General features: G+C 37.8%; 2 protein-coding genes across 2 annotated transcripts in view; both read right to left on the reverse strand.

Annotated features, from left to right (window-relative positions):
- The window catches only part of LOC139731457 (mitochondrial fission 1 protein-like), a 6,192-nt gene extending 1,544 nt beyond the window's left edge, over positions 1-4,648 (reverse strand). Inside the window, exons 1-4 of the mRNA XM_071642342.1 lie at positions 4,525-4,648; positions 2,336-2,545; positions 1,493-1,598; positions 1-752 (exon numbers count right to left, since the gene is read on the reverse strand). The exon at positions 1-752 is cut by the window's left edge and continues 1,544 nt beyond it. Of these exons, the coding sequence (XP_071498443.1) occupies positions 664-752; positions 1,493-1,598; positions 2,336-2,545; positions 4,525-4,569 (450 nt within the window). The 5' untranslated portion in view covers positions 4,570-4,648 and the 3' untranslated portion in view covers positions 1-663. The remainder of the gene's footprint in view (positions 753-1,492; positions 1,599-2,335; positions 2,546-4,524) is intronic.
- Positions 4,649-14,528: 9,880 nt separating this feature from the next.
- On the reverse strand, positions 14,529-42,353 carry LOC139731482 (melatonin receptor type 1B-B-like). The gene is given in 4 exon segments (XM_071642366.1): positions 14,529-14,879; positions 20,249-20,609; positions 35,504-35,778; positions 42,051-42,353. Coding segments are annotated over 4 exon segments (1,290 nt in total).
- Between the last annotated feature and the right edge of the window lie 9,437 nt (positions 42,354-51,790).

Genomic DNA, 51,790 nt, shown 5'->3' on the forward strand with positions numbered 1-51,790 from the left:
CTTGTGAGGATTCAATTTACGTAAAGTAGACCATGAATATACAAATGCAACAAAAAGTAATAAAAACAAGATAATACAAAATAGAGATATGTCGTTATTCCTCGCAGCTGCAGATAGTTCACCTGAAGAATTCAAAAAATATCTTAAATGATCTAAGATAAACAGTATTGTCTTTGACATTTACTATATACAAAATATGAGCTGTAATTTTCAGAATGATACACCATGCAGACTGTACTTTATAATTATTTCAGTGCATGGGGTCTTGTACACTCGTACAACACTGCAAAGGAGTCAATATTTTACAACTTCAAAACATACCTCTTTTTTTTTTTTGCAAATTACAGAACAAAACAGAAAGAATGCATGAAATAAACAGATCTTTTTTTGTTTGTTTTAATCAGTAATAGTTAAGATTCAAAATGAAATCACCTTCGGCCTCTATAGGTCCACAAAGGCGGTGCACAGTCGACAGTTTACAACTGCATGATCTTCACATGATAAATTGACCTTGAAGTCCTATGAAAAGTTCTCCCCAAAAAGTGAGAAAGACAGAGAGAGAGAGACAGAGTTCCGCAGTGAGAAACACATCAAATGGCGACACTGCTTGGTCACATCGCAACACATCATTAATTTGATTAGCGTGCAGTCATGAGAACAGGATCACTTTTTGGACAGCGCAATTCCTGCTCCAACCAGACCAGCTATTGCCATGGCAGCTCCTCCTACTATTGCCATGCCAACGAGTCCATCTGCATTACGAGGTGAGCGAAAAATAAGAAAGAAAGAGAAAAAACAGTTAGCCAGAGGAAGAGCACAGATGACACTCAGAATATTTCCATAGACTGTTGATATGAATTTAGTATATGCATAATTGAGCAATAAATACACTCATATAGCATAATACATGTATCATATTTGGTGACATGAGACATATTTTGCCCTCAAGTTGCACGAAGAGAGGTTTAAAAGTGCAGCATGATCTGTAATTGAGATGTACGCATTCCATCTGAGAATTAATAAGCATCATTCCAATCATGGGGAAGGGGAAGGGGGAAGGGGGAGGGTCTTTTGAAAATTATGATTTTGAAAGAGGGGACAACGTAACTATGCATTGGTTGGCAGGTAGTAGAGCAAGATTTCAATTCAGAAAAGCATGTATCATTAGTCCTGAAGAAACAAAATTGAAGAAACCCAAGTGTACAAAATGACACTACCTTGTTGTGCAGCAAAATGGGCAAGGCTCCCCACAATTGAAATTAGAGGAAAGAAAAAAACAAAAAACTTAAAATGATTACAGAAACAAATAGAACTCCCTTTCTTGATTTGTTTGAGAGCATAAAAGACAAAAAAAGAAAGAAAAGAAAACATGAAGAATACATTTGCAAAACTTAATTAAGGCTTTTTTCTTTTTCTCCCCCCGACTTATAAGGACACATTAAAACTCAGAACATTAGTGTCAAACTCTTGGAATGCAAACTTTGAAGTTTACCTTGATTCATCTTCTTCTTGATGAGCTTTTCAAGCTCAGCTGCTTGCCTGTTGTTGGGCTCAATTTGGAGAAGGCCTCGCACAAACTTCAAAGCTTTGGTGTAGTCCTGAACAGGAGAAATCAGCAAATCACATTTCAGAACTTGACATTTGCTTTTTATCATAGTTCATATTCCTGCAGTATTTCTGAGCAATGCCACAATAGTGGCAGTTATGAAACTGCCTATCAAGGTACTGGTTGCCAGCTAAGTTTCACAAAATTGGTAAGTACTATGAATATTTCTAAGAGAACTTGGAAACAAATGATAATGATGTGAAAACAATACCCCCCCCCCCCCCCCAAAAAAAAAAAAAAAAAAAAAAAAAAGACAAAAAAAAAGACAAAAAGACAAAAGACAAATGAATTAATACAAACACTAAACAAGTCTGGGTATTTAAACCTATTCATCATCATTGTTATCATCACATTTTTTTTTTTTTTTTTGCTCAGAGTCATTTGTTGACAAAGCCCTGATTACTACACTTCCAAAAGAGTGACCTTTTTTTTATGAAGCTTTCTCAGCATTATCAAAACATGCCAATCATGAGAAGTATTTCCACTTAAGTACAAAAGTAATTTATGGACAACTGAACTCATTATTTACTTGAAACTTTGAATGGTTTGATATCAATCATAACTCCAAGACTAAAATTACACACGTATTTCCTAATTTTTGAGCTTCTGTTGTTCTGATAAAAATAAATAAACAAATAAATAATAAATAAATGATAAATAAATAGATAATTAAAAATAAATTTCTTGTTATTTCAGTCAACCAATGCATGATATTGGAAAGACACTGACCTTTAACCTGTAGTGTCCTATGGCTAGGTAGAATAAGCAGTCCCTCTGAACTTGTGGACTTCCTCCGTGCAGTAATTCTTCAAGGAGCACAGTTCCTTTCCTCATGTCCTGGGTGTAGCGGCTTCTCACCAGACACCACGCGTACTGGAATTGTGTCCTTACTGTCACTTTGCCCCTCGCCAGCTCTCCATTGTACAGAAGTTCATGTTTCTGTAATGGTCAAGGAAGACACAGTGTCAAGGCTATATGTGCAACTCTTGCTGAAAATATCACTTCCGGGGGAAAAAAAAGGTATCATACCAACATAATTATCTGTAAAATTACACTCTAACCTAGCTCCTACATTACAAATCAAAACAGGGAAAACACAAATAAAGGATGAAAAAAAAAAAACCAAGTCAAAAGAATATCAGGATGATTTCTCTTTCCATTTTTCATACATCGTTCCCCAGCCGTGACATCACACAGTTTGTAGGTTGTTCAGATAATAGTTTACAGCCCAACTTTTAAGATTTGTTACTTTTGAATGAATAGGTACAATTTTCTTCAAACTTCATTGGTGTATTCCAGTAATATCTATCTATACACTTACAGACTGCAAATTTTATTTGGGGTAAATTTTCTTTAATTCAAAGTACAATTTTGTATGTGCACATGTCCATTCAAAGGGTACAAGTTTTCAATATGATGTAGGGTTTGTTTAGTATCTGAGTTCCAAAACAAGTGGCTTCACTTTCACGAACTTTCTCCAGAGAAGTTCCTTAAATGCACACCTGCAGTGAATGTCATCAATATGGCATGGCCAATTTTAGATCCACATCCTCATCACTGTCCTAGTGAAAAAACCACTGACATAAAAGCGAGGGAAGTGCTAACTCATCACATGAAATGTAAAATTTTCTTGTTATAAAATGGAGATAATATGACTTTATCTCATGGTTGAATATTGGTAAAGAGATGCAGGTATCAAAGGGTAACATTTTGACAATTTTGTTTTCTTCAAAATTGGCTTAATTTCTCTGTCTATTTTCAGAAGAACTTGAAAGTTTTTTGTCAATATGATTGAGTCAATCACCTGAACTTGCACTTGCTTAACTCTCTCCAGCTTAGTTGGTAAATCAGAGGGACAGTGGCAATTGAGACAGCTTCATCTTACTACAGGGAGTAACCCATTCAAAGGTCTATAAATTTGTGCTTTCTCAACAGAAACATATCCACAGACTGGTGTCAAACATAAACCTAATCAATAATGTCCTCGACTCTTCATGCAACAAAAGCCTCAATTAAGCTTTGGTTGGTCCTTTTTAGTAGGCCCTACATCATGTGGGATACATGTAGCTGATCCTTGAAACACAGGACCTTATTCTAGTTATATGATGATACATTTTACAAGATAACCCATTAATAGTCATAAGACACCTATAGTTGAATACCAGCGCACCCCCTGTCCGGTTGGCCCCTACTAAGGGGTGTTGGACAGTACATACGAAGAAGAAGAAGAAGAAGAAGAAGAAGAAGAAGAAGAAGAAGAAGAAGAAGAAGAAGAAGAAGAAGTAGTTGCTTAGAAGTCCTAAACTTTACTCTTGATGATTTAGTCAAGTCCTTCGTATCATGGTATTAATATCCTTGTCTTCACACTCGCTAACCAAGTATTGTCCATTGAGTTGACACTGTCACTGTCTGTAGAATATAGTTTCCTACCAAATTTATAAAGATCTAGATTCTAGACCTAGAGTAATGAAAGCAAAGTCACCACATTTACATCAGGGATCATCTTATGTTACAAATCAATTTCTACGACTGTTTCAAGCAGGAACATGCATGATCACCGATTCGATGATGTCTACTCTTGATGAGATCACTAGAACAGGTTGTTATCTATACGAAGAGAGAAAAAAAGCAAAATAGAGACCCCGTCAAATTGATGTAGTTACCGTTTACCCAGATCTAAAAGATCACTAGTGACATGAATTAGTTCCCCATGTCATGATCACAATCAACGCGATGATCGCCGGTCGCGTCGCCCTACCCTACTACATGACAGAATGTGGACCCCACAGAATATACAGTGCATGGGACTGTGATTACTTCTGGGTGGGGTAATACGCCACGACTGAGCAGCATCTTACAAGACCGACAGCGCCTTACCAAATTACTGTCTTTGAAAGACACAATGACAGTTTTCATACCTTTAGGTCCTCTACAGAAACCGTCTCTTCTACGATCGTCTCCATTCTTTGCTAGAAAGAGGTAGAATTCTTGGCTCCGTGATGTTTCAGCGGTGTGAAACTGTGATATTTGGAAGCACATAACTATAGTCTTGTTTCAAGCCGTTGCTGGCAACTCGCTTTGATATTGCTAGCTGTACATGTACAGTACTACTTGTATACAATGTAGATTGTTACAGATTTATATTTCCGCTTTAGATATCAAATGCGTCTCTAACGGCTCATGGCCGGTGCCCCGTTTATCGAAAAAGAAAATTAATAAATGAATTAAAAAAAAAAAAAAACTGGGGGGGGGGGGGGGGGGAGGGGAAGGTGCAGTTATTTCTGGTGCCACTCCGGTTTCTTCAGCTAACAAGCAAAAAATGTCCGACAGCTAAACTGAAACCTGTCGAGACGACAGAAACAATAAACTTATTGACAGAGGAAATAGTTTACACTTATTGTAAACGAGGAACAAAGTGACATTGCAAACAATATTTGAAGAGTTTGTTCGCAAAAACCGATAAGTCCATATTTGCCAAATGGAGAAATTTGCGATTAAAGGTCAAGAAAAATAAAAAGAATAATAAGAAAATTTGTGCTTCTTTTGAACATAACTTCAAAAATGTACCTTTACATGTAGTGACCAATATATCATTTACAAGGTATTATTTTGTACTTTATGACAGAGACCGTAGTTAAAAATCTTCAAAAATGGACTTTTTGCGAACAAACTCTTCATTTATAGGAATAAAAGGAAAAAAAGCATATGCAAACACAAACAAAGTATTCGATGTGTGATGAAACTAATAATGAAAAGAGAAGGAAGGGAGAAAGTGGGTAGAGGGAGAGTGAGTGAAAGAGGGAGGGACGGAGCAAGAGAAGAGAGAAAAGAAGAAGAAGAAGAAGAAGAAGAAGAAGGAGACAGACACTATGGAGAAGTGTTGGTCAATCATCCAGAAAAATAAACAAAACTAATTTGAACAGTTTATGATACACGCAGACTATTAAAAACAAACAATTCAGCAAAAAAAAAATAATAATAATAGTAATTTCGGTACATTTCTTCTTTCAGTTTGCTTGTAACAGATCTATACTTCCATGACTATTTTCATCTCTCATTATTTTGATAATTTCCGCGTTCTCCCACAAGGTTGAAGACACCATGCACACCGACTAAGTCCTTCTGAGGGGCCGCCCAACGTTTTTGAGGGTGTGTGTGTGTGTGTGTGTGTGTGTGTGTGTGTGTGTGTGTGTGTGTGTGTGTGGTGGGGGGGGGGGTGGGCAGCGGGACGGGGGAGGAGGGTTCAAGGTCAATAGTACCCCTCCCCCTTGTTTTTTTAATGATTATGACTTTTGTGATTGTTTGTTTGTTTGTTTGTTTGTTTTGTTTTGATCTGTGTTGAATGGTCTTATTTCATTTGCCATATCAAATCGCCACTTTTCTTGCTAGGGTTTTGTGAATTTCCTTTATGAACATCAGACCTACTGTGACCTTAGTTGTGACTTTGCAACATTTATTTACTGTTATTTTTTTAGGTGAATGAAAATAGAAGAGTGATTAGATTAATCACTTTTGAAAATTCTCCATTCCAACATCCCATTTAAAAATAATGCTTGTAAGTATAATGTCTATTTGTTATATTTCTTTTTTACGAATAAAGCAGTTCACAATAGCTCATACGCACTTTGGTTCAAATGACCTTTCTCCTTTCACTCTCTCCCTCCCCCCCCCCCCCCCTCTCTTAGTTGGTTAAAGGGGCATTCCAGACAATTTTCATAATTTCACATCGTGTAGTACACAAATCTACAGCTCCATGTATAGATTTGTGAAATCTATTTTGGTCATTGAGCAGAGAAAAATATTTTGAAAAACCTTAAACAAATTACACTGAACAATGATGATTACATAGGAGGCTCACATATTTCTGAAATAAAGCAGTGTAAATCCATACAATACCGCTTGCTTGCATGTTCACTATGCATGACTTCTTCTTTTGTTCTGTTTCCTGGAGCCCCAGCTCATGCATTCTTATGGTGAGGCTGCTATGTCATCATCCTTGTCCATTGCAATTTGTTATAAAGATTTGAAAAATAATTTTTCATCCCAATCATTATAAATTCTGAAACTCTGTACTCAGTATAACTAATCTATAGTTATTCCCCCCCCCCAAAAAAAAAGGTCTGAAAAATCATCCGGAGCTCTCCTCTAAGTGCGCCACTCGTTTTCAAACGGACGTAATGCATTTTATAAGCTCGTCCGACCAAACAATGAATGAAATTCATGGTCAAACAAAGAATGGATTTGCGTGTAGACCAGGTGACCATGAATGGTCCGTTAATGATACTTCGGCGGGTATCATTTCACTGTTTGATTTTTTAATTTAGGGCACTAACAACTTTTTCTATTATTTTTGCTAAACACCAGACTTACTGTCAGACTTACTGTAATGTCATTACATTATACGGACGCTTATCTGCTTGAATTTTAACACAATTAAAATCTCCAACATATTTAAGAAGAGACTCGCTTCTCTGTCAGAGTAAGAGAATCCTATTCAGCACCTTTTAGCTGGCATATATTATCTCTCCCTTTTATTTAGTACTTATAGAATGAAACAAAGTTATGATCTCAAGTCTGTCTCTATCATCAGCAAATCCATTGATGTGCTTGTATAGGTACCTATATTGAGAATTATGTCATGACAAGTTTCCTTTCTTTCATTCTTTTTATCGGGCATGGTAGGTGATGTACAAGTTTGATCCAGATAAATGCACACACATAATATAGTTGTACATCAAATTGGAAAATACTTCATTACAGCACATGAAGACTCAATGTTGCCAGGTGGCAACACACAAACACATTAATCATGCACAAAGGGAAAAAGGGAAAATAGAGAGGGGCGGAAAGAAGTGGGTGAGGGAGGGAAATCAAACATGCACGAAGTGGTTACTCGTAATTCCTATCAAGGGTACGCCATTGGACCAATGTGGCAAAGCCCAATGATTGTCATAAGCTAGCTAGAGGCTAGAATGATATTTGTATCTACTTTTAAATATTTTCCTAGGGAAAATTGCTCATGGCAGCGCAACACTGCGATAGTAGTACGGATGTAACAAAATACTTTTAGAGGCCACCAGATATAATTGTAAACCCGTTGCAAATGTCCTTTTCCACTCTAGAGCAAATCTATAGAAAATACAACGCAAATTAAGTGTTCACTCAGCCTCTGCAGATACAATGCTCTTTCAATGCCGAAGGTCGGTTTGTCAATGGACATCATGAACGCACAGCATGTGCTTGGCATCTGTAAGGTATTTTGAATAATTTTTTTTTTTCTGCCTAATGCCTAGCGAGGTTTGCTGGTTTGTAATATGCCCAGAGTGACAGGTTACATATTGACCACCTCCTGGTAGGGCAACGCTTGCTGAACGTGTCAGCTGGCATTCTGTTCTTTTCTTTCATATGTCGAGATAACTTTTTTTTTTTCGGCTGCCGATATCATGATTATTGTAGGTGCCTGCAAGTCAAGAATTATAATATCCTTCAAATCTATGTCTGTCTGCCCGAGTTAATCTCCAAGTTATGACGGTATTTCATGCCACGTTTTTGGAGCCAAAATGTTTACAATCAATAGCGACTGTACGTGGAGTCATCAGCTTATCAATAGAAAAAAAAAAAGAACTCGGGTGCGGTGCATATCACCTACTTTAGACGTGAATTTATATGGTTTTGCTAATCCATTTTAAAGCAGCAAGTTTATAATGAGCTGATAGAGTCGGGATAAAGATGACTAGTTATTATAATTATGAGGCTGTGTTAGTGATGTATTTTGTTAAAGCTTATTTAGTGATATTGCAAAATATAGCAAGAAGAACAGGTCTTAAGAAACATTATAGGGTAACTAAGAAACTGTAAAAAGTACGTCGTTTGGTGTCTTTCAAATATACAGTTTTATTTCCCAGGACTGATAAGTCACTCTTTGTTGAGATTGAGGGCGGCAGTCACATCCGCTTCAAGGACAGGGACCGCAACGGTCATTAGCAGTTATCGTCCGGACCAAGTTGTTGTTCCAGAGTTCCAGAGACACTTTTATCGATGCAGAAATAATTGCTCATACTGTAGTAGGCCCTATAGCTCGCGTTTTGTTGAAGGCAACAGAGCCAAGGACAGCAAACTGTCATCAGGCTTGTGTAAGCATTAATGCCCCAGTCACACAGTGCCTTACGATGGGTTACGTCCGCCGCGGATATACGGATGAGTGGACGCAAGGGGACGCAGCGTGGACGCAGGCATCCGCAGGGTCGTATGTAGACGTAACTGTCCGTAATTAATCCGTAAAGAAACGCAAAGTGACGGGGCCAAGCCTGCGAAATTTTGAAATGTTTAGAATTTCGCAGAGGCACTCCACGGATGCAGACTTACGTAAGTAACCATAACTAAACGTAATTATCCGTAACTGAACGTAACGATCCGTAGCTTGGACGCAGACCATCCGCAAATAAGTTTACCTCCCGTCCATTTGCGTTTATTCCCGTCCGCCGTAAGTATCCGAAATTAACCGCAAGTTAACGTATCACAACACTTACGACCGCTTACGGACATTTACGGACAGTTACGGATGCTGCGGACAATTGCGTCCTTTGGCGTTTTCCATTTTCCTCTCCCATGGGAATAGAGACTCATGGCATTAAACTACACCACCCGTGTTGCTAAGCTGCAGCGCATTGTATCTGAAGGAATACTGCAACATACAACTGTACTAGTAGTCGGAGCGGTTGAGTGGCAAAACTGCTGCACGGTCGAGTTATGAAATATCTCCCACAAAAATGGTCATTTTACGTGGCATCCATATACTGATGACATTGTTGACCCTTGGTGCTGAACTTATTTTTCTTACACCATCTGAATGTATGTTATTCGAAAAAAGGGTCAATATTTTGGGTAGGGAATGGGGTTACAGCATTTCATTTACTTTTCTGGCCGGGGAGGATGTGGTATAGCGATAAAGTATATAAAATGAGGACGACAGTGTTTCTTTAAAGTCTAGACCACTTTACACTCCATGGAATGTGTATTATATTCTTAATTTCGTATCTTGGAAATGGAGGGGTGTTCTCAAGTCCAGGTGTTTATTTTTTCATATCTGGAAACTTATCAAGCATTTCGTTGACTTTATTATATCAGTCTCCTTGAAGGGGATGGCTAGTAACTGATCAGTGGGAATCAGTGAGAATGCTGGGGGATGATTGTTCCAATCCTTGTGGGATTCATTTTAAGAGTACGTTATGCATCTATTGTTGTGAAAATTGTTTGCTTCTGTATGGTCTCATATTCAAGGAATGTGCAGTTTAATGTTTCCAGGTAAGCATGCCTGTACAGTGACGGGGCGATTGTTCATTTTAAGAGTTCCGCAAGTTAAGAAATGACAAAATAAATAGAATCATTCCAATCAAAATTCAATCATCATTTCAGTCTGCAAGTGCGTGTGTTCTGTTTATCATCCATGCTGTCAGCTGAGACTGACCTCCCTGGTTTTTCTTATCCAAATTATTCTCGACCCTCAACATGACCGTGACAAGAAATAAGAGTAGACATACGATAGAGAATGGGGCAGGGAATCAAAAACTTTAGATGTGGTTTTAGGCTGACGAAAGGTAATGCCATTCAATCGTGGCGACCTTCAAATGTCATAGTCAATGCATTCACTGGATGGATACATTATGGAATGCTTAAACAACAACAGCAACCGAAAACACCCACCAACAACAACTCTTTATCGTCAAATCCATCAAACGTTAATAACATTCAATGTCAACTCTTAATCTAAAATGTTACTCCTTATACCACTGAAAACGAAAAGCGTCTGCTTCCTGTTGCTCCGAGTTTCCAGTCATCAGTGATAATGTTCAATATTATTGGTGTGACCTTTTCGTGCGGAAAGAGAAAACTACATTGTATAGCCCGCTGATGAGGTCGCGTGAATTGCAAGCGTGTGTTATTTAGCGATAATGTTCGCCCTTTCTCTTCTTTTCTCTCTCTTTCTCGCTTACATATATATATATATATATATATATATATATATATATATATACATATATATATATGTATATATATATTTATATATATTTTATATATATATATATATATATATATATATATATATATATATATATATACAATGTACAAAGTACATAATGGACAAAATACATAATGGCGACATTGTATAATTATATATACTTTTTTTCTTATTATTGCTATTAATATTATTATACATAATTAATATTATATAATATACACATAATAAACATTATACTTATCAATACATACATACAAGTCATTACTTTTTATCAGATTGAGTGGACTGCCTGTAGAATTTAGAATTTCGTTCTAGGATGACTATTAAAGAACAGTAGCATATCTGGTCTTGTTTTCTTTGCTCTTATGTTTTTCTTCTCGCTTTTTCTCATTCTTTTCTTTTCATGTTCTTGTTCCTATTAATAAATCGATCACCAGTGTAATAAACTTTAGTTTTCGTGCCTGACATTCTCTTAGATTATAATCATCTAACATCATTCGCATAATTCATGATAAATGAAAGCCAAAATACTCAATTCAGACAATTCAATAATAATCTGTGCGTTTATTGATTTACAAACATTTTGCATATAGAGTGACAAATTTCTTATCACTCCTTTGCTATCTATATTTTTATATCATGTATTTACTTAAATTTGCTTACTTATGATTTCAATTAAGGTAGATTTTTTTTCCCGTTCACATTCAGGGGTATTTAAATGTTAACAACCATGGTTTGTGTTTCCTTTTTAAAAAGAGATTCACGTTAAAAACCCTTCGAATTTCAGAAATGATCTGCTTCAATGCGATATTAAAGAATTCAAAATACGCTGTATTTTCATCCGAAATTTGTTTATCAGGGTGTGAGATCCTAAACTCAATGGTGAATACATTCTTATGCAGTATACTCCTTTCCCCATCAACTTGTTTCTTTTAATTTCTTATCTTTAATACCTTGTCTTCTTTTCTTTTTTTTTGGGGGGGGGGGCACACATTGATGGGGGAGGAGGAGCAGAATCACCTAAATTCAATTTTGGGTTTAGTGTTTCCTTATAGAAACTGTTCATTTCACAATAGATTATTCATTTATTCATCTTTCTGACATTGGCTTTTATGAATTATGCTTCGTCGTATTTTTTCAACCAGAAGGAAAGAACCGGAGACAAAATAATTATGATTCGACAGAAAGAAAAGAGAAACGAATAAATTATGACAGATTGATATTTGTGACGTGTGTAGTCAAACAAAAATAAAACAAAGTGAGTGGTTATAAGGTCTATGGTGATAAAAAAATATCCCTTGATCTAATCAAACAACAAGACTGATTTAAATTCCTTTTAGCAGTTAACTCTAATTGGTATCATCATGGTATGATTATGCAGTTCTTTTTTATGAATCTTTTTTTTTCCGCGAAAGAGATTAATCTGCCTAGTTTCTTGTTTTTGTTTTGTTTTTGTTTTTACCACGAGAAGTAATTAGGTGTTGCTATTGATATTCATTTTTTAAAATCAAGTGTTTGATTTGTTATCGTTATTGATAATGTTATGGCTGTAATGTTATTGTTGGTATTAATGTCTTTGCAGCTCTCTTCAGTGAAGTGTGACTCGGCAAGTTAATAGTTAGGTCTATACAAGACACATGATTCATACCATTACTTATGTTGTCTTTTGAATATAATCTTAAATATGTGCAATATAATTATTATGAATGTCAAATATACATGGATTTCAAGACAAACAAATCTATTCATCACCATCGTGCAACAAGCCATCTTTGAATTAGTGTAATTCTATGCTTTTATTCGTTTGTACGTGTTGTGTGTGTGAGTTTCCATCGACATGCTGGATGATGACTGGTAAAAAAAAAAAAAAAAGAAGAAAGAAATTGCACCAACAATTATTAAGTTTTTTTCCCAATTTTCGTGCAACATTAAAACAATTTCTGAAAATCTATAACCGCTTCATGACAATGACCATGTATAATCCATCCTTCTCATTATTTTAATCATAAAGAAAGCATGTCATCGAATGTACTCTCTTCCTTTCATAATAATCAACGAACAGCACACAAAAACTTTGACAGCATGCCTGCCTTACTTAATACGTCGGGTGTGAAGTTCTCAGCGATATCTAATCATGTCAGACGTCAGAAACGTGGCTAAAAAGTAATAATTCATATTCTTATGTTCATGATCATTTTACAAAGGAACAAGAAACGAAATGACATGGAGGAGTGGGATTGTATGTAAATGATAGCTTGAATTCTAAATGTAGATAAGATTTTCATTGAGAAACAAAAGTATGGTTGAAAATATGACATTCAGTGTAAGTACACCGCCCACTTGATTAATATCTGTAATTCTTCAATGATATTAAATAGAATTGAAAATGTTAAATAGAAAAATAATCCATTAATCTTTTAGAAGATCAAAACTTACATTTAATTAATGTCCATTTTCTAAGTAATGTAGTTTTCTTAATATAATGGAATGGCGTATATACTGGAATAATGTATTGGTTATCCTTTGATTCAAGTCCCACAAGTGTCCCTAAAGCTTGATTACATCTTAACAAAAAAGACATTGAAGATTCACTCACAGGTGTCATTGTAGCAGGCGTTAGTGGTAATTTGCTAAAGTGTATTTAAGGAAAGATTACATACCGTTTAGATTGAAATAATGATAAGCGAGGAATATGTTACAAAATATGATAAGCCCGTTGAGAATAAAGCTGCAAAGTATTGAAGATTATGAAGGAAATTTGATGGTAATGATGACAATATAGAATAAAACACTGAATTTTATTCAAGATCCATATAGTAATAAGAAAAGATTTTCAGATTAGATGAATAAAAGATGATTATGATTATGACAAGATCAAAAGTAAACCACATGTCATATCCAATGATGAAATGGACAAAATCGCTCAATGCTAAATACATGTATTTCGCGAAATCAAATCCTCAGTTGTCAAAATCAATTGCTCAAAAAACGAAATTGAAAGTGCTTTGAAGCGATTACTGCCTCCCCCGTCATCTCATCTATTTGAACGCACATTTTTCGAAATTCATGCCCAAACACGAAATAGAATGTGCCTATAACAAATTTGAAAGCACAATCTATGAAATCATTTGATCAAAGTCAGAAAGTCACTCTGATATTTCAAATGATTTGAAACGATTTCAAAGCAATTTGAATGCACGAAAAAAATGCTATTTTTACGAAATTGACCGAGAAAAACATAACGGATAGTTTGGGTCCCGAGTAATCAATCTAGTTTTCTTTGCACAAATTCTGAGGTCTTATAGAGAAACTACAGGAGGGCGGTAATCATTTACACGCCATAGTTATGCAATGAATTATGTTATCCTCTATTTTTATGGACCCCCCACCCCCCCCCCCCCAAAAAAAAAAAAAAAATGGAATAGCATTCCGATTGAAATAAAACAGAGCTCATCGGTAATTGTATCTATAAGAAAATTAGAATTTCATCGAATGAATTCACACACTCAACTTTCATGGTATGTTTTCCTTAACCAAAATGTCAGTGTGTGTGTGTGTGTGTGTGTGTGTGTGTGTGTGTGTGTGTGTGGTTATGCCTGCTGTGCTTACACTACCCTTGTATGTGCAAATTGAATGAATAATGCTTTGAAATCAATTATATCATCTTGTGTTTTTTTTATTTGATGTCTTGAGGGGAAGGGCTTTTGTTCTAAAGCGTAGACTTCCTCTTTGACTCAGACATTTTCAAAATGTTATAAATATTTTGTAATGATGTGTTCTTGCTCACTCTCATTTCATTGTAATATAATTTTTTTTGTGTGTGTGTCTTTCATAAATCTGTGCTTGTTTCTTTTTTGTATTTTTTTTCAGCGAAAGTGTCGAATAAACTTAAACTCAAACTGATTAAGATCCAGACTCAGAGGTGTTCTTGCTCTTGTTCACAGATCCACTCTCCGTATTCCCCGCGTCCCGTCTCAGCCCACAGGTGAATACGGCGCAGATAAGACGCGCGTAGGCTTGCCGGAAGTTCCGGTTGGTGGCACCGTAGATGATGCTGTTGATGCAACTGTTCATGTGCGCCATGACGAGTGCCACGACGTAGACCGTGCGTGGCCACGTGGCCTTAAAGTCGAACACGACGATGACGGCATAGGGTGACCACATGATGAGGAACACGATGACGATGGTGAGCACGCTGCGTAGGAGGCGGAGGTCGCTGTTCCTGATCGACTCCTGCTTTGTGGCCGATGCCGACTGCGGATCATTACATAAACACATAACGATAGAAACAAGGCGAGGTTAAGGCATAATTTACCATTTTCAGATGAAACAAAACCCAGCATTAGTGCTTTAAAACAGTTCTGAAATGTGAGTTAGGGATAGAAACAAACACTGTAAAAACTTGAATCGGTATTTAATCAATGTTTATTATTGTAAAATACACAAAATGTAAACAATAGTTATTAAAAATTCTCTATATAGACTAGACCATCTGCAGTTACGGTTTATCAAGAAAAATACTGATATTTCATGATATTTTGGACTTTATTGTGAAAATATCATATGGTAGAATGTTTTGTGATATAGACCTACATATATCCATCAAATATGATATCTTGAACATTTTTAAATCACTGCTCCTAGAGGTAAACTGGACCTTTAAAGTCATCTGGATGTCCTCATCATGTTCATTGAATATTTGCCCCAGGGGAGCAATCCTGATCAGTAATAACGCAGCAGGATGTAGAATAAAGACGTTTTTGTTTTTGTTTTTTTGTTTTTTTGTTTTCTGCTAGAAAAGCAATGCATCTGGTGCATTAGTATTTTTGCCCAAATATTGGAGAACTCCTCTTTTTTTTGTGGAGGCTTGTAAATTTACTGCCGTGACATATCTATGATGATGCCATCATGATCACCCGTCTCTCCACGGGAGATGAACTTATCCCATTATCTGTTCGACTCCTTTGTATCAGCCTTGAAAGCCATGGCCGCTGACATAGAAATAAGATGATCTCCTTACTTATTGATATACATGGATACCACAACCTTTGACGACATGTAGATCGGTTTGGTTTCCTACACTATCTATCGTGTTAAAGGTAAATATAAACACAGTGTTATTTCAAAGAGGATGGCTAGTACGTAACTGATCAGTGGGAAAGCTGGGGGATGATTGTTCAAATTCTTGTGGGATTCATTTAAGAGTACATTATGTATCTATTGCTCTTTGAAAATTATTTGCTTCATAACGGTCTCATGTTCAAGTAATGTGCAGTTTAATGCACCGTCACTGTACAGGCATGCTAACTTGGAAACATTAAACTGCACACATACTTGAACATGAGACCATTCTGAAGCAAACATTTTTCACACAACAATATATATATATATATATATATATATATATATATATATATATATAATGTACTCTTAAATAGATCCCACAAGGATTGGAACAATCTTTCCCCAGACATTTCCACTGATTCCCAGTGATCAGTTACTAGTCATCCCCTTTAAAGGTAAATATAAACACAATGTCATTTTAAATAGAGAACATCATCACATCTTAGGAGTCAGAAACAACAGTATGCCTACATCACAATCAATTCCATAGCTTGATGAGCACTCCGTCTTGTTATCTGTAAACTTTTGCACTGCAATGCAAAAAAGTGATTAGTAGGGGAATTCGGTGCGTTGGTGGATGTATGGGAGAAAGATCAGAACAGAGTAATTTTGGATATACATGTCCTGAAAAACCGTCAGTATTAAAAGTGAGTTGTTGTTGCTTGTTGTTACTCTTTTTTGGCCTTGTATGCATTACGCTATTACATTTTTATGTACACCCTAAAAAGTGAGGAATCGTCTTTCAAGTATTGTCATTTCAAAGACATTTCTTTTTTCGAGGTTGAATGATGTTAAAGATGAACCAATATGGTTTATAGCAATGAAATAATAAAAAGAGGAAATGCAGTGAGTTGTGTCATGGAAGGCAGAAAAATGTTTGAGTTGTCGCAGAAACTCCTTAAATGCGCTATAGCAGCTTTCATGGATTCTCTTCAGTTGGCGTAAGTATATATATAATAGAGCTATTTACAAGTCGTCCTGTGCTTCCATTATGAAAAAGCCCTGAAAGAATATCGTAAATCCCTTCTCACACACAAAGTTCGCGAGAATTGTACAATTATTGTTATTCAACTCTTTCTAGCGCAATCTATCACACAATTTTTACATAAATATTGCTGTTATATAATCATACTGTCATGATTAGAAAAGCTAGTTGTTGTTTTGTGTGTGTGTGTGTGTGTGTGTGCACGTGTGTTTTGTGTGTGTGTGTGTGTGTGTGTGTGCGTGTGTGTGAGGCAGCTAATTTACCAAAATAGGTCACCCTTTCATGGGGTTCTCTTTTATTGCTTCAAAGCATGTTGCGAGCTCAAGCCTGCTCCTGACACCTCGTTATACAGCTTCTATACTCTTTACTTTTTCCTTCGTGAAAAATGATGGATTCAAAACTCCCTACAAACCATGAAAGGATCGTACGAATCTTCCGCTCCTTTTAATCCGTATAGCCGTCAAAAGGGGCTTATGGAGGAATTGAAAAGAGTACAACTGTATTACGAACTTCGCTGGCGGTATCTCATTCTGCTTCAGGTCTTACAATCAAGTAATATTGTCCAGACAAGCTTTGCCACAAATACTCTAATAATAGAGATTTGCACACTTGATTGACATCAGTTGGACCTGAATCCCTGCTATTGTACATTGGTTAAAGGGATGGTACATTATTGGTGGGATGAGAAATGGGTTTTTAACATTTTTGCGAGATATCAAGATACCACTTGTGAAATAGTACAGAGCATACCATTCTAAGAGGAATTCAAAGTTTATTTGATGAAAATCGGTTTTGGAATGGCTGAGATATCCAAAAACAGAGTAAAACAAAGCGCGGTCGGAATAAAAGGTGGATCCAACCTTTTATTAGTTTTGCCCTGTTTTGAGTATCTTGGCCATTTCAAAACCAATTTTCATCAAATAAACATTGAATTTCTCTTGGAAGTACATGCTTCTTCATATTTCATAAGAGGTTTCTCATTATCTCACCCAGAAATATTAGAAGCTTGAAATTAGGTATCAACCAAAACTATACGATCACTTTAACCTACGACAGCAAAAGTAGATGCATTTCGTTGAAGAAAAAAAACAAAAAAACTTGGGAGTCTCTAAGAGCTGAGTGGGAAAAAAAAATACAGGTGGAGCGACACCCCAAAGCCTTGGTTAAAGTAAAGGGGAAGGGGTTGACTACAATATTCTTGTAATTCAGTGGTGACTTTAGTAGGAAAAAATGTTTAAGGCACATAATGCTGCCGAGTCGCCCTCACACATTTTGTCACATGAGGAAATCTGAAATCCTTGATGTTGCAGCTACCAATCAATCCACAGTAACGAATTGCTGATACTGTGGAGAGAGACTGTGCGAATTATCTTTCAGCAAATTAATGTCATCCCCTCCCCCTTCACCTCTTGTTTACTTTATACTGAATTATTCTATTTTGCATCTACATCTGTAGCAAAACATTTACCCTACAACAGCTTGTGGTTTCCTGTATCATCGATTCTATCATACTAGTCACGTGACCACTTTGTCGAAGCAGCTCAAATACCATGTACAGCTATATCGTTCTACAGTGTGTATAAAGAAAAAGTAATCCAAATTTAGAGGGCTACCGTTTCATAAAATGTCAACTATGGGGAGCGCAACGTTGGTTGTGAGGTAAGGGGAACTCTTATTCTTCCTATTGATACCCCCTCCCCCTTACTAGACGGAACACAGTGCCCCACAGTGTGTTCGCAGTGTGGTCACATTCTCGACTACGTGAAAACGCTCGAATTTCGTGTGGAGATGATTTCACACTGTGGTTTAGTTTTCACAGAGTGTTTACATGGTAATGATCTGTGTCACACTGTGATTTGATATGTGTTCATTCTGTTCAAACGCTCGAACAGTAAGAAGAAATTTTACAGTGTGTTCACAATGCGTTCACACCGTGTTTGTGGGACAATGCGTTCTTTCCAGCAGGGCCAATCTTTGTGTTGACAAATGTCATGCATGACTGAGCACTCCTAACTTTAAAGACTACAATAACAAGTTGCACTTTTCCAAGTTTGAGCGCTATCATGAAGGAACATTGAGTGTCTCTCTGAGATGGATAAGACTTGTCAATGAAAGTGGTCAAATAAGCAGGCCAGCCTGTATGCCTGTAGGTTTACAATTATCAATATATTCATCATGTAAGGAATTTTTCATATAACCTATCTAACAATAACCGTGGTAACACATTGCTGCACAGTTTTAAAAAAAAAAGTTGTAACTGCCTGAAATTCGAGGGGCCAGACTCGACTAGCCTTCATGCTATTTTCTGGTTCCTTATTACCCTTAGTTTTTTTTTTTCCCACGCGACTGCATGTTTTTAACATGTTTGTGATTAGGGTTTATTTCTTACTTTTTATGGTCCATAACCTTCAAAATTGTCACTTGTCGGATAACCTGCATGGTCACGCCGACAAAGGCCGTCCAACACAATCAAATTTTCTATGTTCCTATCAAACACATAGTTCGCAGCAACATACCATGTCTTTAACATCAACAGAGAAAATGGGTTGTGTGTGATATGTTGGCCTTTGTGGGAGTGACCAGGTTATCCAACAGGTGGCCATTTTAAAGATTATGGGCCACAAGAGGTAAGAGGAAATTCTAAACAAAAACCTGCAGTCGTGTAGGCTGGCCTGTTTATTTGACCAAACTTGGAAAAAGTACATCTTGCCATCATTGTCCTTAAGGAGACCTCCGGATGATTTTCAGATTATTACATTTGAACAACTATAAATTAGTTATAACGAGGACAGAGTTTCAAAATTTGTGATAATTGGGATGAAGAATAAGAATATTTTCAGAATTTAGAACAAATTGCAATGAACAAGAATGATGACATGGCAGAGTCACCATATGAATGCATGAGTTGGGCCTCAAGGAAGCAGAACAAAAGAAGAAGGCTTGCATAGATTGTACACTGGTGAACTCGCAAGCAAGCGGTATTGTAATGGAATTACACTGCTACATTTCTGAAATAATGTGAACCCCCTATGTCATCATCCTTGTTCAGTGTAATTTGTTTAAGATTTTTCAAAGTATTGTTTCTCTGCTCAAAAACCGCAATAAATTCCACAAATCTACACATGGAGTTGTCGATTTATGTACTACAGTACATGATGTGAAATTATGAAAATCGTCTGGAATGTCCCTTTAATGTTAGCGTGCTCAATCATGCATGGTATTTGTCAGCATCACAATTAGGTATTACTGGAAAGAAGAAGAGCAGTCCTTTCCTCACAACTAACATTGTGCTCTTATAACAATGTATAATTTACAGTTATGAAAAAGTAGCCCTCTAAAGTTGGATTACCTTTTATTTGATTTGCACTGTACGATACAATGTATATAATTATTGTATTTTCTTTACACGCATATACCAATGATTTTAAAGCGTCGTTTCTGAACATTTACTTTCAATAATTTTTATCTTTTGTTTCCCTTTTGAATTGAGATATAAGAATAATTTAAAGCTCACCATATCTGACTTCTTAAGGCTGTCAATTTCCTTCGTAGACCTTCGGGCATAGATAAAAATTCGGGAGTAGCAGAAGATGAGTGCCGACAACGGTATGCCAAAGCCAGTGGCGATGAAGAAGAAGGTATAGCTGTAGGACGTGGTATAGTTGTACGTGCACAGCATGAGCTTTGGGTCGAACGAGTGGGCGCCCCAGCCCACTAAGTTCGGCATATCGATGAGGAAGCAAGTGCCCCATAACAAGATGAGGAGGAGCGGGAGAGTACGCCTGTTGAAGATCTGGTGGTAAACGTTGCGGTGGACGATGGCCACATAGCGATTGACGCCGACGGAAGCGATGCTCCACATCGAGCACGAACAGCTGAAAGTGGCAAAGTATATCATGACTGTATATAAGGTGTTGCAAGAAACTTGCAATTAATTGCAACTCCCTAAGATCTATTGCAAATCCTGAAATCCATTGCAAACTTGCAATTAATTGCAAACCCCCTTCTTGCAACTGCAACTTGCGATTGATATCAAGTTGCAATAGATCTATCTATTGCAAAGTTTGCAATAGATATTTGCAATTAATCGCAACTCGAATTTCTTGCAACACCCCCTAAAAGATGCAGAAACGAGGGACGGTATCAAACAGTTTTTTTTATAACAAACATATCACAAACGAATTTCAATTACCTTCGAGAATGGCATTTAATCTGCAACATTTTGAGGGCAATATATCAATTCAGAGAAGTCTAAAAAAGAAAGAGATAAGGGTTACTAACAAGACAATAGAAAATACTGAAATAGAATAGCAAGTGGGACAGTTTTGACAATGTGAAGTCTCGCAAAATTTTGCCAAACAACCAAATATTCTCCTATAGTTGTATCGATAGCGATTGCTAACTGGCTAATAAATGTGTCAATGATAATGATTATGATCACCTCACAATTTTTCTTTGATCATGTAATAAGAAAAAGACTGACTGAAATGTACTTTTTTATTAAAAACTGTAAAACATAGATTTCTTCATGGGTGAATAAACTGTAAGGATCCGTCACACTATAGCGTATATATCAGCGAATGCCTAGCGGGTACCAAGGGCAAAATTTGGCAAAGTCCAGATACTCTCGAATCCGCTCGAATTCTTGACCAAAATGTGGTTTTCGAACGTTCGCCTAACGAATGATGAGCATATGCTAACCATGCTAAGAGCGGATAAAGTAACGAATGAAAGCGAATGCGTACAGGTCATCCAACGGATGCTGAGCGGTTAAAACGAATGACCAGCGGATCAGAACATAGGCAAAGCGATACTGCGGCAATCCCGTGACGGATCTCGGCTGACGCACACTTCACCGAATCCTTTTGAGCAGTGACAGTCTCAAGTAATGTTCTGGCTGTGAAAATGGCCCCAAAGAGAGGAAAGCAGCCTGCCAAGCAGGCACAGAAATCACCACCAAGTACTACTGATGTCGCTATCCTCAGTCCTCAAAATTCCCCCAAAACTGCAATCCTTCCACTTCCTTCTGATAACCATGCGGGTAGTCCAACATCCTCCATTGCGTCTGGTGCCTCCAACTGGTCCCAGTCTGGACCTTCAGTGACAAAAAACAACAACAACAACAACAGCGAAACAGAGGCAAACGCTGGAATTTTCACATTCCGGAGGCACAAGAGGATGCCCATTTCTGATGACAATCTGATAAACGCTACCTATGCTGCCCAGATTTGCTGGGCGAATTTGGACGAACGGCGGACGAATGAGAAACGGGCGCAAAGCGAGCAAAACTTTCGAACAGCGGGATGTTAAACAAACATAATGCGGATTGTCATTCGCTTTGTCATCCGCTTAAGATTTTGGACATGTCCAAAATCAAGATTTGGCGAATCTCTACGAACAGCTAGCGGATACAGCGAACGTCAAACGGGTCACGAACAACGAGCAACGGATGTGGGTGTATCTCTAAATTTTCGAATTCGATGGGCATTCGTTGGCTTGATGCGCTTTAGTAAAAACGAAGAAAGAATCAATAAAAAGAATACAAAAATATCAAAAAATTTCAAGATTGTATACGTTATAACTGTAAGTGCAAGTTTTGAGGCGTTGTCATCAGCTCACTCATTTCCATATTCATAATCCATTGACCGTTAAATAAAAAAAAAACTGTTTAGTGTTAATTAGCGGAACTTCACAATTTCATAATTTACCCAAATCTTATCCAATTTTCATCAAAATTTCACTGTTGTGCTTGTTACATTTCACTCTTTCTTTGACAGCACAGAAATAAAAATCGTGGCGGCCACATTGGACCCCATGTCACACGATGTCCGACTTATAAGATAGCGCAGAGCAAAACATTCTTGATCAACGAAATCAATTAGAAAAAGAAATGGGCAGTGGAACGTTTGTTTGTTTGTTTGTTTGATTGTCTCTTGTCTTTTAAGGGGGGCTGCGGGTCCCCATACCCCCTTCCCCTTACACGGGAAGAATTGTCTCTTGTCTTTTAAGGGGGCTGCGGGTCCCCATACCCCCTTCCCCTTACACGGGAAGAATTTTCTCTTGTCTTTTAAGGGGGCTGCGGGTCCCCATACCCCCTTCCCCTTACACGGGAAGAATTTAGCTATAAATGATGTAAATACGGGTGTTCTGAGTTTTCCCGCGATTTTTTATTTTATTTCTTTTCTGCACATTTGCAAAATACGTGTGGGGCTGGGAGGTTGGGGTGGGGAAGCCCCTCCCCCACTTTATCTGTGATGAGGATGTTGAAGTGTGTACAGTGTATAGTACCTAAATACAATTTGTCAATTTCCAGTTGACAAAAGAGACACAATTAATCCATCACAGCACAAGTTAGAATGTTCTCGTGCGCAAACACGACCAGGTAACAAAATCTCTGTAAAAAATCATTTGACACACAAATTTATCAGTAAACAAACATGATAGCAGTAATACCTTCATTAAAAAAAAAATGTCATCATTCAGCGTCACATCTCACTTTCAAGCTCTCTGAATCAATGTTGTTGATACTTTCAGAGACAATTTGAAAGGCAATCTTAATTACAAAGAAAGATTAATCTAAAATAATATTAGTTATTGTCATGTGGTTTTCGCGCAAGATTCTTTGCTCCATAAAATATTGTTTTGTCACCCTATTCCTGATGTTTCACATCCAAATTCATCATTTTTACGCATCCATCATTATTCTCAAAACTGTTTCCTTGTTATAAAGCGATATTCACCTCCTCATGAAAATGCAGCCTATCAATCATCCAAAACACATTATAGCCAAACCTTATTGTTATTACATTTTATATATAAGGATCTGCCTATAACTTTTCTTTAAAAAACGTTAAATCATATCGAATAACAACTAAGGAAGCTGACAGAAGGAAATACATTAATGAAGAAAGGCCAGACATCCGACGTTCAGATTATTTGCAGAGACTATTGATTAATCTATATCCCTTTTCAAGATGTCAGAAACTGATGCTAACATTGGTATCCAACTTTTCGTGAAATTTAGTTTAATCCAGCATAGAAGATGGCGGTGCAGCGGTAGTAGAACGTTTGATGTTGAATATACCTCGCCAGGATGTATTTCTTCATTTCTTTTCTTCTTCTTTATTCTCTCTCTCTCTCTCTTTCACTTCTGGTACTGTTCAAGGACGCACGCCATAAAAGTTTCATGCTGAATGGTTTTTATTCTTACTTTTCGTAGATCGATCTGTTGAGAGTATATTTTCCCCCAAACATTGCAACAATCAGTACAGCGTAGACACAACGCGATGTCATCCCCAGCCCTTCACTTCCCTTTAAAATCTCTTTAAAAACATTTGGTTTATTTGTTAGCCTAGCTGACCTCGCATCGATTGCTTGTAAGATATGAATCTCATCGGTGAAAGAAGAGAGAAAGAGAGAGAAATATCTATCATCATTTTCTTATTTATTCTGAACAACTTCAACTTTTTGGCATATTACATGGAGTGTAATTAATGAAAAATCGATTTGGATTGTTAAAATATAGTAGCATTGCAATCTTTTTTCTTGTCTTCTCCGACTTTTCTCGAGAGATTGAGGTGCATCTAGCCGGCATTCAGTGCCAGAGATAATGGAATCTTCTACATAGAAACGTTTCAATCCTTCCTTGGCTGAAAGAAATGGCATCTCCAAAGCTATTGCAGATATTTTATGTACGGATTTTAACTCTGATGTCGGGTTTTCTTTGAAGTATAAAGTCATTGCATTCATGGTTTTGCAGAGTACCGCATCGACCGCCACTCAATATCCCTGAAAGTAACAAAGAATAAAAAGAAAAGGGAGAGGGGTATATATATGGAGACAAGGAGAGAGAGAGAGAGAGAGAGAGAGAGAGAGAGAGGGGGGGGGGGGGAGAGAACCGATCCAGAAGCTTAACAAAACAGTCTTAATGTCAGACACCATATTTCAGCGTGCAGTTGCAAACGTGTATCAAGCTAGTTAGTCAGTTGGAGAACAATCCACGCCCAGATTAACAAAGAATAACTTTCAATATGAGAATTTCATGGGAAGATTATTATCTCTACCGGTATAACGCATAAGCTCCGTACAATACTGCAGTTACATACTCTATTTATGTTTATATAATGCCTTTATCTTGCCTCATTTTGATTACTGTAGTCTTGTGTTGTATGGTCTGGAACCAGCCTAACTAATTTGCGTCGCTTATTTGTTTTACAGAAAAAAAAAGCAATTCGAATTTGTTCAAACGCTAACCCTCTTGACCACACTCTCACACTGTCTGACAGTGTCTCAGTCAAACTTGGTCTTTGTATGTATAAACATTCGAATGCAATTTTACCTGATATTTTTGATGGTTGTTTTACACTGAATCGTATATTACACAGCATTGAAACTCGAAATAAGGATAATATTGTGTTGCCATTTTGTCGTTTGAATATAAAACAACAAATTCTATTTTATATAAAGGTTGTAATGTTCTAGAATGATTTAGATTAAATCTTTAAGAATGTATCCACTTAAAGTACTTTTAAGTCTAGATATAAAAGATATCTTTTAAAGGCCTATTGAATTGTATCATTCAATCTTTGTTAGTTTTGTTCTGTTTGTTAGTTATATTTGTGTAATGTAGTAGCATATGTCTTTTATTTCATTTTATATGTCCATGTAATCTGTAACTGTCATTAAGTACTCTGAATGTAACTCTGAATCTGCGTTTGCATGTATATTCTCATGTATCCAACTCTACAAAGGGGATCACTTGTCTCAAGCCTTTGGCTTTCTTTGTGAACTTCCCGACACACTTTACACTGTATTGAATATCTGTGATGAACACGTAGAAGTAGGATTCGAAATGATCCTGATTTGAACTGAACTGAATCGGATGAAGAAAACAGCAGAATGTGTATCTTATTGAAGGTATTTGCAATGGGAGCTATATATTATCGCATTTGACCTGTACTCATTTCACGTAACAACTCAAACATTTTGGAAAGGAAATCAAATTTTCTTATGTGTGTGTGTGGGGGGGGGGGGGGGGTAGGTGTAGGCCTATATATTTTTTGTTTGTTTTGCTTTTTGCTCACTTTAACATAATGATATGGATCTTTACGAATAAAGCGCACGTTGATGTTGATGAAGGATGCTATTCCTGAAAGGAACCGGTGGATGAAAAGAGAAGAGTGTTTATATTATGGTTCTCATCTGCGATCTGGGACTAAATTAACATGGTTGTTTTCCCTTACTGGCGTCGAGTCTTTCTATCAGAGACTTAATAATCGATAAGCAAGGGAACAGAACGTAATTAATTTGTGCCGCTTCTCACTTCTCCTGCCGCGTAATCTACCCGAAGCAAAGATGCCGGGAACCGTTGCTGATGCACTAAAATGAGTACGATATGAAAGCGTCACCGCACCACGACAGCGAACGACATGAGAACAATACAGTACGTATATTATTCACGGTCAACACTGATTTTACTTGCCTATGTTTTAAAATCAACCTATTCAATGTCCTAGGATTTTTCGCAATTGCCTGTAAAACTGGGTTGAATAGTTAGATACCAATTACGGCTACTCATAATACGGACTGTATAAGAGCTGTCAATTCATCAATGCCATTAATTGCGTGTCATTACGACTTGACCTTACTCAGTATTATTGCCTTTTTTTCCACATATCTGTCTTGCTCGTTATATATTGCTAAAAAAATGAAAGAAAAAATGGAATAGAATTTCATTTTCATTTCATATTTTTTTCATATTTGGCACGAAAAGGGGACAGAAAGAATACAAGACCAAAATTATATGGCATATATTATCAGGTGAAATTTCAATGAAGTCGGACTCAAAACACTAAGCTCTGTTTCCAGCAGCGTTGGCCTATGCTCATTGTACGAGAAATATTATGGGGCCTACGTAAAAGCAAGCTTGTTCAGTCGTAGGTCCCAAGAAGAATTTTCGTGTTTCGAAATCAAAACAAAAAGAAGGAAGCATTTAGAATTACATGGAGGATTTTTGTTTGTTTGTTGTATCATATTATCCTATCGCGAAAGACGAGAAGCCCGTGTGGTTCTGATATGAAAAGGAGAGCAAGAGAGGGAAAGAGAGAGAGAGAGAGAGAAAGAAATAGGAAAAGGGCAAGGGGAGAGGGAGAGAGAAATAGGGGGAGGGGGTGCACCAGTGGGGTATTATCATATGGCAAGATCACTGCATTACGTTGAGTTGAGGGTTATTTTAGCAGCATAGAAAAAAAAACCCAACTTTTATCCCTTGCAGTCATGTAATAATCACGTGATATGCTCTTTTCGAAGGGGTCGGGTAAAACCCCCAACATCAGTCTGTTTATTCATGTATTGATACGAGCTTATTTTATGATATTAATTTATTTTCATCTAGTGATCCATATTTTGTATGTCTTTAACTCTACATAATACCATTTTGCTCAAGCTGATAAATTGAGAGGGATGAATGACAGGTATAGCCCCATTGATATATATATATATATATATATATATATATATATATATATGGCAGCTCCAAAATGTCCACTACCAAAATGCGTTGTCCCCAACTCATGTCAAAATTACCCAGCTGACAGAAAATTTGAAATGATCAAAATACTGGAAAGAAAATGTCGCGTGATAAAAAAAAAGAGTTGCACTGCCAATTCCACTACCCATTAGAGTTACTGCCGTTATAGCATGAAGAGAACATAAATGTTGGTGCTTTTTTCTCTCTTCTGCAGAATAATGACAAATTTGTCCTTGTGCTGATTTATCCTGAGCCATGGTTTCACAGTGCTGTTTTTAAAGATGACAATTAATAAGGCTTTACTCGATTAGTCATTGATAACTTAAGTTTCCAGGGAGTTACGAACTATTCTTAATTGAATTAAAATTTATGTATGATGCTGCTGGCTTTATCTGTATTTTCGACATAGCATTACAGTATACACCGCTTGCATCACGCATAATGTATTATGAATTACTATAGGCCTATATCTATGACGTAGTTTTAAATGTGGACGCCCGTGTCAGACGATTCAATATTGGAAATGTATGTTTCTACAATGCTTGAAGATTTTTCACTTCAGGTATATACAACATGTATATATATATATATATATATATATATATATATATATATATATATATATATTTATATATACACTCAGCAAAAAAAGTAAGTTCCCCCCTAGCATTTGTGGATATATCTCAAAAAGTATTCTAACTACTCTAAAGTACTCTAACGGAAATGGATAAAGAATTTTATTACTCATAACATGAGTGGTAAATCATTGGAACCAGATATCATTATTGGTGTGGAAAATGCCTTTTATGTCAAAATGCATGGAAACAAAAGTTGCACTTTAGTGATTTGCAATGACTTTTACACAAATAATCAAACAATCATTCATGATTCTGAACATTTAAGCATGGGTTATTGCATATTTTTCTATCTCTTTCTTTTCATGACCATATAGTGAAGTATTTGATAATTGATATGACCACCATCCGCAATGACCAGCCGCCATCTCCTCCTCATACTGTTAACTAAAGTTTGTACTTGGCGCGCTCAATGTTGGCCATGCTCTCTGCAAGATGCGCTGAAATTCTTGCAGTGAAGTGTCATATTTCAACTTCTTGCTCGCTTTCCACTTAATGATACCCCAAAGATTCTCTACTGGATTACAGTCAGGGGATCTTGCAGGCCACTCCATACGTTCGATGCCATTTCCCTCAGCAAACTGATCTACAACTTGAGGGCATGATGCAAAATGCCCACAGGCACATTAATGTGATCAACCTAAATTGGAATTACAAATCACATGGCTTCTACCAATATTTTCATATTGAGAAGGCATATTGTTCAAAAAGTATGCATAACATCTGTTTAATAGGGAATCACATTGTACCTGAAGAAATTCCTGAGAATTACACTATTTAAAAAGATCATTTGATAACTTACATAGGAAATGCATACAATATGCTTCCTATGGCCTAAAGTGCAACTTTTTTTCCCATGCATTTTGACATAAAATGCGATAATTTACACCAATAATGATATCGGGGGCCCGTTGCATAAAACTTACCATTGAATTTCAATGGTAACTACCGTCAAAATTAGGCGTCACAGCCAATCAGCATCAAGGATTATAAAATTTACCGCTAATTTGAAGACTTACCGCTAGAAAGGAGCGGTAAGTCCAGCGGTAAGGGTTTTATGCAACAGGGCACTGGTGGCAATGATATGCCATTCATGTTATGAGTAATGAAATTCCCTATCCATTCCCGTTCGAATTATGAACATCCGTAAAATACTTTCTGAGATATGTCCAAAAATGTTAGGGGGGAACTTACTTTTTTTGCTGAGTGTCTAATATGTATACAATATATATGTATATAATGTATATATATATATATATATATATATATATATATATATATTATATATATATATATATATATATATATATATATATATATATATAATATATATAGTATATACATACATTATACACACACACTGTATAGCTGCATCGCTTCGGTGATCCCTCGCATTTTTCATGCCCAAGTTGATTTACATCTTCGGGTTCTTGTGTGTGTGTGTGTGTGTGTGTGTGTGTGTGTGTGTGTGTATCTTACAGAGAGAGTGTCTGTCAGTTCATGCACGTGTCAATATATGCCTTGGTCATTTGGCCTCTGCTTGTTAAGAGAATCCTGCGTAATGTAACCCCCTGTTTATCTCAAGGTTCAAAAATTATGCTGGCAGCAGTCAGTTATAATTAAGATCATGAGCGCAAATGTGAATAATTTAGTAGGATGTATTCTCCCCTTTCTATGCTACATTTATCATGATGATAAACTTCTTTGCCGAAATGATGGTGACGATTTCTTTTTGTCTTCATTTCCATTAACCGTTGTCAGACGAAAACATTTGATCTAGAAAAGAGGAGTTCATGAATGCTAAAATTTCATCATGGAGAAAGAAAAAAAAAGGTGATGAAAGTTATTGATTGTGATAGATTAATCCACCTTTATTATTTCTGCTATTCTTAAACACATATTGCACAAAGCAGACTTTGGCGTTAAATGTGCTTACCGTCTACGGATAAGGACAACAGATAAGGACTTTGTCTTTGCTGTGAAGTCAGTATGGGTTACAGTTCGTTATTCCGAAGATTCGTTATTCCGAATGATCGTAATTCCTAAATTAGATAATTTTTTTTTTCTATGTTCATTGTTCCGAAGGCTCGTTAATAGATAGAGTTCGTTATAGAAATGTTATGTACACACACACACACACACACACACACACACACACACACATGCAATACAATACTTATTGGCAAACTGGAATACAATCTCCTTCTCCATATGCCCCTCCTTTTCAACATTATTGTCATCAGGATGAATCATGCATGATGCCGAAACATTTACCGTAAGAGGTCATAAAAAAAAACACACACACATGTGTGTACTAATCATCCTCTCTGACATTACCAACCTCTACAACTCGACAAAAAAGTTGACCCTTCTCCCCCGTCCCTCCAGGTTTCGCCACATTTTATTCCATTTGTGGATTAATGAACCTTTTGAATAATGAAACCCATTTCGTGTTTGAATTCAAAGAACCTTCAAAATAAAAAACCTTTTTTTTTTTCAATTTTCAGATTACCGCACCTTCGGAATCACACCACAAACCCCAAATGAACCCATTTTCGTTCTAAGATTAACGAACATCTACATTTAGGGAACTTGTGTGTTGTAGAATAAAAAGAACCTTCGGAATATTTAAACGAACATGACAATTATCACAAGTATTCAAATATCAAACCTCATTTTCAACTTAAAAGGGCGGTATGAGGACAGTGGTGATTTGTGCAAGCTTTTATTGGGTTTGATTGATACCTGATACAATACACTACTCAATGTTAATGTCAACTGTGAAATTCTGTTAAACACGCAGAAACACGAATTAGCCAACCAATTATAATCAGAAAGATTTCACATTCAAGTACTTTACATGGTGAACAAAACTACAAGCGCAGGGCCGGCGGAGCGTTTTCAAAAGTGTGTGTGTGTGTGGGGGGGGGGGGGGGGGGGAGGGGGGGGGGAGGGGGGGGGGGAGGGGGGGGGGGTTACTTCCGGGCTTCATGAGCTAACAAGCACAAGAACAGCAACAACAAAAAAAGGTCTTCAACTCATCTCTCCCCTACCATTTCCGGGTTTCTTCAGCTGACAAGCAAAAAAAAAAAAAAAAAAAAAAAAAAAGGCTTTCAGCGGAAAAAACATAACCTTACCGCGCTCACACTCCAAGATCTCTATCTATTTCTATTTAGTGCCACTTACGTACTTCCAGGTTAAAAAAAAATTGGAGGCCCAAAGTGATGACACCTTATGTATTCCTTTGTATTTGCACAAAAAGTGGGGGCCAGAGTCCCCCCCCCCCGTTCCGCTGGCCATAAAGCGTATAATGTACAAAATGTGCAAAATGGTGAAATGTTTACTCTTTTTACGAGATACTATTTTTACTATAGAAATTAAGAGGTTTGAAGAATAACTGCAATAATGTAATCCGCAACATATTACCAGAAAGTTCTGTACAGGATTTCAAAACCGTTCCTCTGAAATAAAGCTTAATTTTTTTTTGAAATCAAGAAACTCTTCTTTGGCAATTTGGTCTTCATGTCAAAAGTCTCTGGAAGAGCGCTGCGGCTCGGAGCTTGAAACATCAAAGCCAGCGGAATGATACGGATTCAATTCCTATACTGTAGAATCTTCCCATAAATTTGATCAAATTAGGAAGTCTTTCCACTCCTTCTCTATCCTCTCCCAGCTACGATCGATACAATGGACCATACAATAAGCATTGCACGCCCGCGTGCAGACAAACAAAAGGACCAAAAAGAACAAAATATTAATTCCATTAAACGCCACTGATTGCTTTATATGGGTGCTGTTCGTTATTCCGAAGGTTCGCTATTCCGGAGGTTCGTTATTCCTAAGGGTCGTTATTCCGAAACACGCAAATTCCCTATACAGGTTCGTTAATCCGAAAATTTGTGGCGTTATTCCGAAGGTTCGTTATTCCGAAGATTGGTTAATCCGAAAATGAAATTTGGAACAATGAACCTTCGGAATGACGAATCTTAGGAATAAAGAGCCTTCGGAATAACGACCCTCCGGAATAACGACCTGTAACCCTTTTCATTTCCTCCTCATGGAAATCATAGCCTTGCCAAAGATATTTCATTAACACGCACTTTTAATGCCGAGACTGATAATAAAAGGTCTTCTTAGTTCCTTTCACGGTGGATGACTGGCAATATAATATTGGATTCATACCCTTGGATTTGACATTGTATACCATCATGCACTAAAACTGATTAATGATGATGCACCTCTTCATCAGGACATCTATGATGTCTACACTGGACAACAATCATCTGTTTATTTTTTTTTTCATGACTTCTACGGATCTAACAACGTAGTGCCACGTTAAATCTTTGTTCGTTTCATCTCGAATTTTCGCAGTATTATCTTTCAGCAACTAATATAATGGGACAGCGAAATATTTACATAACTGCGGTCTTTCTTTGTTTTCTGAATTTTGATAAAGCATATACTAGAGCATCAATCACTCCTGATTTAGACTGCAGCGGGTGATTTTTGTTTTCACTGTGTCTAGTTCCATCATTGCCTGACCAAGAAGAAAAAAAAATATTTCGAATCTTAACGGATCAATGACTGCACACGTATCTTCAGCCCTATCGAGTCAACCGTAATAATTAATTGGCAATATACGTAAATCCGACCATCCGTTTGAGCCTATTGTATTACGCAAGCCAATTTACAGTGACAGACATCGATATAAAAAAGGTCGTTCCCCTATCGCCTGCCTCCATATGAGTTCAATTAAAGTGAATTTGCGATGCATATGCGCGTTGACCTGTACTGATTATATTATTCTTTTCTTGCGGTTTCTATACACCACCCCCATCCCCACCCCCCCCACCCCCCAAAAAACCCCAAAACAAACAAAAAACAAACAAAAAAAAAACTTTCCAAGCCAAGCCTCTAAAAAATTACATTGTGTCAGTATTGGTAAGGTAGTTGTAATAGGAAAAGACACTACAGAATGCACCTTCCTTTCGACTGGGCGTAACTAGTTTCTGTAGCTGCTCTGCCTTTTGTTAATCATGTTTTATAAAAAAGAAACATGAAAGTTATGCTCAGTCAAGGAGAAAGTGCACTCTAATCTTTTGTTAATCAATTAGTCTTTTAACGATGATTTGACAGATGATGTCATTGACAGAATCGTGGTTTGACAGGCTATGTTTTGGGCTTATCCATGTAATCTGAGGGGAAAAAAATTGCAGTGAAAGATAGATAGCATTCACATATTCAGATAGTCAATGATTGGCAAAGTAAGCGATATGAGGGTATCATGAATCAACACTAGTCAATACGGACTTGCAACGCACAGTTCCTTTAACGCAAATTTTTGTTGACAAGTACGAAATAGTGAGCTTCATGAATTATTTTGACATTATTTAAGCAGGAGCAGAAAAGACGCGCAAGTATGATCAATAATATTAGTCACAAAAATTATATCAATTTATCATGTAATTTTAATTTCAACCTATTTTTTGTACTCCCTACGAAGAAAATGGGTATTAGACGAAATTGATACTAGACAAAATGAGTTTAGCCGTATAGTGTTGTTAGACTAATTGGGAAGTAGGCCAAGTGGCACTAAACCGTAAACATAACAGGGCCCAACTTTTTTTCTCTGGTGGCCCGTTCGGGCAACTTAACTCTTTGAATTCAATATTTTTGTGGCCCGAAAAAAGACAGTTGCCGGAAATATGAGAAAATATAAAAGGTAATCTTCAATGTTAGCTGCTTGATGGAACCACCAAAAGAAAGCCTTTTTGAAAATATTGAGTGGACCGACATCATTTTTTTTTTTTTTTGGCCCAGGCCACCGGGCCACCGCTAGGCTAGTGTCAAAGGTAATGCTTTGTATGGATACACCCAACGCAACAACATCGAAAAGCCATGGGAAATTCACTTTTAATCTATTAAAGCACGAAATTATGACACATCGTTTAAAGTAGATGTGAGATTTTAGAATAATAGTTTAATTCTTGCAAACTCTAACTCACAAACAAACGTATTGCTGCTGACCACTATACTATCAGACACCAGTGCTTTGCAACAATTCATTTTATTGGCAATTACGTCACTTAGGGCTAGGAGTTTAAGTCGAAAAAATAAATTTCTGGTTAGTTTTATTTTTCAATCTTTATTATTTCTAGTTCGATCGTTGTTAGTCAAGTCAACCATCGATTTGACCTGTAACCCTGCACCTTATGGAAGCAAAGCCAGTTTGTGGTGTCTTCGTTGCTTGCCCTAACATATCTGAATAAGCCAGATTGGGATTCAACTTTGAGCATAAGCAGGAAAAAGGGTCACTTGTACCAGCAGAGCATGTTGGTCTTTAAATTCACTGAGATAAGCATCTGCAATGTAATGATTATTCAAGTGTACTTATAAAGTGGTGCTTGCTATAAGTACATCAATCTGACAGCAAAAGCGGTGTTTGACGATATCAATAGAAAAAAAAAAAAAGATTGTTAATATATTCAGTGGAAAAAAATGAAATGGATGCTTTCCAAAGTGCTAACTGATGGATCATTCTGGCCACCTGATTATGCGCAAGTACATCCTTTGTTTGAACATGACTGATAAATTTCATAAATTGTTACTCTGGGCAATTTTAGACATTCTATCGCCTTGAAAACTAGTGCAGTGCCCAATCAACTGAAAAAAAAGAAGACATGTCATTTTTATCCATTATTTGCACATGAGCTAACCCCGAAGTGGCTTATTCGCCTCCCCCTTACCTCCCTCCCTCCCTCCCCCTCAAACCACCACCAACAGCACCTGCAGGACCAGTACATTACTCTTGCGACTTTTTTTGTCCACGTTTCAAATGCAACTGTCCAAGTAGTGACCAGAAAACTCCTAATTCACTTTCCCCATGCCTCTACGCAATGTCATGAGAAAAGACAATACATATTCATGAATTCAATTTGGCCTTCGAGAGCATCAGCAATTAAAAAGGTGAAAGTCAAAATAGATTATGATTGATAATATATAGGATACAAAACAGGTATTTCTTTTTGGTATACAATGCAATTGTCACATGCTTTACAAGTCTTCAAGATTTAGAATAATTTCCCTGTTGGAAAGAGCACAGTGTCCCACAATGTATTCACAAGTGTTCACATAGTCGACTATGTGAAAACGCTCAATTTTTACGGTGTGAAGATGAGTTCAAAGTGTTTTGTGGGTTTTTTCAAAAAGAGTTCACATAATAATGTTTTGTTTCTGACTGTGAACTGATGATTCACCGTGTGTTCGCAATATTAAAACGCTCGAACAGTGTGAAGAGATTTTACAATGTGCTCACAATGAATTCACACTGTGTTTCACTTTGTGTTTCACACTGTGGGACACAGTGTTCTTTCCAGAATTTTTTTTCTTCATCACTATCATCGCGTTATTTGAAAGGGTTAGAAAGAAGATAACCGCTCTCTTCTTCATGTAATTTTCGTTTCATGATAATGACGCTGCTTCTTTTTACGTCTATGCAGAATATTGTGATATGCACTGTAACTGATCACATCTTGACATTTTCTACGTTTCTTCATCTTCTTTCAAAGTCAAAGTTACAAATCATACACTTTGACAAAGAACCCACCTGGTTATACACACAACGCCGATGATTTGGCACAGCGCCTCCTTGTCACTAAAAAACTCTCCTGCGGTCACCAAGCCAGTAATGGCGAAAGGATTCAGAAATGCCGAAACGCAGAGATCGGCGACAGCGAGGTTGACCACGAAGGCATTCCCTAGGATGCGAAGTTTTCGATGGGTGAGAACGGCCCAAATAACGAGGACGTTGCCGATGCAGCCGACCACAAACATGAACACGGTAACGAGAAGGAGCATTCAATTCTTGACGACATCGTCGTCCTGATAAGGGTTTCACGTAGTGTACATTGGTGACGCGAACAGCTGTAGATTCAGGCATGATCGCTCACCCACAAAATTTTCCGTGAAAAGAGTTGATACGACACTCCCGTTCATCGTAGCCGTCATCTTTCCCCTGATCGGACAACCCAATTACTGAGTCTTTCCCGTCCCCCCGTGTCCCCGCTACTCTGGGCAAAGCACCAGTGGACACGCGGCAGGCCGTGGCACGTATATATACCCCTATCGGATCGGAATGAAATCCCGAAGATGCGTTTTACCGGTCGATCGTGTGCAACGTCCTGATACCCGCTTTAATAAGCCCAACTAAGATTTCCCGTGATCAAATTATAGCAATGATACTGAAGTAACGACGTCGTAACCATGAAAACTTCAAAATTGTCCAAAGTGCGCCCTCAGAGTGTATATGTTCGTGTACTTTTATATATATATATTTTTTTTTACTAATCCAGTCTTCAACATTGATTCGATTACTTGAATCATTATTTAGTTGATCAATTAGACATTCATATTTTGCACACCCACGAATTTTGGAACCTGTAGTTTTAAGAGTTCATTTTTTTTTTTTAATGTAGGTCTCTTCATCAATTAAGGTTCTCTTACTTCTTCGAGACACCTGTCGAACAACGAAACGACTATGAATTTTTTTTTTTTTTGCTTAGTAGTTCGTGATTTTATTTTTTTGATGTGCAATACAAGCACGTGGTTTTATGTGTTTCTATCTTTATAAGATATTCATTTATGTCACAGAAATTGTGATTCCTTTGAGAAATATACAATATAAAAGATTTTGACAATTAGCCGTTCAGTTCATGGGCTGCTTGGTAGCTATGATTGCACGTCATGAGACCGACAACGACGAGATAGAGCCCACGAGTCATACAGCCCATGAGTTCGACACTAAGCTAACAAGGCCCACGAGACCGACACATGAACTAAGCCCCTCGTTGTATCTGTCGAACTCGTAGGCTGTTTTTACCTAGTGTCGAACTCAAAGGCTTGTCGAACTCGTGGGCTGCATGACTCGTGTGGCATGTCTCGTGGGATGACCCCGGTAGCCATTGGCCAATGTGGTCCCAATATATCCAATTGACTGAAAAGTTCATACTTAATACTTAGTCCCTTTTTTTAATAGTGAACCAAAAGTGGTTTAGCATATAAACTGACAAACTATAACAACAAAATTCAAACTGTATTTATACGCAAGTTATTTGAGTGGTCAAACCAGTCAGAGCAAAAAGATGAAAAAAGTTATAAAATAATTCATCTTCAAGCCTTTGAAATGTCAATTTCTTAATAACCTTATACGATGCAAATGACCATTCATGGATTGTGTAAATGAAGTGACTAATCCTGTTGTGTCTTAACCAAAAATCTTTTGAAAAATTTTCAGTCAAACATAAAGAAGTTAAACTAGAAATATCAGATAAAAGACAAACTGATTATTTGAGTGATAAGCCCGTTCTGCTGTCACCTCAGCTTGTACTTCAGAGTTTTGGGGAAGGATAAAATGCATATTTATGCTTCGGCTGGTAGATAGGGCCTACCATGTGGTAAGAAAGGGCAAAGATATGATTACACTTCCCAAGGATCTTTTCACTGGTATTACATAATGTAAGTGCGAACTTTACTGTACAGTGTTGTGTTCATGCCCGATATGGTTGATACATATTACGTAGCCTATGTGTGTGCGTGCGGCCTTGTGTGCTTTGGGAAGGCCAACGATGAAACTCTGTAGGAGGGTTATATCGGTTAAAAGTCGGTGGAATGAAGTGAAGAGAAAAGATAGCAATGAAAACGGATAACGCAATAAAGGCATTGTATCGACTGGGGGTCAGTACAATGTATATCATAACGGTGAAGAGAAAAGATGGCAATGAAAACGGATTATGTTATGAAGGCACCTGCATGAGTAGAAAGATGACAAGTTTGTTTCCCGTGAGGTGATGCTCATTACCATTTTATGATACCTTTCCTAAGGCCTGTTGCATAAAGCGTTCTCACTGAGAAAACTCGTGCTGATTTGTAGCAGAAATTTTCCTGTGGTAAAGTAAATGACGCAATCATAATAACCCGAATTTTTCTGTTCTTTTTAGCATTTAGGATTATTATTATTCTTTTTAAGGTCTGGAAGGAGGCGGACGTGACGTGACATCAGCCTTGATATATTCTTTTTCCTATACTAAGATTTTGACATTACGTTTTGGCAATAACCAGATCGTTAGTTATCGATATCTCGACAAAGTGAATCGCAATCGCGATGAGGCTGAGCCGTGCGGCGAGCTATATCGCCTGCGCTGTACAGCATCAGCTGTTAAATTACCGCCGTGCATGCAGTTTGTACAGCAGCTGTGCATGAGACGGCCGGTTGGCCAATAATTCACCCACTTCATATGTGTATGTATATACATATATATATCAGGCGTACACATTGTAACAATTATTAGTGTTTTTATTTTCAGAACTTCATGATGCTTGATATCAACCAAATACGCCACTCACTGTTTTCGAGGTACCAGCTGAAATTATGGATTCCTCGGTGACTGGCATTGCACTATTTTCTTCGAGCAGTCGCCCCTCTGAAAATAGTGCTATGCTAGTTACCGAAGAATTCATGATTTTAACTGGAACCCCTCAGTGCAGGATGTAGTTGATTATAGCCTGGCCTCTTCCTTAAAGATCCTGTTTACCTTTGGGAAAACTGATTTTAAAAGTGTTCAAGATGTCACATTTGATGTATTTGTGTAGGTTTGTTGTATCACAAAAGACCCGACCATTTTCTCTATAAATCATAACTGTAGACGGTTTAGTATGGAAACATTTTTATTACAACTATTGTTCCCATTTTGTGTAATTAACAATACTTAACTGTGATTATACAGATTCAATTTTTTACAGTGGTTGTTTCTATCCATAACTCACATTTTAGAACTTTTTTAAAACATTAATGCTGGGTTTTGTTTCATCTGCAAATGATAAATTATGCCTTTTAACGACAGGAGGCTTTGACATTATACAGCATGATTTCAACGCGTAGAATGCTTAAAAGTGATACGAGCAAAAAGTCGCTGTTTGTTTGCTGAACTATACATTAACTTGATAGCATGGCCTCTGACTTTAATAAGCCACAGAAGGCTTTGGCACTTAAATACACGCTGTCATTGTGTAGAATGCTAAAAGAGCAAGGGCGGAAAAAAATATTGTTTAAGTGCTGTAATATACATTATTTAACAATGCTTGATAGCCTGGCCTCGGACTCAAGCTACAAAAGGCTTTGACACTACCCAGCTACGCTATGAGCGTGATAGATGGTTTAAAAAAACGAAAAAAAAAAACCAACAACAACAACAACAAAAAACCAGCAACAGAGGTGGGCGGGCAAAATACATTTGTAGTCACCATTAGTGTACACGGGAGTCACTACCTATTGTGGATATGACATGTACGAAGTGTGTGTGTGTGGTTGGGTGCGGGTGTGCGTGTGTGGATGAGCGCTGGATTTCTGAGTTGGGAAGGCAGGTGTAGGCCTATATGTGAGGTATTGGTACGGACTAGAATGCATTACCCTTGTTCTCACCTCGCTACCAAGGCACCAAAATGCACCAAAGGCACCTTAAGACTTCCACGCCTTTGCAATAATATACATACACACACACATATATATATATATATATATATATATATATATATATATATATATATATATATGTATATATATATATATATACATATATATATATATATTTATTTATTTATATATATATGTTTGTGTGTGTGTGTGTGTGTGTGTGTGTGTGTGTGTAAAGGCTATAGAATGTTGTAAAGCAGTATCGATACAAAAACATATGGCGAATCAGACAAGACTTGTTACTTTCCTCAAACTTCAACAAGATACTATTTATTTGCGTGAAAATCGCGTGACCCTTCAAGCATTTATGCCCGCACTCCTTGAAGGTAGGTTATGAATTATAATATGATTATTTTCTTTGCACATCGCGAATGAACAAACTGCAGCTAATGTCAAGGTATTGGTCCGAATATAACTGTATAATAGGCGAATTGAAAATATTTACAAATCTTATCTTTACGTTGTTGGGGATTATGTTTGTTTATCGTAATTTTGAAAGTTGCCCCTTCTCAAGATATCCAGTACAGGCCCACATCAGACCGTATCTAAACTTCAACATATATAGGCTTTCATTTGAAATGTGCCTTTCTTTCGACCAGGCTTTCGATTAGCTCATTCACTTTTTTAAAAAAAGCCCATGTTGTGTCAAATCAAGTGGAAAATCCATGCATTTGAGGAGTAAATATTATGTTTTTTCTATTACTTTTGTTTTTTGTACAAAAATCAACAAAAAGGAAGAAGATGTTTGGCGATTTCGAGATAGTGTATAATTATTAAAATCTAGCTCAAATCGGTTTAAAGAAAAAGTTATCCGTAATATGCCCGCTCTTCAGGGTTGGCAAGACCTTGGTGATATTCATTCATGCTTTACACAAATTTAAAGGGATCGTATAGTTTTAGTTGAGACCTAATTTCAGGTTTCTAACATTTTTCGGTCAGATAATGAGAAACTCCTTATGAAATATGAAAGAGCATGTAATTCCATGAGGAATTCAACGTTTATTTGATGAAAATTGGTTTTGAAAAGGCTGAGATATCCAAAACAGAGCGATTCTAATAAGTGTGGGACCCACACTTTTTTATGATTGCTTTGTTTTACTTTGTTTTTGGATGTTTCAGTCATGCCAAACCCGATTTTCATCAAATAAACTTTGAATCCCTCTTAAAATGGTATGCTCTGTACTATTTCATAAGTGTTTTCTTGGTATCTTGCGAAATGTTAAAAGCCCAATTCTCATCTCCACCAATACTGTACCATCCCTTTAATGTGCAACAACTTCTTCTTATGTTCTATTATTCCTCCCCCCCCCCAAAAAAAAAAGAAATGTGTTTTTGGTAGTATCACCATATTATAGGGTCTATACTCCATAGACAGTGAGTATATTTGATATAAATACATTTCACTGTTTGCTTTTATGTTTAAATATTTGCACAATTTACTTCCAAACACTTTTCATGATTTCTTCAAACTAAATGATACTGTTCATTCCTACCCCACTCGTAATTCGCAAAATTTTCATTTAGTAAATCCCAAATTATTAATTGCACAAAAATATATAAGACATAATGGACCAAACCTTTGGAACACACTCCCAGATCATGTTAAATCATGTAAAACGTTATATTCTTTAAAGGCTAGGTTGAAAACTATTTAACGGTCAGATCACAATACAGAATCTGAATATAGATTTTGTTTCGCTTGATCAGAACTTTTTTTTTTCAGTAAATTGGATTTAAAATTACAGCAGATGTACAAAATGTTTCTGTGCCTACCATCTCATTTCATTCCCATTACCTTCATCATCAACACCATCCATTTCATTATCACACTTTTCTTTTCTCATCATGACCCCGTTGTCATCATCATCATAATTCACCTTATTTCTATTCGTATTTACGCACCAAAATAAAAAAAAAAAACAAACAAACAAACATGATGCATGTTCAGTAGTATTTCCCCATTCCGCTATACATAATATGTGTATTATTTAGATGGGTTTCCTGGGCTGACACCTGTTCATGCATTTTTTTATAGTGGCAGCAGTCCTTCTTCCACATAATTTCTCAGGTAATTATTTGGAAATTTGGTAATACGATTTTGTTAATGGAATTATTCTAAACATTCATTTTTCTTCTGCGAATCATGTACATTGTAATCTGTATACTGATATTTTATGTGATATTACCAAAAAGAATCTTGACTTATGTATGAAATTGTGTTGGAAGAAAAATAAAACAAACAAACAAACAAACAGTGAGTCAAGTCACAGGAAGAAAACGATAGGTACTTTAAGAGAAGAAAAGGAATTAATCTTTATTGTATTTGATTCAAACAAAAAGAAAAACACCAAGGAGAAGACTAGTAACCCTCTCAACATCGCGAAAAATTGGACTCTTAAAATAATTATATCTCTTCTGAGAGTTATGTTTTGTTTGTGTGTGTGTTTTTTTCAGAACACATTGCTTCCTTTTGAACGAAGATGTTGGATCAATGATTACCATTAGGCCTAAATCATAAAGACGCGCAAGCGCAACCATCCTTAGAACAAGACCGGTAACTGAAACGATGTGACGACGACTTTAACAACAACAGCAAGAAAAACCCAGCTTACCTCGTGATACATACGGCTCCTAAAGACTGACAGAAACTGCTTCTGTTGTCGAAAACCCGCCCCGTCGACTCCAGTCCCGCTACCCACAACGGATTGATGAAGGCCGACACACAAAGATCCGCCACCGCCAGGTTGACTACGAACGCGTTGCCGACGTGCCGAAGCCTCGGGTGGGTGATCACGGCTGCGATGACCAGTACGTTCCCCAAGCATCCGATCACCGCGCACGTCCCCGTGAGGACCTTGAAGGCCGTGTTCACGTCAGTGTCTTCCTCGTAAGGCCGAAATTCGGCGTCAGTGACCACCAGTGCTTCCATGCCTACGCCTTGTGCATTTTGAAAACATACATGACATAAGACTCGTCATGCATTTCATTCCCGTTTTTGTTTTGTGTCCATTGTAAAATGCACATTGATAGTATGCGTCTATCACGATTATCCCTTCTTGTGTCTCTTCATTGAACAAAATAAATGTATTTCTATCACCATTTTTCATTCAGAAAAAGCATTTTGTGTAAGATTACAAGCACTGCGTGGATTGTTAAGACACGAAGATTCGCATGTCATGGGGTACGAAGCGATAAATATTTCCGTGAAATCAGATAACATGCTATTTGTTTTCTCAATGTTCTTGCATGCGACTTTTAACAAAGGACAATGCATATATGAAAATTAATTTGACTGAAAGTTAACTCATCTAGTCATGGAAATGAAATCTTTTTATAACTTATCAACTTATATAATCATTCACAAAAAATGTGCAAACATTATTCAGGGCTTCATACTTAACTTTTTTTCTCTCTCTGTTGGCCTTTTCGGACCCTTTTAAGTGTGAAATTTTGGTGGCTCGAAAAATATACTGAAGAAATATATTGACCAGAGATAAAAGGAAACATTACAATCTATTTTAAATCATAGTTGCCAATCGGGCTACCAAAAGATAACTTCTTGGAAATTTGTTGGTCCGATATTAATTTTTGGTGGCCTCGGACCAGCGGGCCGCCGCTAATGTTGAGCCCTACATTATTACAATTATGTATGATATTCTACTATCAAATACAGGCTGTACAGTATACACATCACAATCTTTCGTAATCCACTTATGTTCAATCGGGCTTATTACAAATTACTTGGGAGGCTCTGGTCTGAAATCCAGTTTCAAACATTGAAAGGGAGGATAAAAAACTCTGAACCTGCGGTGCGATGTGTTTATTACGTGTATATTCCTCTTACAATTACAGCACGTTTATAAATGATAAAACTGTTCTAACATTTCCTTCCTGGCCTTTAAAAAATAGTAAACTCAAACGAATATTTTCGGAAAACACAAAAGAAATCAATTTATGTGTCATATAATATTGTGTCTTTTGACCAAAGAAAAATATGAAATAACTCAATCAAAATTGCGGGAAAAATATCAGGACGACATTGTTACATTCGGTACACACAAATACCGAGCAACACCTCCTTTAATTAGCGACTGGTACCCATCTTAAGCATTAAGACAAAACCGTTCAGTTTTAAATGACCAGATGATAATACTGTGGTTGCTTGCCAGTAGCATTGTATAGAAGGTATAGCTCTATCATTGAGTTATGTCTTTGCACACAGATGCATTGTTTGTCGATGAAAACATGTTAACACGTAAAAAAAATGAACACAAGACAATGGAAGTAAGACCTGTGAGTTAAAGAAGGAATAATATGTTATTGAAATCACAGGACGCTAGCACAAACTTGAGAAGTTGGTAAATTCAGCTGGTAAGACGTAAAATTGATAATCGTATTTGTTGCGCTAGCCATCACATTTTCTCTTTTTGGGGTGCTGTTCGTTATTCCGAAGGTTCGCTATTCCGAAGGTTCGTTATTCCGAAGGGTCTTTAATCCGAAACACGCAAAATCCCAATACCTAGAGGTTCATTAATCCGAAAATGAAAAAGGGTTCGTTAATCCAAAAATGTATGACGTTTATATTCCGAGGGTGTTATTCCGAAGATTGGTTAATCCGAAAATGAAATTCGGAACAATGAACCTTCGGAATAACGAATCTTAGGAATAAAGAGCCTTCGGAATAACGAACCTTCGGAATAACGAGCTGTAACCTTTCTTTTGTGCCGATATTCACAACATGTTGGCTTGATTGTTAATATTATGATAAGTATACAATTTTCAATCTTTAACACAGGTGAAATTAGATTGTCGTATCAACAAACATAACAAAGAAGAATATATCATACTGCTCTCTTAAACAACATGTTGACTTGATTGTTAATATTATGATAAGTATACAATTTTCAATCTTTAACACAGGTGAAATTAGATGGTCGTATCAACAAACATAACAAAGAAGAATATATCACACTGCTCTCTTAAACAATTAGAAAGCCCGTAACCGTTACGGCCTGTAGTGGGGAAACAAAAAAGAAAAAAAAGAATACATGTCAGTTTGACCACTCACCGAAGTACGCCGGTTTCTGTTTCGTTTCCAAAAGTACGCTGATCACAGTCAGTCTTATGATATCTCTGCATATATATTAAGATGAGGAATTTTCTTATTGAAAAACTGGACTCCCGATCCTCTCATATAAATGCTGAAGCACGACAATCTAGCCAATGAGAGAGGGTCTTTATACAGCTGTCTAGAGGCAATTTCAGTAAGAATGCCGCATGATTGCTATCTGTCCTCCAGCTCCACAAAAGAACACTCTAAATAGGAACCACTTAGAGTGATCGTTACTATGCATACAATCATGATTACATTCAATGGCTAGGTTCGTCCTACTTGATAGCTGAAGGACTTTTAGGCTTACAAAAATCACTACACTGGGCATAGAAGTATGTAGTTATATATTTCATAATATTGTATGCATATATCCATTTATGATTATAAATACGATAATAACAATAATTTGCATTTATGATATGATTTATAGGGCCTAATCTAAAAAGACTCTATGCACGTTAAAAGACTTCCCCCTTGCCAGTAAAAAGATGAATTTCATCAATTAACAGTGACGGATGGGGGGAGGGGGGGGGGGGGGGGGAGGGCGCACCGGGCGCTCGCCCCATCTTTATTTTTTGTTAAAACAAAAGATATGAAAAGAAAAAAAAGGGGGCGGTTGCGTGCCCCCCCCCCCCCCATTTAATTTTGTAAAGGCGCCTCCCCTTTGCGGAATTCCTAGATCCATTGACCCCGCCTATGACACTTGACCTTGTGATGAACTTCAACTCCCTAAGGTACATCTACCACCCGAGTTTGGTCACAAACAGACATGGGATCAAAAGTTATGAGCTATAATTCAAACGCACCATAAAAACTTAACATTGGGCCCTAAAAAAATCGTTGACCCCTGTCTGTGACCTTTGACCTTGTGATGAACTTCAACTCCCCAAGGGAAATCTACCATCCAGGTTTGGTCACAAACCGACATAGGGATCAAAAGTTATGAGCCATAATCGAAACGCATCGTAAAAACTTAACATTGGGGCCCTACACTCTTATTTCTGCCGAGTCAAATTTTCACTCCGATCCGTGTAAACTTAACACCAACCGTGTACTTCTGACTCAAGTCTGAGTTATCATTTTTGTTATCGGATTTTTACACCGGCGGAGAGTCACATCAGAAATACCCAGTGCGGTGTACATGACATACGCGTGCTACATTGGACAAAACATGTCATGTGTCCTATGTGACGTAGTACCCACGTGAAAAAAAAAAAGAAGCGTCATTTCTCGACGATCCGCAGCTGCCGCGTGATGTCTTGCAACTTTTTGTCTTCAAGATGGACAATTTTGTGTGCACTTTTCCAGAGGAATGCGGAATGGAGGAATACATAGGAGTTTTCATCGGCGAGTACCCACCTCATTCACAACACTCATGTAAATAGTTGCCTGAAACATGGTCTAAACAGTCAGATTTATTTAGGGCAAAATGAACTTCGACACGGACACATTGACTGGTAATGGCGTTGCCGTAGGCGGCCGTACGGTAGCTCTTACCTTTTGTACGTAGCCCTGGGCTATATGCTATACGTTAGAACCAATCTACAAAAGAAGTGAACCTACCTAGCTACACCTCCACTGTACATGCACGGAACCTACCCGTATGGTACAATGAAACTTATTTATTACATGTTATTAGAATATTTTCAGAACAAAATATGTATCACAGATATGTTTGTGATGTGTTTGGTAGAACTAATGAAAACTTTTGACTAAATGAAGTTCATTTGTGAAGATGATCTCAAATCTTAATGGTCATGATGATGGTGTCGTTCCTAAGCCGTTTTTCTTTTTGTTAGATCTCAGGTCTAGGTCTATGCTAATGGAATGGAGAAAAGTCAAAATTTTGTCTATCTTAACATGCAGTAGCTGCAGACTTAGGGTCTAGAATAAAAAAAAAAAGTTTGTATGAAATTAAATATCATGCTTTTTTGTTGGTTTTTAAACCTTTATTTAGATATTTTCACTTTTCACCATCAGTATCACTATGACATCTTTAAAAAAAAAGGCAGTGTATCTACAGGTACAAGCGAGTACCTTTACCAAAATTGCTCTTACAGCCACACGCGTGTACCTGTATCCATTCATTCTATGTACAAGGTTATAATATACCGTTTGGGGACCAATTGTGGGCCGGGTCCAATTAATGGGCCTGTTTTGAACTTTTGCATTTATTATGAATGTACGAATGAATTAGCAATCAAGATCGTATGTGTATTTTATACGCTAATAGGTATCTACCAAACTGTGCGCGCAGTGGCAGCCGTCAACGCGCATTCGTACGCGCAAAATCACCTAGGAAATAAGAGTGTTGGGCCCTAAAGTTCATTGTGACCTTTGACCTTGAGGTGTACATCATGTTTAGTAAAATGTGTAACTTTGCATAACCACTCTTACCTCCAGGTTTGATTGAGATTGAAGTCCTCAATAGAGAGTTATTCAAGTTTTTGTAGCGTTACTGACGGACAACGGACGGACAGACGCCGCAGGCGATCCCTAATAGTCTCCCCGCACCTCCGGTGGGCTCGACAAAAACGGTGGTTCCTTGGAGGTGTGAATGGAAAAATTATAGTGTAGGTAGAAAGGGTAGTTATTGATGACAACTCCATTACGTAGAAGGCCAATCTTATATACTCCTTTTGAAATAGATAGCCAATGCAAATTCAACGTGGGCTTGATCATGTTGTCTTTTAATAGTATTCTTACTTGTTCTCTTCTTTCACATTCTATTTATATATTTTCTTTTTTTATGTATCAAACAAGTCATGGTAAACATTCCGCTCCCGTTGCCATTCAAAATCTATAGGCCTAGCCGTCGAGATATTGATCTGTAATTGCGCGAGAAAATTGGGAAGAGAAAACTTGGCAACTTCGAATAAAGTAAATGACTTTCATTTTACAAGGCAGTCATGCTGCACAATACATATGACATTAATGAAGCAATGAACACCGTAATTTTGAGCTTTACATGTTCTGAATGTGAGCAAATCTGCAATTTATCAGAACAGTTAAATCCTACGATCGGGAAATCGTCAACTGTCGTGTTGCTGATCATCGTAGAGGGGGCTGTTGCACCAGCGTCGTCGTCCTCTCCGTTATCCATTCCCGAGTGACGACGTAATCCTCCACGAATGACCTGCCAACCTGTCCAGGATTCGGCTCTTTCGGTAACCCATTCCACTAGTTCAGTCACCACTTCGTCAAAATCTCCGTCGATCCCAGTCACGACCTCGTAGTACTCTGTCCCAACGGTTCCATCAGTTATGGCATTATCGGTTGGCGAGACTTGCTCGACTTCAAAAATGCACACGTATGTCTCATTCTCAATGCTCGTAACGTTCAGGGAGACTTGACCAACCGAAAACAATTCTGCTAGCGCCATGTCAGCCATAACCTCGGGGCCGTCCGAAGACAACAGCATTGCCACGACGTCTGTAGAGTTGCTCGCATTGTAGCACTTAAGTGTCACTTCTTCGGGTCTTCCGGACGCTGTATGGCAGTCCAGCTCCTCATGCGAAAGCGACGGTATTTGATTTCGTGTGAGATTCGCTGGTGTAGAACAATAAAAGGCCGGCATGCTACTCATCCACTGGTAATAGGAACGTTGCATCATACCACGGATCGGATCAATCTCACAATCACAGTGCCAAGGGTTGAGCGACAGATCGAGGGACGGGAACATGAAATGTGTGATAGAAATATCAGCGATGTGAGTGAGCTCGTTCCCACTCAAATTCAAGTTAAGAAGGCGAATAACAGAATCGAATGACCCTTCTTCGATGACACTAATCCTGTTGTTTGCTAAATTTAGTGACGCCAGCTTAAAAGCGTTCGTAAAATCTCCGGCACGAATCTGAAAAATTCTGTTACTGGCTACTGTGAGGAGTTCAAGGAAGGGATAACGAGGGAATACCGCACTGGGTACACTGGTAAGGAGGCAGTGGTCAGCAAGAAGGAACGTGAGTGAGGGGGCCACAATATTGGGAATGAAAGATACATCTGTGCGATGCATATGGAAGTGGAGAAGAGAAGGTTGCATAATAGGCGCCTCTGAGTCGCTGAGAACAGTATTATTTGACAAATACCCATATCTGAGGCTCTCCAAGTGATGGAAAATCGTCGTAAGGGGCGATGCAATCGATACGTCCTCTAGCCACAAAAAATTAAGTTCTTCTAAACCGGCGAACGCGTCTCTTTCTACAGTTTCAATGGGATTCCCACTCAGACGCAAGGAAGTCAGCCTTCTGCAGTCACGGAAGCTGTTGCTCTGTATGGTCGTTAATCTGTTTCGGCCCAGATCGAGTGAGAACAACGAGGTCGCGGACGAAAAGACATCGGAGGTGAGATCAGAGAGGTGGTTACTGGCAAGTTCTACGACACGTGTGCCACTTGGAAAGCCATATGCAGGGAATCGCTCTATTTCGTTATGATCAGACTTGAATCTTAAACTCCCGCTCACAAATGAAACGAAATCAATGGTCGTAAGATAATTGTGTGTGAAATCAAGTTCTGCTAACTCTGATGCAAAGACAAAAGCATAATCATCAACTCTATTGATCGTGTTGTAAGAAACGTCGAGAGTAACAAGGGAAGGAATCTCCATGAAGGCAGGCAATTCCGTTATATTGTTATTCGTTAGATACAATGCTCTTAGTTGTGGCCAGTTATTAAGCTCCTCGTTGTTTATTCCTCTAATCTGATTATTACGTAGAAATAGATACATCAACGTGTCCATTCGGCCTAGAGACGATAACGAAGTGATGCCACAATGCGACATTGAAAGTCTCTCGAGCGTGGTCAGATTCTGGAAGGCGCCACCGGCTATGAACTTCACTGGGTTGAAATTCAAGGTAAGCTCTCGCAGAGAGTCGCTGAAAGGAAAGACGGGTATAACACTCAAGTTGTTTCCACTGAGAATTAGTTTTTCTATCCCGGGAGCTGCTGTCAAAAGTGTGCTCGACAGACTAATCAATGCATTATTAGATAAATCAAGTAGTTCCAGCGAAGGCAGCTCTGGTAGCTCAACATGTGCGAGGCGGTTATCTGCGAGGACCAAACTGGTTAACGCAGGCAAGCCATGCATGTCATCGGCATCGATATAACTCAGCAAGTTTCCAGCAACATCAAGTGCAAACAATTTGGGCATATGGTGAAAACTTGACAGGTTATGAAGACGGTTACCCGAAGCCAAGATTGCTGTCAGGGTAGACTCATTGCCGTTCTCTACAAGTATTTGGGTGAGGCTACAGTTTACAACGAACAGTGTAGTTAATTCAGTGGCCCCAATAAATGAAGCAGAAGTGACAGAAGGGTTGGAATTAAGGTTGATAACTTGAACACTTTCTAGAGCTTTTGGAGGCACTTCGAACAAGCTAAGGTTATTCTCGTTCAGAAGAAGTGATTGTCTCACAGGCAACTGAAGAGCATATTCCGTCAAGGAATTCTGCCGCAGGTCAATCACATCAAGCATGGGAAGTCCCGGAAATGCATCGAATGGGATGAACGATATTCCATTATTTCGAAGATGTAGGTACTTAAGGGTTGCCATGTTCCTAAATGGAGTGACATCTCGAATGTAGTTTTCGCTGAGATTGAGGTCTGCGATGTTGCTCATAGTTGCAAATATAGTTCCGTCAACGCTCTTGATCTTGTTTCCTCTCAGCGAAAGCCACTGCAGTGAGGTGAAGTTGTAAAGCGCTGGAAACATTTCAAACTCGCAGTTTTGCAATGACAACGAGTGAATGTCAGCTGGTTGATGAAATGCGTGTCCTCCGATTTGTTTCAGACGGTTCTGGTCAAGGGAAATGAAGCTCCCAGGAATATAGGCATTGGTCACGTCTATTAATCTATTTCGTGTCAGATCAATTTGTCTCACGCTCGAAAGTGCGTCAAAGGCTCCGGTTGAGAGTCGACGCAAATGATTATTCCTCAGTTGCAATATTTGCAAAGATGGCAGAACCGCTGTGGACAAGAATCCAAGGTCTGATAAAGCGTTACTTGTTAGGGAGAGCTCGAAGAGACTGGAAAGCCCTGAAAACCCATCTGAAGCGATGTGGGAAATAACGTTCGATGACAGTCGCAGTTTTACAACCTGGTCCGCGCCGTCGAAGCTCCCAGACGGGATGGCAGGGATGTGGTTACCTTGGAGATAGATTTCGCTTACACCAGGAGGTATTGGGGACGGAACCACGACGACACCTTTGCGAGAACAATCCATCACAACCTGCCACGTCCATCGGTTACGATAACAAAGACAGTCATCCGGGCAAGCGAAAACGTCTTGCCCGAGGTCCGCGAAGATGATCAAACAGAGAATAATCCTGCACATGGTAGCCGGCCTGTGCCCATCTCTGTCGCCAGCCTCGGAGGTTGGTTTCTTCTTGCAAATTTGCATCTTAACGGGCAAACTGTTTTAGCAACACGCGTCCGCTTCACCTAGGAAACGATGAAATATGAAAAAAGAAGAAGAAATAATATGGTCATTTGATGCCGGCTAGGCAGATATCCGGCAGTAGACAATGGTAGAAGGAATTATAGTCCTGCCTATATGGCAAAAATAAATCCGACAGAAAATAAGACCCCTCCCCCCAAAAAAAAAGAAAAGAAAAAAGAAGTGGTTAACTGTTACTACAGGAGTAACATTGCTCCTACCTTGAAGGTCTTGTCTACCTTTGGGAGCAGTGATTTAATGTTAAAGATATCACAATTGATGCATATGTGTAGGTCAGTTGTATCGCAAGACATTCTACCAAATATAATTTACGCAATAAATCCTAAGATATAAAGAGATATCACTATTTTTCTCAACAAACCATAACTGTAGACGGTTTAGTCTGGAAACATTTTTATTATAAATGTGGTTCACATTTTGTATACCTAACAATATTTAATATCGACTATACTGGTAAATTTTTACAATGGTTGTTTCTATCCCTAGCTATGAAACACTAATGCTGGATTTTTGTTTCATATGCAAAGGGTAAATTATGTCTGTAACATTCATGGTATTAGCGCACTCATAAGGCTGCTCTTTACTTGCATTACGCTGTATTTTGTTTCTAAGATACATGTATTACGAATGATAAAGCAAAGAAAGATCAGGATTGACTTCAAGTTAGCTCTGGTACAGATTGATGAAGAATATGGATACAAATGACAAACATAGTTGTTTCTCAAGAAATGACATTAAAGTACTTGCTGCAGATTATAATAAAACAAATACAATGACAGTGGTGACTCCTCGTCGTCACCAT

Source organism: Diadema antillarum, unplaced genomic scaffold, assembly GCF_040938485.1.
Source record: "Diadema antillarum isolate AM-2024a unplaced genomic scaffold, OU_Dant_1.0 seq00000375_RagTag, whole genome shotgun sequence".
NCBI lineage: Eukaryota > Metazoa > Echinodermata > Echinoidea > Diadematoida > Diadematidae > Diadema > Diadema antillarum.